Source organism: Cucurbita pepo, chromosome LG13 (genome assembly GCF_002806865.2).
Source record: "Cucurbita pepo subsp. pepo cultivar mu-cu-16 chromosome LG13, ASM280686v2, whole genome shotgun sequence".
Lineage (NCBI taxonomy): Eukaryota > Viridiplantae > Streptophyta > Magnoliopsida > Cucurbitales > Cucurbitaceae > Cucurbita > Cucurbita pepo.
The window spans coordinates 3,886,086-3,950,641 of NC_036650.1; the positions used below are offsets into that span (position 1 = coordinate 3,886,086).

At 35.2% G+C, this 64,556-nt stretch overlaps 3 protein-coding genes across 7 annotated transcripts; all 3 read right to left on the reverse strand.

Moving 5' to 3' along the window:
- Positions 1–7,996: 7,996 nt before the first annotated feature.
- LOC111809430 (myosin-binding protein 2-like) lies at positions 7,997–11,821 on the reverse strand. 4 transcript variants are annotated; one of them, XM_023695891.1, is made up of 4 exons: positions 10,525–11,821; positions 10,246–10,425; positions 8,749–10,159; positions 7,997–8,656 (listed from the first exon to the last, which is right to left on the reverse strand). In XM_023695891.1, exons 1-3 carry the CDS (start codon positions 11,666–11,668, stop codon positions 8,772–8,774), a joined length of 2,712 nt encoding a protein of 903 aa, XP_023551659.1. In that variant the 5' UTR covers positions 11,669–11,821; the 3' UTR covers positions 7,997–8,656; positions 8,749–8,771. The 4 variants fall into 4 exon arrangements, with proteins under 4 accessions (XP_023551659.1, XP_023551662.1, XP_023551660.1 ...); XM_023695894.1 differs by having other exon boundaries at positions 7,997–10,159; positions 10,246–10,389; XM_023695892.1 differs by having other exon boundaries at positions 7,997–10,159; positions 10,246–10,422.
- Positions 11,822–40,992: 29,171 nt separating this feature from the next.
- LOC111809431 lies at positions 40,993–47,358 on the reverse strand. The gene is made up of 9 exons (XM_023695895.1): positions 47,020–47,358; positions 45,949–46,299; positions 45,658–45,873; positions 44,914–45,560; positions 44,703–44,799; positions 44,568–44,621; positions 44,416–44,486; positions 44,144–44,334; positions 40,993–41,805 (listed from the first exon to the last, which is right to left on the reverse strand). The coding sequence occupies exons 1-9, from the start codon at positions 47,269–47,271 to the stop codon at positions 41,174–41,176; spliced, it is 2,511 nt and encodes an 836-aa protein (XP_023551663.1). The 5' UTR covers positions 47,272–47,358; the 3' UTR covers positions 40,993–41,173.
- Positions 47,359–48,002: 644 nt separating this feature from the next.
- Positions 48,003–51,262, reverse strand: LOC111808173 (protein BCCIP homolog). 2 transcript variants are annotated; one of them, XM_023694003.1, is made up of 9 exons: positions 51,094–51,262; positions 50,087–50,243; positions 49,888–49,964; positions 49,570–49,791; positions 49,018–49,227; positions 48,867–48,932; positions 48,690–48,779; positions 48,539–48,595; positions 48,003–48,331 (listed from the first exon to the last, which is right to left on the reverse strand). In XM_023694003.1, the coding sequence occupies exons 2-9, from the start codon at positions 50,223–50,225 to the stop codon at positions 48,233–48,235; spliced, it is 960 nt and encodes a 319-aa protein (XP_023549771.1). In that variant the 5' UTR covers positions 50,226–50,243; positions 51,094–51,262; the 3' UTR covers positions 48,003–48,232. The 2 variants fall into 2 exon arrangements, with proteins under 2 accessions (XP_023549771.1, XP_023549770.1); XM_023694002.1 differs by having other exon boundaries at positions 50,087–50,225; positions 51,094–51,261.
- Positions 51,263–64,556: the final 13,294 nt, after the last annotated feature.

The following is a 64,556-nucleotide window of genomic DNA, read 5'->3' on the forward strand; positions in this document are numbered from 1 at the left end:
AATGATGAAACTTTTTACAAATAAGTAGAAGATGATAATTACTATAACAAAGTAATTCAAGTCAAAACAATAATCAAGTAGAACATGCAATAAATCACAATAATAATTTTGAAATTAAATAGGAAAGAGTTAGAGAAAATGACACCGTAGTTTTATAGTGGTTCGGTCAAACTCGACCTACTCCACTCCCCAAGCGCCTCTTGGGAATTTGAATAAAGAACTTTCTCGACTCTTTCCACGGATCTGAGCCAAACCGCTACACCGCTCTTTTTACGAGTTCAAGAGCAAACTCAATCCTTTCCACGGCGCAGGATCAAACCGATACAAGTATTTGAGTTTGATAATAACACACCACAACTCTCTCAAAGAGTAGATTTACAATTTGGGATACTCACAACTATTTCCTCACAATACAAAAATAATCCCTCTCAAGAATAAGATGAAAAGAAATAAACTTGTAAGCTTGGAGAGAGCAACAAACAATGGAGACTTTGAACAAATGAGGATTGGAGAATGTATGTAAGTTGTGTATTTTAAAATGTGGGGAAGATGAGTTTATATAGAGGAGAAAAGTGGCAAAATGTAGGATTGAATATTGACCATTGGATTGTGTTAGGAATAATGGAAGGTGGAGATTAAAAGTAAATAAATAAGAAAATTTTCTAAATTCATTTATTTCAAAATTTTAATATAATAGTAATATAATATAATAATAATAAAAAGTTATGTGAGTAACGGTCAAATGAAATTCAAAATTTATTATAAATATAATAATATAATAATAATAAAAACTATGTGAGTAACTACCAAAATTTTAAAATATAATAATATAATAATATAATATAGTAATAATAAAAATCGATGTGAGTAACGGTTAGATTCAAATTTATATTTTGTAAAAATAACTTTATTTAAAAATATAATAATAAGAAAAACTCCACCATTTGTTACTCTCCCAAAATCATAAATGTCATACTTTGATATATTTTGATTTGTCCATCATTTTGATTTTGCTGCCACATCATCACGTCGGGTATGTTGTCTCGACTGTAATTTCTTCGTTTTAGCTCTGATTTGAGTAATTGAAAAGTCGTTGAAATTGTTATTCCCGACCTTATACTGTGGACAGTTCAAAATACTGAAAATAGTTAATAATTAAAAAGTAGGTTTGTTATCATCAAAACATCAATTAATTGATTGAAATTAATTAAAGTGAGATGAAGGGCCAAAAAGTTAACAATGTCAAGACTGCCTTTCTAAACGACAATCTTGAGGAGAGTATCTATATGGCTCAACCAGAGGGGTTCATTGAACAGGATCACGGGTAAAAGGTTTGTAAGTTTAAAAGATCCATTTATGGGTTGAAACAAGCATCTCGATCTTGGAATATAAGGTTTGATACTGCGATCAAATCTTATGGCTTTAAAAAGAATGTTGACGAACCTTGTGTTTATCAGAAGATAGTCAACTCTGTTAGTTTATTTAATCTTGTATTAACCGTAATTCATTTTATTTACTGTTTGTNGAAGATAGTCAATTCTACAGTAGTTTTCCTAGTGTTGTACGTTGACGATATCCTACTAATTTGGAATGATGTGGGATTTCTGACTGACATTAAGCATTGGCTAGCGACACAATTCCAAATGAAAGATTTGGCAGAGGCTCAATTTTTTCTTGGAATCCAAATTGTTCGAAATCGTAAGAACAAAACACTAGCATTGTCTCAGGTATCGTGCATCGACAAAATGTTGGTTCGATATAAGATGCAGGACTCCAAGAAATGATTATTACCTTTCAGGTATGGAGTTCATGTGTCGAAGGAACAAAGTCCTAAGACACCTCAAGAAGTTGAGGATATGAGACATATTCCCTATGTATCAGCAGTCGGTAGTCTGATGTATGCCTTGTTGTGTACCCGACTCGACATATGCTATGCTGTGGGAATTGTTAGCAGATATCAGTCCAATCTGGGACATGCTCATTGGACTGCCGTTAAAAATATCCTCAAGTATCTTAAGAGAACGAGGGACTATATGCTAATGTACGGCGCTAAGGATCTGATCCTTACAGGGTACACTGTCAGATTTTCAGACCGATATCGATTCGAGGAAATCGATATCAGAATTTGTTTACACTCTGAACGGAGGAGTAATAATATGGAGAAGCATAAAGCAAGGTTGCATTGTTGATTCCACCATGGAGGCTGAGTATGTTGCTGCTTGTGAAGCAGCGAAAGAATCAGTATGGCTTAGGAAGTTCTTAGCTGATTTGGAAATCGTTCCAAATATGCATCTACTTATCACTCTTTATTGTGATAATAGTAAAGCAATTGCAAATTCTAAGAACTAAGAAGCCATAAGCGAGGAAAACATATTGAGCGCAAATATCATCTCATAAGGGAGATTGTGCAACTAGAAGATGTGATCGTCACACAGATAGCTTCAGAGCACAACATTGTTGATCCATTTACAAAGCCCCTCACAGCTAAAGTGTTTGAAGGGCACCTAGTGAGTCTAGGACTACAAGTTATGTAATCCAGGGCAAGTGGGAGAAAATGCATGGGTATGTGATGCCGTAGTTCATTGTATTTATGTCTTTCTCTCTACTCAACATTATAAAACCTCACTAGAGTTTTAGTCCAAGTGGGAGTTTGTTGGGTTTTATGTCCTAAAACTCATAGTTTGTAAACAAAGATATATTTTGTTTTCAATAAATTTATTATTGATGTTTATTTAGTAAAGATTGTTATTAAATAAAGTGAATTTTACGATCATTAATCTAAATCTAATAAACTAAGAACACTCTAGCTATAGTATGATTACTTGAACTATATGTAGAGACATAAGAGTGGATCAAGTTCAAGTATATAGTCAAAATGATCTATAATACTGGGATAAGATTGAGTACATTATTTTGGGGACATTATGGATGCGACCCACTTTTGTATATGATATAAACAATGCGATCACTAAATTGTGCATGTGGAGACATGTGAGTGGGGGCGTCCTATGCAATGAGTATTGCATAAGATCGGACCATGAAGAAAACCACTCTCACTTTATAAANGATCTTAATCCTGAGCTATTCATGAACTTCTGTTTATTCAGAATTATCCTTAGATTTGCATGGGTGAGAGTGGCCTGAGTTCGCCGACTCAATAAGCCTCCCATTTTAGGGGTAAGACTGGGTGAATAGCTGGGGATATAGGGTGTAAGATGGAATTCACTCCTACCCGCTTTTAGGGATATTAGAAAGGTTGTTCCCTGAAGTACTGACTCCAGGTCTTGAACAAGGGGCCTCACCCTCTCATTGGCCAGAGAGAGATTCGGTTTGATGGTTGGACAACAAACAAATTGTTCATTAGAGGATCAACGGGACTTAAGAAACAAGAAGTAACTTTAGGGTAAAAGACTCAGCTCTAGTTACGAACAACCTGTGAATGATCGACTTACGAATCATGGTTATATCAGATGGACAGAAATATATCTATAGTGAGGGGAGTGCAACTACTAGGCTATAGTGGAGTGTCCTAGTAGTTAACGAANGATCGTTGGAGCCCATGATCTGTAGGTCCATTAGGTCCCCTGCTAGCTCATATCGGACTAAACCATAGAACAGTGTGACGNTAAACCTTAGAATAGTGTGACGAGTGAGTTCGAAGTGTTTGAATTCAAATTAAGGAATATACGCTACATATATACGATATATTTAACCGTATTTTGTTTTAATTATGAATTAAACAAAAAAAAAAAAAATTGGAGATATTTAAATAAGATTTAAATATTTTAATTATGAATAGGAATTCACAATAAATGTGTGCCGAAATTGATTAAATTGTTTAATTAATCATTTAATATTCTTTTGATTTGAAATTAATTATTTAAATTAATGGTTGAATTAAAATAGAGAAAGTCAAAATGTTTGACTTCACTCGATGGAGAAATGCATGTTTGAGTTAGTGGAATATTGAGTGTCAATACATGGTTTAACCAAATTTGCATGTTTGCCAAGTAATCTCACAAATTTGAGTGAAATTTTGAGGGTACAAATTTAGTAATCTCAAATATGTAAATATAAATAGAGTGATCGAGTTATATGAAAAAGAGTGAACGATCTGATATATTGAGTGTTAAGTATATTAAAAAACATAGTGATTGCATTAACATTCTCCCTTGGGTTCACTCAAGTTGTGATGGATAATATGGTTTTTCATCTCAACTCTTGTTTCATTTTAAAATTTAATAGCCATAAGCTAGATTTAAAATGGAAAAAAGAAAGCAATTAACTCTCTTAGCCACGAGTGGATGGGTGTGTTCCATTGGATGGTTAGAAACTTCCCCTGAAAAACATTTAAAATGGAAAAAAGAGAGAAATTTTCATTATTAAACAAAATTCTGTTGGGAGAAGTATAACATGAACTCTTGTTGGAAAATTTGTTACTTCTTTTTCTGTAATTTTGCTTACTTAACAATGACATGTACACTTTTTATATGTTTTTGTCTTGTTTCATTACATAATAACGTTGAAAAAACTCTATTTTTCAACACTTTTTACTTGGGTAAACACAAGTCTGCTATTTTGTATCAGTCGAGAGAAAGAACAACAGAACAACAAACCGTTCATCTAGAACATAGAAGATATTGATACCTTATTATTTTAATATGTTTAGTATTAGTAGACTTGATTTTGTAGAAATCAAAAGGCGTAGATTATGAAATTTATTTTGTTTTTGGTGGAAATGATATTGATTTAAAATTTTTGGAAGGGTAACGAATTTGATGTTCTTCCATAGACCTAGTTGAATACTTTATTTTGTAACGTGTAAGTAAATTCTGAAATTTCAATCTTGATATGTGAAATGAATATTATTTCATGTGTGAATTTATCGCCGAGCAAATTATATTAAAAAACATTGTGGAAAAAAAAGTTTAGACAATAAAAAATAAATGCTATCAAACGTGCATTACGATAATTACAGTAAAGAAAATCGTTTTGGTCGAGCATCCTTCATTGAAATTGCTTAGAATGATGTTCTCCCTTGATCTGGATTTTTAAAAGATCAAAACTAATAAAAAATCGAAGAAGAACCAAAGGTATGATTTATGAATTCTAGAATACCATTTTCTCATATATTTGAGCGTTTAGGTATTTGAATACTTATGAAAGGTTCCTATGGCTTAGGAGATTATTTTGAACGAATCATTTAAGGAAGTCGAGAGACAAAATGCTTGGAAGATATGTTTACAATGAAGGTCCAATAATGGTAAGAATTAAGAAATATCTCTTTTTTCACCGCTGACAAAATTGAATGAAATTAATTTTTTTGGATTACTTGATTGAACTTCCTCAAGTAATACTTATAGGAATCGGCATGAAATGCTAGCATGTGAACATACTTCTACTTAGGGGGTTAGAATATGCATGATTAAGAATATATAAGAACAATTTTGGATAAGAATGCATCGTATGTTTAGGAAAATTATGAGAATGTCACTTTGATGAGATTGTAGGGTGCATGTTATTTTAATGTCTTCACTATGCTAGAAAAGATTATGAGATGTTGTTATTTGTACTCCAAGTGATTGATGGATGTAATCTCCATGTTGAGCTTGGCTAAATGTTTAGATAATGTATATCGTGTTTTGGGTGATTGATAGAATTATATCCCTGACCAAGCATACATGAAAATATAGGATAGGTTCAGGTGATTTATTGTGGCATAGTTACCTACATTGAGTTAAGATTAGAGGGTTAGAGTTTGACTTGTTAAATGATGACCTAGGTTAGAATGCCTCCAGTAGATCGAATACTTTAGAATTGTGAGTGACGATCAGGAGTCTAGACCATGGTTCTCCTAGACCCAGATAAATCAAGGAGTTAGTGTAAAGAGTCAATATTTTAAGTCACTTACACGTCCTAAGAACCTAGTAGACCTCCACAACACCTAGAAATGACTAAGGTAGCTATCTAGAGTACTAGAGTGTGAATGGTATCACTAAAGTCTTTGTCACCCTTTCCATTCCGATACCCCAATAATGTTATCAACGACCTGATCACCCCCTCTCCAATCAAGCGATATGCCAACAGGAAGGGTCTCTAGTTAACCTTACCCAACAATGTTTAGAGAGAGAAACTATACTGTCTTACGATATATGATGAGGTTGCGCCTCAACCAAGGACGTCCGTCATTCACTACCTAGATGAAATAAGTTATCTAAGTCTAAGTATAGAAAAATTGAGCAATCTACATAGACCCCACGGAGTAAGAGTCAAATGAAAGAACCACTTAAAACTCCAAGACCTTCCTAGAAATTCAGATACCTATAGAGATTAGGCATGAACTTCTTAGAGCCGAGAAGAAAGCTAGTCTTATCTATCGCGATAAGGATGTAATGAAAGTCTACAAGTAGGATGCTTACAGACTATTTTTTATCTTTGCCCCATTTTTCATCCTTTTTTTTCCAAGTGACTCATGACCACTAGTTGACGTAAAAGAGTGTTTGAGAGCTGTACAATTACACAGTGGGATCGTCTCAGGATGTCAGTCTTATATGTATATTTTGCATCCTTAATATTTTATTTAAAATTGTACCCCAAATCTATTCTTAGTTTGTAATAAACTTATAAAAACATCTATTTATAATTAGATTTCAGTTTTTTTTAATTTCAAATTGTGCAAAACTTTACTTTTATTTTATTTACTTTTGCAGTCACCGTCCAAGATTCAAAGTCTCGAAAACTCGGTTGTGACATTTTATTTGTTAAATTAAGTACCTTTTGTGAATTTATGCTACTATATACTCAACTCTCTTATAATAGTTCATGCATATATCTTTTTTTTAATGAATTGAAATCGGTAAATAAAATATCAATTATAATAGTCAAATTTTCTAGTTACTGATTATTGAACTAAAAACAAATTTCTTATTTTGTAATTGGTATATAAGATTTAAGTAACATTAGATTGAGTGTGTGAATTGTGCGACTCTAACGGTTCATATATGATGATGTCATACTATCCAATCATATAATAAGATGAGGTAGTGCCTCTAAGGATATCAATCATTCATTGTCATGGTAATGTAGAATGACTAAGTCTAAGAATACCCAGAGTTGACATACGTCGTCTAGTAGATCCACAATGCAAAATCCAAGTGAACAACTTTCATACCTCGATTGAGTTTTGATAAGCAAAAGAACTACTCGAAACTTCAAGTTGTCCCCAAAAGCTCAAATAGCCGTAGAATTAGGCCCAAATTTCATAGAGTCAAGAGAATGGTTTAAAATGGTATCCCGATCCCTAGACTTTGCTTACAAAAGAAAATACAAAAATTACGAAAGCGTCTAGTAGTTGGATGTTAATTGATAAAATATGAGAGTTCCTCAACTGTAAATATCAAAAAGATTTAATGCATCAAACAGCAATAATTGAAAATGTTTAAAACTGCTTAAAACTTACAATTCATTACTTCAACTTCCAATTTTCAACCAATTCATTTATATACAATTCAAGCTTGCTTTCACAATGATATTTGGCCACTTTTTGTCCCCACCCAACCACTTTCTTTTATTTCCTTTCTTTTATTTCACTATGGTTGGGACTTGTTTTGTTCTTGAAGCAAAATACATTGCTAGTTTATATTATTTAACTTCAAAAAGTTTCTACAATAACATCAACATCTACGACTTGGATCAATTTTCCTCAACATAACAGCCCAAGCCTATCATGAACAGATATTGTCCTTGTTGGGCTTTTGCTTCAAAGTTTTTAAAATGTGTCTACTAAGATTTTTCACACCCTCATAAACAATGTTCCATTCTATTGTCCTATTTGGGTTTTTGCTTTCGGACTTTCTGTCAAGGTTTTTAAAACACATCTCTTAGGGAAGGTTTGCACACTCTTATAAAGAATGTTTCGTTCTCCACCCGAACCGATGCGAGATCTCACACAGTACCGAGTCAATATAGAATAAGAAGAAAGTAAAGTTGAAAAGAGTTGTAGACAAAGCACTCAACTTTTATATAGTTTACAAATGGAAAGATGTAGTAGTGTACAAAGAACTCAATTTTTTTGGCGTTCAAAATAGTAAGAAGAAGAAGAAGAAGAGGATGAAGAAAAACAAACCCCATTTGATGAAATGATGCAAATGATGGAGAAGGGAAACAACAAGGGTTCTTTACCCAAATCCTTTCACCTTCCCAGAAAAAATAAAAGAAAAAGATTTGTCCTTAAAATCTAAAAACTTGCCTAAATAATAAAACTAAAGCTATAATTACGTACCTGGCACTGGAATCTTTGCCTATGATCTTTCCAGCTTTGCAAGCCAGCCTCTCTTCCCTCACAAAAAAAGAAACATAAGACAAATGACAGACTGGCTACACCTCACTGTCCTACACACAAATTCACCTTCCCTTAGTAGGTGATCACTATGAACACAACCCACAAAAACTTTGGGCCAACTTTGACTCATTAACACAGCTACGAGGGTGGACTTCAGTTTGTTTAGTCCAACATTTTTTGAATCAGGAGGCTCCACCATATGGACCCTTTCTGATTTTGTCGATGACGACGATGACGATGTGGGGGCTTCGGGTTTTGGTTATGGTCTCGTTGCTTGTTGCACTCCAAAGGACCACATTATGTATTTACCAAGGACTAGAAACAAGTTAACCGAGTTCGTTCAGTTTACGATGCATCTTCGGAGTTTAAAACGAAATAATGCGAAGGATTCGTAAGGCTTTTTTTACCTGTTGTGTTGTATGAATCGTGATCATGCTAGGACAGTGTCTCCCATGTTCTTCAAATGGAGATCGACGCTCCTTAGATCGCGGAGATGCTGTAAGATCTCTTGGAGAAGCTCTATGCCTTTGTCTCCTTTTTTTAGGGAGCCAATGCAATGCTTTAGAAACTCCCTATCTGCTTCGAGTGCTTGTAATCTCTCGTACACGTGATCGACCTCTTCCTCAACAGCAACCCTCCTGAATTCTGTATCGAATTTGTTGACAGAAATGGAGTCGAAAACTTGTTCTTCTCTGTTTGTTACGTCTTCAATATCGGCATCGACTGCATCGTTGAAAAGGGGAAGAAGTCGTTTGGCTTTCGTGCTCATCGCTCTTCTCTCGGGATAATGTTTTCCGTTCAAATGGTGACCGTTTTCGAATCCGTTTGTTTCAGTGGTATAATCCGAGTTCTTGTGGTAGCCATTACCATTCTGTTCACAATAATGTACAACGTCTTCTAATTGTTGTTCTTCATCACTTAAAGTGAAGAGCTTCTCTTCCAACATCTTCAGCTCCTCAAGAATGGACAGCCTTTCTTCCTCGAAGTTCGCCATGGTTTCGTCCAAATAAAGGACTGCCTCAGCCGGGGTGTTTTGATTCTCCGTTTCTTGGTTAGAACATAAATCTTCGTCTTTCTTTGCTTCGGTGTTCAAATCGATCGATAGCCCATCGCTATCATCGGCATTGCTACAAGAAACCGAAGAATGTCTACTTTGGAAGCTACCTTCTTTTCTGTTCCTTAACAATGCTATTTTCTCTTTAGCTTCATAATCTTGAAGCTTTTTTCGGTAAACTTCGAGTTCTTTCTCGAGTTCTTGCTTTTCCTTTTCCCTCTTTACGACGAGCTCGTTCAAAAGCTGTAAAGCTTCCTGGTCATACTCGGATTGCTCCTCCATCATTCTTTGGTACTGCAAAGCTTCCATTTGCATGCTTGCTTTCTCCTCTTGAAGCCTATTGATCATTGCCATTGTCTGGTTGGCTGCTATGGCTGAAGCACTTCTCTCTTCTTCTAGCTCTGCATATAACGCATTCAATGCCTTTCTTTCCGTTCTCAACGCCGACTTCAACTTCTCGATCGTCAATACTCCATCCCCGCTTTCGGTCTCGCTTATGATGCTTCCATCCAACGACTCTTCCGTTCCAGATTCCTTTCTGTCGAGTAATAGCAGCTTCTTGTGTAGCTGATGGAAACTATCCATTGAAGTGGGTGTATCAGGAACTTTATCTTCTTCTTCATTCTCATTGAGCTCAGAACTCGACGGTTTGTGATCGTCCAACGGTTGAGAACTCGTTTCCACGGACAAGATCTTGAACTCTACCTCTTCGTTAGCTTCCTCGACTTCCTCGTCGAGCTCAGATTTACGAGCTTTGTTAGAATCTAAATGTGGAATGCAGCAAAATACTAATGATCAGATTTAGCTAAACTCTTGATATGATATGGGAAAAGAAAGCAAAGTATGCTACCTTGCATAGTGTCAAATTCCAATGATGAACTTGGGGAAGGATCTTCTTGTGCATCAGAATGTGGAGGAAGGTCGGTTTGAGTTTGAATGTCGCCGATGGGATCGTGATCGGGACGATCAGGAATATTCGTCCCCATCAAAATCTCTACATCAAGTTCATCATTCCACATGTGTAAATCTACTTATTTATTGAAACAAGAACAAAAACAAGCATAGAAAGTACTCAGCAAACATTTGATCTTCAAAGAAAACATTATCATAATCCATCGAAGAATAGTACCTTGATGAAGATCTGAGTCTGGCTCTCTTGTTGCCACTACCAATTCTTCAAGGCCTTCTTTATGAGCATCAATGGAAGCCTCAGCTTGTTCTTCTTTTTCTCCTCTCATTGACGGATCTTCATAGCCAGAGGGGCTTCTGCTACTCTCCTCCACATCCATGGCTTCCACCTCTGCAACATCCCAATCTTGATTCACAAAGTGGGAGCCAAAATCCAAAACGACATCTTCATTCCCACAATCCTCTTGTCCTTGTTCCTCATCTTTCACTTGGCTAAGGATGTTGTCGTTGTCGTTGTCGTTGTTGTGGTCGTCCTCAGAGGCCGAAAAGTTGATCAAATCGACTGGAATAAGCCGCCGATCGTCGCCCCGGTCAATGTAGAACTCAAGATGATTTGGAGAAATCTCAGCCAATTCATCCTCTTTCTCAGAACCAACTTGAACTGATTTCTGATTACAAGAGCTCAGATCTTCAACTCTATCGTCATCCTCATGAACCGCTGAATCTTTACAGCCACAGCCACAAACAGAGCAAGTGGAGTTCTTCTCAGCCTCTTCCTCGCCGGAAACGTTGGAGATTTCCCTGTCTCCGACGACATCTTCCGAGTGAACATCAATTTCCGCCTCAGAAATAAAATCCCCCTTCTGGGCATAATCCAAATCCCCCCAATTGGGCTTAATCAAAATACAAGGAGAAAACAAACGATTCTTCAAGCTCTCCCCACAGCAAGAACAGCTCTTCAAACCCTCCTTCTCATCACCAAAAAAGGGAAAGCTCTTAGGAATCTGATAGAACTCGTCGGACTTAGAAGAAGACGAGCAATCCTCGCACAAATCTCGAAACTCAGTGAGTTTCCGATGATTCGAACAGTAACCCAGATTAGAAATCTCCATGGAATGAGCTTCACAAAGAAGATCTCTGTAAGAACGCTTTCTCCCAGGCTCGAACACATGGTCCACTCTGGAACACCACAAACAGGGGCGCTTCAGCCCAAACCACTCTGCAAATTTAACGATCAGGTAAGAGAAAAGGGCTTGAAGAAGAAGAAGAAAGATGAGAACCCATTCGAGAAGAGCGTAGACTAAAATAAGGGTGAACTTGTTGGAGTTTCGGTGCAAGATGGTGGCAAATTTGTTGGCGGCCATGGATGGTGGAGTTTTGTGTTTGTTGTAAGGTGGGTATGTACAGAGGAGGCAAAAAGGAGGGATTTTTGCAGAATGGGAGATTAAAAATTTGATCTTTTTTGCAGAAAAATGGTGCAAAACTGAGAGGAAGGAGAGAGAGAGAGACAAGCAGAAGAAGAAGAAAAGAGAGGGAAGGAAGGTAATGGGGAAATTGTTTTATTTAGAATAAACAAAAAAGTTGAATCACACTCAATATCATAGTTACTATAAAAAAACACAGAAAAACAAAAAAAAATTACATTTGAGAAAAAATGAAAATGGCACATGACAATGATAGCCAATTATACGTTAGATCTTCCCTANATTTATTTATAAATATTATTTACTAAGCTATACATGAGTTTAGAAATGTATTTAATAGTTTATTCACGGTGCATATTAATTATAATTAATTAATAAAAATTACTATAAATTTTTTTTTTGGAAAGTATTGATTTATTTATAAAAATAAATGAGGAGCCAAATATTTTCATTAAAAAATTTAGAAAAACAATTCTTCAAAGATGCGTTTGTGTTAAAAATATTATTCTAAAATTAATTTTCACATTATTATTATTATTATTATTATTATTATTATTATTANTAATTACATGATTTCTTAGTATGTATTTGTCACAATATCATTGAAGGTAACTAACTTTCGAGGATCTTGGTGAATAATTGCATCGTGTAATTACTATAATGTCATTTATAATCATTTACATCTTATGATCTTATAACTTTAATGGCTATTTATAGGATCATTTAAGATATAATTACTACCATTTCGAGAGCTCACTACATAATATACTTTATTTAAATAAACGAAAGTATTTTAGATGCCATAAATCATTAACACGTTTTATCAACCCAAATTCAACAAATCATCATATTTCAGCNGTTGTAGAAAAGTAAATGTGTATGAGGTTAATGATAACGGCTCCACAGCTTTTTATTTTTCTTAAAAATATTTAATATTAACAACAAAAAAAAAAAAAAAAAAAAAAAAAAAAAANTTTACTAAGCCAAACTCAAACCATTGCTCCACATTTTAAGCATGCATTCAAGGATACATCATATTTATGTAAGCTTAGCAGCATCATATATTTTAAATAACTANAAATGGGTGGCCCACCAACCATACCCATGAGTTGGTGGGCCATTGTCAAAGTAATGTGTGGGCCCTCTTCAAGGATGCCGGACGCTCACTTCATCATGCCGATTAAGATCTCTTTTAATAAAATTAATTTTTTTTTATTTTTTATTTTTCTATGGTACGAAAATATTCCTTTTTGTAGGATTTTTGTTTTCTTTTTTTTTTTTTTTTNAAAGTATGATAAACCACATTTATAGATTTAGGTTTTAAGAAAATTGACTAGAGAATCGAATTTCGATTGTCTCATCTAAAGGGTTTAATATATGTGCTTAAAACGGGATAATACTTTTCTTATATATAAAAAACATTATTAGGATCGAATAAAAATTGAAATGATAGGAACACAACAAAATGTCTTAATGGCTAATTACATGATTTCTTAGTATGTATTTGTCACAATATCATTGAAGGTAACTAACTTTCGAGGATCTTGGTGAATAATTGCATCGTGTAATTACTATAATGTCATTTATAATCATTTACATCTTATGATCTTATAACTTTAATGGCTATTTATAGGATCATTTAAGATATAATTACTACCATTTCGAGAGCTCACTACATAATATACTTTATTTAAATAAACGAAAGTATTTTAGATGCCATAAATCATTAACACGTTTTATCAACCCAAATTCAACAAATCATCATATTTCAGCCATGGTTTCAATAATACATGCCATTTAAAATTTAGCATGCTTTACTAAGCCAAACTCAAACCATTGCTCCACATTTTAAGCATGCATTCAAGGATACATCATATTTATGTAAGCTTAGCAGCATCATATATTTTAAATAACTACTTACCTCACAAATATCCTAATGAGATCATACCATTAAATATTAAATCTGAAGCTGACTAAAAAAAATATAGAAAATGGGTCGAAAACCAAATTAGATAGAATAGGTTTAAATGAACTAGCTTGGACTAGTTGGATTGACCAATTACTAGGTTATCTGAGTGATTCTTTGCTCGCTCTCTAGACGAGTTTATAGCGCAAAGGTCTTGTTAAAGAAACTCCTTGCAATTTCCACACACAATAGTGGCACATGGATTACTTCAACAAGCTACACTATTCGACCTAGGCTTGACCTGGTAGTACTTATACTTCTAATACTAGGTAGGGCTCGCACTAAAGGTGTACTTTAGAGGAGATAGGAAGTGAAGTTTCTGATAATACTGTCATACTACTGCTAGGACAGTTAAGCTTTCTTCTATCTTTGCTATGGACGTGATATGAACCAAGAAACATCAATCATACAATATACTTCAATGAAGATGTGAAGAAAAGGTTGTCAAAATTATCAAAAGATGTTTCAATTCATGCTACATTGAAGAAGAATGAAGTTTGATTGTTGTAAATTTTGGGTGGGTTACAATTTAGAGTAATTTAGAGTTATTGTATTTTAAGACTTTTTATTTAATTTCGGTTACATTTACATAATGGCTAATTATGGCCATAAAGTATGAATGTTACAACTCTTGGAATGCCTTTAATAGTTTCATTTTGAGGCTATATAAAGCCATGTATGTTGTATTTGTAAGGTAGACTTGGAAAATATAGAAAGAAGCATTTGTGCTTTTCTTTAGCCAATGGCTAAGTTTCTTTGCAATTCTATGTAGTTTAGATTGCATGTAGAATCATTCAAGCTCGACATGATCAATCTTGCTTGTGGAGTGATTCGAATCTCAAACAAGTGTTTGGGATATTTGATCAACAAGAATCATTGAAGCTAGACATGATCGATCTTACTTCTGGAGTGATTCGAATCTCAAACAATGTTCTTGCCTTGAGATATTCGATCAACAAGGTAATCCGAATCTTATTCCCCTTGTATTGATTCCTTATCTTATCAGGACGTCTACTTGGTTTTTATGGCATTTAGGTAGTTTAAATCACATCTCGTGTTACCAAGACAATCAGAGTTAGCTCTTTGGCACTAATCCTATCTCTGGATGCACTTAGGTATAGACCTTTGATCGTAGGTCACGATCTTGGGGTGCACCGTCTACTGGAAACGTATTGACCTATGTCAACATGTAAATTGCTCTAGCTCTAGTACCCTAATCTTAACTTTGTTAATTCATGCCTGCTTTGTTAGGTAGATATTCCTATGGATCAAATAAAGCACAAAAAATAATAATAATAATAATAATTTGAACATTACCTTGGTCATAATCAGGTGCCGAGGAGATCTACTGGGTTCCTAGAATAACTAAGTGACTTGACGTGTACTTTTGATTCTAGGGTACTCTGTTCTAACTCCTTGAATCTTTCTTAGTTTGAGAGCAATAGGGTCTACACCCTCTAATTGCCACTCACAACTTTCATGACATCCCAACCCGTGTGTGGGAGGTTGGTATTTGCCTCGCTATCAAATATGGAGTCCGAAAACGATATGGCATGGATATGGGAGGGTTCATGTCCCAATAAAATCTAGATAGATGGATGTTCGAAATTTTCTGTTGATATGATCAACACATGGATTGATTCTCGATAGACATGTCTAAGTAGGCCACCTTATCATCTTGAAGGCTTGTCTAGTGAACCTAGACTAAAGGAATCACTTTATTATGCAACTGTTTCATGTTGCGAGCCAATATCCTGATGTGCTTCTCTTTATGAGATAAGTCTTCTCTAAGTGGTAGTGCCTTATATTCTACAACGTGTGTGGAACAAGCGTGTACATTTGTAGCATAAAGACATGGAACACGTTATGCTCAACGCTAAGGGTGGGTGGCAATGCTAGTTTGTATGTCACATGCCTTATCCTCACTAGGATCTCAAAAGGGCCTATGAATCTCAACTCAACTTACCCTTCTTCTCAAACCTTAACACCCCTCTCATAGTTGCAACCTTAAAAAAGACATGATCACCCATACAAACTCGAGGTATTTCCTACCAGAGTCTACATAACTCTTTTGTTGACTCTATAGAGTCACTACCCAGGGTCAAATCTTATGCACGGCTACATTTGTAGCCTAGACTAACTCTAGTCTCAAAGTTGTTGCTTGTCTACCTCTTCACAGAATATCGAAGTTCAACACCTATGCGCCATATAGAGGCTCAAACGATGTCATCTAAATAATCGTTTGATAACTGTTATTGTAGATAAATTCTATAAGGGACAAGTGCTCGTCTCAACAACCTATGAAATCTATAATGCCAACCCTCATCATGTCTTTTAGGGTTTTATTTAACCTCTCAACCTATTCATCGAGGATGAAAAACTCTACTAGTTTTGAGTTGTGTTTCCTATGCCTTTTGTAGGCCCTTACAGAACTGTGAGGGGAATCTAGCATCCTAGCCTGATACTCAAACAATAGGCACCATGCTTAGGGGCTATCTCTAGCGTATAGTTGAGCCCACCGGTTTTTTATTTATGTGGTCTTACCTAGAATGAGGTGAAGTGTCTTGATCAATCTCTCCATGAAAACTCAAATGTCATTAAAGCTTTGTTTTGTTTTTGATAGACCCGAGATAGAAATCCATGGTAACATCTCATTTCCATTAAGGTATGTTTACTGGATATAACAACCTTGCAAATTATTGTCTTAGGGCCTTCATTTGTTGACAAATCAAGCAATGCTCACAACTCGCCACGTTCTTCTTCATTCTTGGTCACGAATAACTCAAGTCCTAATATACGTTCATACCTCTACAATTGAAGGCATAAGATGTATCGTGGGCTATAGTCAAGATCTCTTTCAAGATCTCCAAGTCCATATGAAGTGTTCACCCTTATTAGTCAACTAGGTCAATGTCGTTAGGATCTTAGTGAAATTCTGAACAACCTCCTATAATAGCTAGTTAGCCTTAGAAACTTTTCACTTCATTGACTAAGGTAGGCCTGACCATCTCATATTTTTCTCAATCTCAAATGAATCTACTATGATCCCCTTACTCGATACCATGTGACCCAAGACGACCACTTCCTACATCCAGAACTCGTACCTTGAGATCTTGGCGTACAACTAGTGCGCTCTTAACACAGTAAGGACTCCTTTTAGGTACTACTCATGAACTACCTCCATCTTGGAGTACGTTAGTATACCATCAAAGACGACAATGATGATCATATTAAGAAAGTCTTATGAACACCCAGTTCATCTACTCCTTGAACTCTACATGGTATTGGTCAAGCCAAAAGACATAAAGAAAATCTCTTAGTGCCCATAACGGATCCTTAAAGTTGTGTTCTAAATGTTATTTCTCTAATCGTCATCTAAATGTCATTTCTCTAATCGTCATCTGAAGGTAACCTGACCTTGCAATGATCCTTATAGTCCTTACTGTCTCACCAACGATAGCTTTATAGTTTCTTCTCATGTGGCCAACTCTTGCCCTCATCATAGCCTGACACCTTAGCTAGCTTGAGCACTATTGCTTCTCCAAGTTATTTCCATGTTATTTGAGAGCATGTAATCCTTTCATGAGTCTCCTGATGTTCACTTAAACTAGTTCTAGTAACGAGTTTTCTCTGGTAGTGTATCTCACCACTAACTCATCCAAGCACGTCAACCTCTCAAGTTTCCTATACAAGATCCTATGAAACTCACATTAAGCTTTTGTATCATAACTAGTCCTTTTAAGGTCTAAAATGCTTTTTTTTGGGAAAATTGTAGAAGAAATTGTTGGGAGAAGAAAAAACATAAGGGCCTAAGAAAATAAGAGAGAGAGAAAGAATAGGAAGATTTGAGATTTGACTTTCACCAAATATGGTGCTTGTATTTCTCATTTCATTGACCTATTTAAAACAATTTAGGTTTTAATAATGGGCAAAGTGGTAGAGTATGCCCAGCTAAAAATATGGTCTACCATTATAAGTGTATGCGGTAAATTTGACCTAAAAACGAGATTCAAATTACTGATTTTAAGGAAAAACGTACTAAATAAGGAGAAAAAACCAGTCTTTTATTTAACAGCTTCCTGTATAGGTAGGTGTAACATCCCATGTCTAGGTTTTGGTAAGAATTCAAATTTTGGATTTGACACCTAGCATCTTCGGTAATCCCCTGCACGATTAACATTACCACCACTGAGGTTGTTCTTGAATATGATATCTAGAGGCTTTGCCTCTTTCTAAGCATGCTTCACAAGTTTCTCAAACACAATCATGTGTATAGAACTAAAATTCTAACTCTTTGTAATTAAAATGATCTATTTTAGAGTAGGGTCCTTTATCTAGAAAGTGGTAGAATGGGTCATAGTTTGATCGTTTAACTATTACTCTCGTCTCCAAGGTTCGTTGGTCTACCATAATGGTTTCACATCCTTAACTTTGTGAGTGTGCATGTCCTGTCCCAAGGACGACTTAGAATGCGGTCACATAATCTTAATAACTACATGCAGCTACGAAGCTTGGATCTCTCCTCTATAGTACATAGTAAATTATCTCTTGGGCGATCCTTCATCAAAAATGTCCATCACCCCATAACTGATAAATGGCATAATGCGCCCATCCCACTCTTGGAAGTCCATAATTTAAACTTAATCTCTAAAGACTCTAACCAAAGTCTTGCATTCATGAGATCCATAGCTCCTCTCTCAAGATTGGTGAATCTTCTCGAAATGCCAACTTATTCTAAACATTCTAGGGGTAATGATTTGCTCGTGATGTGCTTAATTCCTCTGGTAGTCCCCATTGCTTGAGTGAATTGTTATGTTTGGTCCTACTAAGTGATCTACAAGGAGGTATACACTATTATATCTGAACCTACTACGTTGTCTGAATCGATAGTACCTATATTTCTACTGCATGGTTCTTCGCCCCCTCTCATGTCTTGTTTACAGCACAAAGGTCCTGTTAAAGAGACTCTTGGCCATTTCCATGCAAGACAGTCGCACCTGGATTTCCTTGACACGCTACACTATTCAAATTAATTAGGCCAAGATCAAAGATACCTATATTTCTACTACATGGTTCTTCGCCCTCTCTTAGGTCCTGCTTACTGTTCAAGAGACTCCTAGCCATTTCCATGCAAGATAGTCGCACCTGGACTACCTCGACGCACTGCACTGTTCAACCTAGGCCTAGATCGGCGATACCTATATTTCTGTTGCTAGGTAGGGGTTGCATTAAGGGTGTATCAAAAGGGATTGGAGGCGAAGACTCTGATGATACGGTCATACGACTATTGGGACGGTTAAACTTTCTTAATCATGTTTTTCATAGAAGTCTACTAGGTTCTTTAGAGCATTTAGGCGGTTTAAATCTCCTCAGAGCTAATCTTATCTTTGGGTACACTCTTGTTTAGAACTTGATCGCCGCTCATGATCCTGAGGTGCATGGTCTACTAGAAATGTACTGACCTAGGTCAATATGAAAATTGCTCTAGCTCTAGCGTGCTAATCTTAACTTGGTTCACTCATGCATTTTATGTTAGGTAGATATTCTATCAATCACCTAAAGCATGAAAAAAAACACTCTAAACATTACCTTAGTCATCCTTAGGTGCCAAGGAGATGTATTGGGTTCCTAGATGATGGTGTTAATATAACACATGCGGAAGAAATTTGGATCTTAGGCACTTTTAGAACATCAATTATAGTAAATAACTAGCATGTTCATAAGTATTAAAACTTAATGAGTTTGAATACTAACCTTTTGTAGTTCAAACTCCTTTTCCTCACAAACCGGTTTCGAACCACCACTAGTGTCTTCTCCACTATCCTTTGGCCTTAGAACGAGATTGTGGAATCCGGTGAGTGACTAAACTTGGGAGGGATTTTATATATATGAAGAGAGTGTTTGTGAGAAGTTTTTCTCAAGGTTTTTTCACCAAGAAGAAGAAGACCTTCCATGTACCATGATCACTCTATTTAAAGAGTCATGTTTGCATGTTCATGCAAATTTGAGATCACCAAATTTTGACACTCAAAATTTCACTCAAATGTTTGGGATTATGTGGCAAACATGCATGTTTGAGTTAACCAAATTTTGACACTCAAAATTCCACTCAAACTTGTGGGGTTTATTTGGCAAGCATGCAAGTTTGGTTAAACCAAATTTTGACACCTCAAAATTCCACTAACATGGATTTTTCCATTAAATGAAGTCAACATTTTGACTTTCTTCATTTTAATTCAACAATTAATTTGAATAATGAATTTCAAATTAAAGTAACATTAAATGATTAATTAAACTATTTAATTAATATTTAATATTAATTCAAATGCCAATCCCAATCAATTCCGACACATAATTGATTAAGATATTTAAATCTTATTTAAATATCTCAGATTCTCTCTTTTTGTTTAATTCGTAAATAAAACAAAAATGCGGTTAAATATATCGTATATATGTAGCGCATATTCCCTAATTTGAATTCGAACACTTCGAACTCACTCGTCACACTGTTCTATGGTTTAGTCCGATATGAGCTAGCAGAGGGACCTAATGGACCTATAGATCATGGGCTCCAACGATTCAAGATTAACCGATTAAACTCATTAACCTGGTTAACCAACATTCGTTAACTACTAGGACACTCCACTATAGCCTAGTAGTTGCACTCCCCTCACTATAGATATATTTCTGTCCATTTGATATAACCATGATTAGTAAGTCGATCATTCACAGGTTGTTCATAACTAAAGCTGGATCAATTTACCGTTTTACCCCTGAAGTTACTTATTGTTCCTTATGTCTCACTGATCCTCTAATGAACAATTGGTTTGTGGTCCAACCAGTAAACCGAATCCCTCTCAGGTCAATGAGAGGGTGGGGCCCCTTGTTCAAGACCTGGAGTCAGTGCTTAAGGGAACTACCTCTCTTCTATCCCTACAAGTGGGTAGGAGCGAATTCCATCTTGCACCCCACGTCCCCAGCCATTCACCCAGTCTTACCCCTGAAATGGGAGGCCTATTGAGTCGGCGAACTAGAGCCACTCTCACCCATGCAAATCTAAGGATAATTCCGAATAAACAGAAGTTCATGGTTAGCTCAGGATTAAAACCGAGTTACCTAGGTTATCGAATGTAAAAGAAAATCAGTCTAACAGTAAACGACATTATAAAGTGAGAGTGGTTTTCTTCATGGTTCGATCTTATGCAATACTCACTGCATAGGACGCCCCCACTCACATGTCTCCACATGTACAATTTAGTGATCACATTGTTTATATCATATACAAAAATGGGCCGCATCCATAGTGTCCCTAAAATAAGGTACTCAGCCTTATCCTTATACTATAGATCATTTTGACTATATACTTGAACTTGATCCACTCTTATGTCTCTACATATAGTTCAAGTAATCATACTATAGCCAGAGTGTTCTTAGTTTATTTGATTTAAATTAATGATCGTAAATTCACTTTATTCAATAACAATTTTTACTGAATAAACAACAATAATAACTTTATTGAAAATAGAATATATTTTTATTTACAAACTATGAGTTTTAGGACATAAAACCCAACACTAGAGTGGCTAGTTGCTTTGATGCAGACTGCTGACTCTAGGATACTTTGCTCGGACTCTTTGAGTTTTTCTTAGCTTGGGAGTATTAGGGTCTAGACCATTTGATCACTACTCACAATTAAAGTGCTCAGACTACTAGAGGCATCCTAACCTACGTCATTATCTAGCCATCTTGACTCTAGCATCCTAGTTATACCTCTAGGGAGATAAACACGCTCTATAAGGAAAACACACAATCAATCACCTAAAGTTAAGCATACTATATCTTGCATTTATACAAGCTCAAAAACATTTATCAATCTCTTAGGGTACACATCACAATATCTCATACTCCATTATAGCACAACATAAAGTATTAAAATCAACATGTATCATAAATTCTCATCCTACGGGCAGGTAATTTTCTATTACATTGCACTCTCATCCAAAAATATTCTTATGAGGTCCTAAACAGGCATATTCTAACCACCTAAAATAAGTGTATGTTCACATGTTAGCATGTCCTAGCTTTTCCTATAAATATTATTTGAAAAGTCTGAATGGCTACTTAGGCGTTGTGTGGCTTCTTGAGATTGCCTTTTTGCTTGCTCAGAGCTCCAAGTTTTTTGAGTTAGACAACGTGAGTTCGATCTCTTATGAACGAGTCTACGTATACATTTCAAACAAATGTTTTTTAGAATCTTTCCTAATTTTTTTTTGTTAGTAAATTTTTCTAGAGAACTTGATTCAATTTGGTTTCTTCAACTGGTTGAAGAGTTTCAATCCCAAAATTCAAAAAAATTAATTTCATTCAATTTTGTCAATTAGGGAGGAAGATAAAAGCATTCAACTTTGGTTTCTATACATGGGAGTATTTAGAGCCATTTGTTTATAGGTAAGTTTTGATTAAATTGGGGAAAATTCAAAATTGAGCCTCTACACTTAATGTCTTACTTAAATCCTTTTTTTTTTTTTTAGCTTCGTAACAAATCTTTTTCATGAAGGAGTCGAGAGTTAATGAGGGCTAGATCGTTGTAAGTCAAAGAGAGTGTTTCAATGTGATTGTTGGCCACGAATTCATCATTTAGGGTCTATCTCGTGAGCTTAAGGACAAGATTAGAAAGAATTTTGCTAAAGGAATCGATGACTAATAAGCTATAAAAATACCTCAAAGGATAGGAAGAAGAAGTGGGTAAGATCTTGCGAGAAATTTGACTTCCGGGTCTTCTCTGCGGTATAACTTTGTCTATAGTTGACGAGAGACTCAAAATAAGTCTTTAGCCCTTCCTTGCAAGGGCTATAAGTCCACTATTTTTCATCGTCTCCCTTGAGTTGGAGATTGAAGATGATGATGTGGTCGGTTCAATCCAAAGCAATCTATCTTGATTCTTTTAGTTTTTTTAACCTCTTTCAAATCAGTTCTCACCTAATTTTTTTTATCCTTAATATAGAATCCCTACTGAACCCATTCAAGAAAATTGAGAGGATTATGGACATCCAAGGTGCAAGAAATTATATCATATGACTCATACGCTTGGATTAGAGCTCATGAATCTCATATGACTTGTATCTTGGTTGTGTCCTAACATTTAAGAACAACCCTTAAAGAAAGAATCCAAAAACTTATGAACCTAAGATGACACTTAGAAGGATAAAAACTAAGCCAAGAAGATTAATCTCCGGTGAAAATGTATGCTGAAACCACCGCATCTAAATGGTGGTGAAAGTTCTCTATTTATAATCATTTACCGTATAGATAATTATGGTAAATTACAAATAATATGGAAAGAACAATAAAAGAAAATAATAATAAATGAATACAATATATTTGCCTTTAATAAAAGAACAAATATGGTAAGCCGTAATGTAAGGCAAATATCTAGATTATAATAAACGGTCAACTATCCTTAACACCCTCCGCAAGCTGAGCGTCGGATTTGAACGAACGTGAAGCTTGGATCTGAAAATTCAAAGAAAGGTCGAGAAATACTTTTTGTGAAGATGTCAGCAACTTGGAGATGGGAAGGTACATATTGTGTGCGAAGTTTGCGAGCAATAACAAGTTCTCGAAGGAAATCATAATCTAGTTCAACATGTTTAGCCCGCTTGTGAGAAACGGGATTAGAGCTAAAAAAAATAGAACTTTTGTTGTCACATGAGAGTAAGGGCTGCTGTAAAATAGGGATCTTGAGATCATGCAAAAGATGCATAACCCAAAGAAGTTCAACAGCAGTCGTGGCAAGAGCACGATACTCAGATTCACAGCTGGTGAGACAGTAGGCTGCTTTTTGGCACTCCAAGAAACGAGATTTTACCAAGATAAATAGCCTAGCCGGATGTAGAACAACGAGTATCGGGACAACCAACCTAGTCAGCATCTGAATAAGCGACTAGCGTACTAGGAACAGTGGATGGACAAAAGGTAAGACCAAAGTGGAGTGTTCCTTTAACATAGCGAAGAATACGTTTGACAGCAAGAAAGTGATCTGCAGTAGGGGCATGCAAGAATTGACTGACAGAATTGACAGCATAGGCAATATTTGGACGCGTAATAGTCAAGTACTGAAGGGCGCCAATAAGAGATCTATAGAGAGTAGGATCAGAGAAAGGAGAACCATAAGCAGTCAGGTGTTGAGAAACAACCATGGGAGTGTGGACTGGTTTGCTATCGAGCAACTGAGCACGAGTAAGAATATCTCGAGCATATTTTACTGACTAATAATGAGACCATTAGAAGTGGGTGAAGCTTCAAGACCAAGAAAGTAACTGAGAGAACCCAAATTTTTGGTAGCAAACTCAGAATGAAGCTTGTGAGTAAAGCTGTCAATAAGAGATGAGTTGTTGCCGGTAACAATAATGTCATCAACATAAAGAAGCAAATAGATAAGGTTAGATTGCTGATGAAAGACAAAAAGGGACGTGTCAGTGCGACTGCAAGAAAAACCAAGTGTGAGAAGAAATGAGCTAAAACACTGAAACCAGGCGCGAGGAGCTTGCTTTAAGCCATAGAGGGCTTTCTTTAATAGAGAAACATGAGTGGAAAATTGAGGATCAATATACCCAGGAGGTTGTTCCATATGAACACGTTTAATGAGAGTTCCATTGAGAAAAGCATTATTGACATCAAGTTGTCGAAGAGGCCATTTATTTGTGACTGCAATAGAAAGCATGGACAATGGTAGCTTTGACAACCGGACTGAAAGTGTCAGTGTAGTCAAGACCAAGAACCTAAGTATAACCTTTGGCAACAAGACGAGCCTTGAAATGCTCGATGAATCCACCAGGCAAATATTTAATACGAAACACTCATTTAGAGCCCACGATGTTGGTGTTGGCAGGGCGAGGAACCAAAGTCCAGGTATCATTTTGTTGTAAAGCTCGAATTTCTTCACCCATGGCAGCAACCTAAGCAGGATTCTTAGCTGCAGATTTGAATTCTTTTGGCTCAGTGGATGCAAGAAGAGCATAAAGAAGTCCAGATGAGCCTAAAATACCAATATTTGCTGGATGACGAGTCTTGAATATACCAGCTTTGGCTCGTGTGATCATAGGATGAGAGCCCAAAGAAGAGGAATCAATAGTAGATTCAATAGAGGTCGGATCAGAAGTCGACGGTGGCAAAGTAGAACCTGCACGAGAAGTATCAACTGGCACAAACTCATCCACAAGGATAGAACAAATATCACACGGGGATGAACTAGATCGAGGAATGTGCGATGATGAAGTGGTAGGGGGGGATGAATCAATATGATAAAGATGTGGTTCCAAGAAATTTGAAATGTGAGGAGAGGAAAGAGGTTGGACCTAGGAGCTAGGGATAGCAGGAAAGTGAGTTTTATCAAATTGAGCATGGCGGGTGATATATAGTTTAGTGGTGGCGGGATCAAGACAGCGGAACCCTATATGAGTAGGACTATAACAAAAAAAAAATACAAGGAATGTTGCGAGGAGAAAGCTTGTTAGGCATATAATCACGCAAGTAAGGATAAAGACGACAACCAAAGGGATGAAAATTGTCATAATGCGGAGAGTAGCCATAGAGGAGTCCAAAGGGTGACTTACCTCCAAGAAGTGAAGTAGGCAACCGGTTGATAATATAAGTTGCAGTGCTGAAGGCATCAACCCAAAAACGAGGAGAAAGATGGGAGTGAAAGAGAAGGGCCAAGCCAGTCTCAGTCACATGACAGTGTTTTCTCTCAGCACGACCATTTTGAGTAGGTGTATATGGACAAGAGAGTTGATGGTGGATGTCAGAAGTACGTAAATGAGTTTTGAAACAAGTGCTAGTAAATTCGGTACCTCCATCACTTTGAAATACCTTGATACGAGAAGAATATTGATTTTCCACAAATTTTTTAAATTGAAGAAAAATATCACAAAAATCATATTTAAATTTTAAAAGGTAAAACCAAGTGAATCGAGAATAATCATCAATAAAAATAACATAGTAAAGAAAACCAGAATTTGATTTGACAGGGGAAGAACCTCAAAGATCACAATGAATAAGATCTAACACATGAGACGACCTACGTTCATTGCGGGAATAAGGCAATCGATGACTTTTCGGTGACTGACAAGTACTACATAGTGATGGAGAAGGCAATAAAGATGTAAGAGAAAGATGACACTTTCTATTTAAAAAAGAAATAACATAATGATTTACATGACCAAGGCGAGCATGCCATAAATTATATGAAGCACGTAAAGATTTGTTTCTAAGTACTGAAATAAAAGCAGGGTTGCCGCTCTCCAACACATATAGCCCTCCATCTCTTTTACCGGTTGCCACCACCCTTCCTGTTTGACAATTCTGAATAGTAAGAAGATTATTAGTAAATGTAACGGAGAGAGGAAAATCAGACGTTAATTTACTAATTGAAAGAAAAAATTTAGTGAGATGAAAGACAACCAAGACATCTAATAAGTGAATATTTGGAACAGGAGGAAGAGTACCGATGTGGGTAATGGGTAGGGATGCACCGTTTCCTACGATCACAGAGTCCTTACCCGTGTAATTTTTAGACTGATCCAAAATAGATGGGTCGTCGGTCATATGGGCCGAAGCCCCAGTATCCAGAAACCAATCAGTAGCATCGGGTCCAGCAATAGAACAAGACGTGTTGAAGGCTTCAGCAAGGTGAGCATGAGTAGAATCAAGTTGAACATACCGTTGGTTGCAGCGGTCAGCATAATGGCCCTCTTTGCGACATATTTGGCAGTGAGGTGGTCAACGACCCTAACCTGAGTGGGTTCGTCCTCAATTGGAAGAGTTATTTTTGTGAAAATAAGAACGACCTCGCTGGTTGTTAGATGAAGGAGGGTGGCTTCCATGGGTGCGACCACGATTAGTGGCTGTGAATGTTGTAGGAGTGAAGTCAGAGGACTCAAGGGAGCGCTGAAACAACTCAAAACTTTCAGCTTTAGAGACTAAATCTGCAAAACAGGGGATAGGAGTGAGAGCCATCTGAGTAGTAGAAAAAACTGGAAGTTTTGAGTTGTTTCAGCGCTCCCTTGAGTCCTATGACTTCACTCCTACAGCATTCACAGCCACTAATCGTGGTCGCATCCATAGGAGCCACCCTCCTTCATCTAGCAACTAGTGAGGTCGTTCTTATTTTCACAAAAACAACTCTTCCAATCGAGAACGAACCCATGATACCATGAAAATGTTTGCTGAAACCACCACACCTAAATGGTGGTGAAAGTTCTCTATTTATAATCATTTACAGTATAGAGAATTATGGTAAATTACATATAATATGGAAAGAACAATAAAAGAAAAGAATAATAAATGAATACAATATATTTGCCTTTAATGAAAGGGCAAATATGGTAAGCCGTAATGTAAGGCAAATATCTAGATATTTGCCTTATAATAAACGGTCAACTATCCTTAACATCCAGAAAAGCATAACTCATGCCCTAAGTCTACCATGACACTCAAACTACTAGGTACCACTCTATTCAAACCCGCCTCATGCCCTAAAGTTGCCCCAGACCTCCCGATAAAATGCAACATAATCAAATGTTTTCTCCGCCAAGGTTGCATGCTTTACTTTGCATGATATTAGGACTTAGGCTATGTTGCAGGGGACACATGAAACCCTAGGTATTAGAACCTAGACTATGTCACATGGGACCTAAGAAACTTTAGACATAGGTATTAGAAGTTAGATTACGCTACAGGGGTGCATGAAACCCTAAAAATTGTCTATGTCGCGGGAGACACATGAAACTTCAAACATAGGCATTAGGATTAGGATCATATTGTTTACTAACCATAGGACTGAGTAGGCCTCCCGGGGACTATTTTAAGGCTATGTCTAGTGTAACGTATTGTGTATGGAGTAGAAGTGGATAACTCGATGGGAACCACTCTCCTTAAATCCACCCAAGAGTTAGGGATCATACAAGTGCATGAGTTAGGACTAGGACCTATTCATTATGTATGGAGTGATAGTAAACAACCTGATGCGATCCATTCTTCTTAAATCTGTCCAAAGGCAAGGAATTATATATAGTTAGTGACTAGACAACTAGATAAAGAACTCAAGGGTCCTCTTAATAGAACTATGCTTATGAACTCATGAACTCAAAAGCCTCAAGAAGAACAAGGTCCTTAGAATAGCCCTCTTACTCTAGGACCAAGATCTACATAATAGAGCTGTCAAGAACCCAAAACACATGACCAAAGCCTTAGGACCAAGGTTCTTAGACATAAAAACTATGTCATGTCTTATGACTAAGTAAGAGTGTCAAGAACCCAAAACACATGACCAAAGCCTTAGGACCAAGGTTCTTAGACATAAAAACTATGTCATGTCTTATGACTAAGTAAGAGTGTGGTACTCTATTATCCACTATGGACACGATTAAAAACCTACGAGTAGGTTGGTTATTGAGTTTTATACTCATACTAGTTTTTTTTACATGTTTTTCAGATAATGACTAGAAATTAGTCAAGAATGAACGTGAATCTAAAGTACATGCCATAAAGATCCGAACCTAAGGTTAAGAACTTCCACTATTTTGTATCAGCTTTTGTTAACCCTTTGTATCCCATTCTATTTTGTATCTAAACTTAAAAGTTTGTTTTAAATATTGTAAATATATGCCTGTGTTTAATACTCAAGTCTCTTGTCTTTAAAATAAGAATTTTTTTTATAGTATTTTTACCTCTGTCCTCGTCCTCGTCACCATTCATGATCCTTTTGATTTTCTTCTTTCTAAAGTTAAGTATTGATTAATAGAAATAGTCTTCACTCTTAAAAACGAATAGTAAATAATATGACCATATATTAAAAGATATAAAAAAATATCATCTGAATCTCGGAGACAGAAATCATTACAATAAATTCATTTCTAGTGATAACAATTCCACGTACGAAAATAAATATGCAGAGGTTCTTGAGGTACAAGAATCTAGATTCTTCCCTTAAAGATTAAAAAATAGGACATGCTCGGCACAAAAAATAAAAAATATAAAAAATATTTAAATAGAAAAAAACTAATTGGCCCACTTTTTTTCTTTTTTTTTAATTTGCTTTTCTAATTTTATTTTGAATGGTCCAACATTATGTGCTCACAACAAACCTTTTTTGGATGATAATATTCAAAGTTGGTGACTTAGAAAATGGGATATTTAAAAAAAGGAGACAAATTAATTTAATAAGTGGCAACGGCAATTAATTGGATTGATTTTTGGGACCCCATTTTAATATATTTTTATTTGGGTTTGCTTGGTTCCAAAGATATGCCAATAATTAATAACATAAATATAATTATTTTCCAAACTATATTGCTTATTTTTTGTACAATAATCATAGCTATCAAATAAATAAAAAATCAAAACTAAATATTCGGAATAATTAAAAATAAAAAAATAAAAAATAAAAACTCAATTACTTAAAAATAGAAAAATAAAATCGTTGAACCATCTCAATCATATTTCTTTATTTATTTATTTTTTCTCAACATAAATAAATAATTAATATTAAATCAGCGATCCAGAAAAAAAAATATAGGAATTAACAATATTTTCCCATGAATAAACATTTTCCCTTAAATAAAAATGATTGAGATAAATAACCATCAAACCCATTAGCTCCTCACCAACGGATAGTACCAATCTTGGTTTTATTATTATTATTTTTATTTTCTCTTTTTCCCTAACATTCATTAAAGAATTTGAAATAAAAACAAAATTAAAAAAGGGTGGATTATGTGATGATGATGCACACGCCATTGGAATATGGGCCACATGAGTTGCATATAATTCAACATTATTGCCGTGTTTGATTCATGCATTTTCAAATCTCTTCTTGATTTTGGTTCAAGGCCGGTAATTCTCATCCTACACATTTATATATACACATTTATATATACATAAAGTCGTGAGCTATATAGGTCACAGCGTTATTCAATCTAATAGACTCAATATAATACCATCAAAATAATACCATCAAAATTTGTAGGATTCCATAAGAAAACTACTCAATTTTTAAGTCATTAAATTTTGGACGATTACCTTTCTTCTTCATATACATTTAAGTCACCTTCCAGTTTAAAGTAGGGTGTGGTCGAATACAATTAAAAAATGTAGTCTCCAAGAAGAAAAACCATGTGAAGGTGTGCAAGAGGTTGAACATGACCGGTTTGGTTGGACCAGTCTGGTCCATTTCAACCGGTTTGGTCCATTTTTCTCCATTTTCATTTAGATTTCAACGGGATATTTTTTTTATTATTTTTTTTAAAAAAAATATGATTGTAGGGTCATATTAGGAAATTTGAAGAATTCTATTGGAAGGAAGTGTATTATATTCATTTTAAGGATACTTTAGGGTAAGTAGTTATTTGGATTATCTTCTTAAGTTTTGACTTGTAGGATTTGGATATCTCCTCTTAAGTTTTGATGAGTAGATTGGTTTTATTAATGATCTATTAATGATTGCTTTGGGAGAAATATAATTGACCTGAGTGGTTTGACTTTGCCAAGGGATTGAAACCACGTTGAATTGTTTGAATTTGATTAATTAAAAATGGCATAAGAAAAAAATGTAATTGGATGCATAATGGTTGTTTTGTTACGTAATTTACTATACCCGAGCCTTTATTATTAGGTTACTATGTGGAGGGTGGCACCAACTAGTCTCTAATAGTGAACTTATCTAGATTGACAAGATATTACATGGTATCATAGTAGCTGATTGAGGCATGGGTCACTCCACTTATGATTATACAATGAGGAGACTATTAAAGGATTATCAATTAATCTTTATTAGTGATCTTGAATGACTGGATTCACATTTGTTTTAGAGTAGATCGTAGATATAGGTTGTGACTTTGATGCATATGATATATAGTGTCATTTTATCAAGCTATCGGTGTGGAGACTGTCAGAATACCTCCAACTATTTTTCTATGTCGAGATTGACAAGAGTTTAGATAGGTATCTTAGTAGTGCGTAGGCATGAGGGTAGCTTCCTCACAATTATGATTATTGTTATTGAGTTGATTGAGTCTTTGTCACCACCCAATTTTCGAGGCTTGAAAAAATGAGGTCGTGAATAAAAAGACAAAGATCAAAAGCAAATAAAACAAAAGTAAACTAAAATGAAAGATAAAAGTACTATAAAATTTAAATCAAATTCAAATCAAATAATACTACGATTAAATACAAAACGAAATCTAGTTATAAGATGGTGTTGTACAAATTATTATGAATATGGGATCAGGATAAAATTACATAATGAAACACAAAAGACTCAATATACGTAGAGGGACTGACACTTCGAAATGATCTCCTTTGTAACCAAACAACTCTTGAATGTTCCCCCACCTCGACCAACAGCCTATGAAACATTTGAAAAAAGAAAGGAAAAATATTTGAGTATAAAAACACTCGGTAAACAACTTACTTGTAGGTTCTCATCACGTCCTTAATCTAGAAGGCATTCACAGACTTTAATCTAGGCTCTTGGAAGTTCGAGACTAATCTCTACTACTATTTGAGCATCTAGGGTTCCTCAAAGATTCAAGAGATTCTCTAGTTGCTCATGAACCTACTCCTGGTATCGAGGTGGTGGTTCACTCTCTTTTGGCGTCGCAGATCTGCCAAGCGACAAATTCCATATCTGGGGTGAAATACTATTTTGTTCTTTGACTTAGGGTGCCTATTGAGTAAGAAACTATGTCCTAAGTTGAGACACTTCCTCATGAAACGATTGGGGATAGTTTGGTGTGAACATTATCCATTGAGGTGCTACTACATAGGACCATAAAGTCACCTAAGATTGGGGGAAGCGACCCCCATGTGTCGGCCATCTACTAAGTCAACTTATGTGGTTCCACGCCCCTCTCAAGAACGGGTTTACAACTTAGTGGTCCTATTTAAGGGACCCTTGATCACATGGTTGGGACATGCATTACCCTAACATGCTTACCTTGACGGTACTAGTATCGAAGTGGAAAAAGGTAATGGAAAGACTAATGATATCATTCATACTGCTTATAGCCTGGTGAGCTACCTTGGTCATCTTTAAATATTGTGGAGGTCTACTAAGTTCTTAAGGTCATCTAGGCAGATTGTTTCTCAACTATCATTCCTAGAATGTTTAGGACTAGCCCTAGATTAATCTATAGTCTAGGTACATACAGGTCTAACCTTTGATCGCCACTCACGATCCTAGGTGCTCCATCTATTGGAAATGTGCTAACCTGAGTTAACTCGCAACCGCTCTAGCTCTAGCACCCTAGTCTTACCTTGGTTCTCTTGTACATGGTTTGTTAGAGAGATTATTTTATCGATAACCTAGAGCATCGTATACATAATGTAAACATTCGTGCAAAGTTATTAGAGAAATATCTTATCAATCACAAGTATTNCGTATCGAAGTGGAAAAAGGTAATGGAAAGACTAATGATATCATTCATACTGTTTATAGCCTGGTGAGCTACCTTGGTCATCTTTAAATATTGTGGAGGTCTACTAAGTTCTTAAGGTCATCTAGGCAGTTTGTTTCTCAACTATCATTCCTAGAATGTTTAGGACTAGCCCTAGGTTAATCTATAGTCTAGGTACATACAGGTCTAACCTTTGATCGCCACTCACGATCCTAGGTGCTCCATCTATTGGAAATGTGCTAACCTGAGTTAACTCGCAACCGCTCTAGCTCTAGCACCCTAGTCTTACCTTGGTTCTCTTGTACATGGTTTGTTAGAGAGATTATTTTATCGATAACCTAGAGCATCGTATACATAATGTAAACATTCGTGCAAAGTTATTAGAGAAATATCTTATCAATCACAAGTATTGAAAACATTAATGCAAACAAACAAGCTCAATGAGAGATAACATTCATCAATCACTCGGAGCACAAATCACAATACAACATCCTCCTTTCTAACACATTGGAAATTTCACATACATTTTCTAACCATCTAAGATAAGGAATGCTTGCATGGCAATACGTCCTAGCGATCCCTACAAGTATTACTTGCCTAACCTCCGTGTAATTACTTACTTGGATAATATGTACCTTTTTGAGCTAACTTTTCCATGCGTTAGGAACTCCAAAATTTCTAAAATTTCTCTACATAAAAATAAGGTTGTATTGAAATTGAGATGAAAAACTAACACAAGTCGAGCTGGTCAAAAAGTGGCACTCACGTGGCCATACACGCACCTAGCTTTTTCAATGTGACATGTGGCACACGTTGAATGCCATTACATGTCGAGTCACTTGATAGGACATAGATACTGAATCGGGCCATGCGTAGGTCGATAGGTCACAGTTTCAAGTCAGATCGGTTTGAGTTGCCACTAGCAGCGTGATGTGTTGCACACTTCTCTGTGCGACACGTGTTCTCTTTGATGAATGACACACGTTTCTATCCCCAACTGGCACATTTTCTCGATTGATTGCATCATCTTCTTACGTACGCAGACGCGATTCTAGAACTCAATCAATTTACNTGTGCAAAGTTATTAGAGAAATATCCTATCAATCACAAGTATTGAAAACATTAATGCAAACAAACAAGCTCAATGAGAGGTAACATTCATCAATCACTCGGAGAACAAATCACAATACAACATCCTCCTTTCTAACACATTGGAAATTTCACATATATTTTCTAACCATCTAAGATAAGGAATGCTTGCATGGCAATACGTCCTAGCGATCCCTACAAGTATTACTTGCCTAAAGTCCTTGTAAATACTTACTTGGATAATATGTACCATCTTGAGCTAACTTTTCCATGTGTTAGTAACTCCAAAATTTCTAAAATTTCTCTACATAAAAATAAGGTTGTATTGAAATTGAGATGAAAAACTAACACAAGTCGAGCTGGTCAAAAAGTGGCACTCACGTGGCCATACACGCACCTAGCTTTTTCAATGTGACATGTGGCACACGTTGAATGCCATTACATGTCGAGTCACTTGATAGGACATAGATACTGAATCAGGCCATGCGTAGGTCGATAGGTCACAGTTTCAAGTCAGATCGGTTTGAGTTGCCACTAGCGGCGTGATGTGTTGCACACTTCTCTGTGCGACACGTGTTCTCTTTGATGAATGACACATGTTTCTATTCCCAACTGGCACATTTTCTAGATTGATTGCATCATCTTCTTACGTACGCAGACGCGATTCTAGAACTCAATCAATTTACATTTCTTTTATTTTCTTTTTTTTATAGCTAAAACTACGTAACTAGAATAACTTAGTTCCTTGAGTTGTAGAGCTACAATCCATCTTTATAAATTTATATTTCTTGTAATTTATAATCAAACACATGAAGAAATAACAAAGTCCAAAGTCATCCCAAAACTAAAAACTCATTATTCTTGACACATGTTGGAACGACAACTTCTTATCCAATTCAACTTTAGGCTTCTTTAAAACTTGTGTAAACAGCGTATAAAAATTAAGAAGGTAACTCCAATAGATGTTCTTGGATTTGAAAGAAAATCGAAATTAAGAACCCGAGTTCATACTTTTTGTTCTTACTCAATTCTCTATAGATTCGAGTGATTCAAAAGTCAATAATGGTTCTCCAAGGCTACTGAGCATCTTCTCGAAAAAGATCTCTATCGAAATTTCAACTCCAAACTACCATTTGGAACGACGATCTCTCTTTCTCTCCTCTCTTTTTCTCACTTTTCTTCTTCCTTTCTTTTCCTTCTTCATTGACCATATAATTATAATTAGGGTTGAACCAAGCCCCTAATTAGGCAAGTGAAAAATGATCCTTTTGGCCCACATGTTGGTTTTGACCCATTTTTCTAATTTTTCACTATTTTTACTTTTTCTGAGTTACTAATACTTTTCTAAGCTTTTTTTTTTCTTTTACCTCACTTTAAAATTAGAAATCTAAAGCTCCTAAGTTTAGTCCAATTGAATATTTGATTTTTCGTTGAGGCTCGAATTTTACCGTCTTAACCACAATGGTATGCGAGTTTATACAATTTTTAATGAGTACGTGTGTAAATAGAAGGTCTATGTATCTAAAATGAATTAGATTCTTGTCTAGGCTCTATAACGCAAATTGTGAAAACTATTTAAAGTTTCTTTTAACTTGCCTACCTCAGTTTTAAATCTAATACATTTATAAGTTTCGATTTCATTATTCTAGGTTATAGGTTATATAGACTTATTATAGCGGATAATAGGAGCAACGGGTGATGGTGCATAAATAAATTAGAATATTGTGTAGCCTCGAAAGCTCTTATGAAACTTGTTTTACGAGCTTTCTTTAAAGTTTCTATTTAATGGTTTCATGAGCTTCTTAGCGCTATTTAATCATGGCATTCTTGAAATTTTATTAAAATGTAAGTAGCGGTCTATCGACTAAGTATAAAGAAGATAGGTCATTACATCGAAACTCCAACCTACATATTGATAGTTTAAATCTCAGGTCGGTTGAGCTATGTGCAACTGCATTCACTACATTATTGTCATATTAATAAATAATATCGATATCAGGTAGTCTACTTTAGTTTCTCTCTCATACCAATTTCTATTATATTTAATACCGAGATGCAACTACTTTTCTAACGAAAATTTAGTTTTATATATCGTTACACGGTGGAAATGGTACATGTGACATGTTGTTTCATGTGCCATAATTTTAATTAATGTAGCAATAAAGCCACACCTACAATAATTTTATGATGTTCATGATGATTACTCCCTCACACAAATCAATCCATAAGAGCATACCAAATTTTATACCTTCATTGGACGTTTATTTAATAAATAAGATATTATATATATTACTATTTTTAAAATAGATTATTTCATCTTTGGCCTAAAATTATTGAGCTTAAAATAAACAAACATAAACAAACATGTGTACATTTCTCGTATTTTGATTTTAAAATTTGGAAACAAACTTCTCCTTTTTCAAAATTTTAAACTTTTAAGGAAAACATCAATTTATAGTTTAAACTTTTGAGGGCGTAAAAGAATATTAATATCAATTCATTAAATTGGTAAAATTTTATTAGTGTTTATATATAACTTTTAGAAGTGTATAAGATTTTATTTGAATATGAGGTTTAACATAAAATTGAAGAGAAATGGTTGAATGAAATAAATTGGGAGGAAGTTGTTAAGGTCTCAATTTCTATAATTTGAGAGGACTTAATTTCAAAATCTACTTTTTAAGTTTGGTGGAAATGGATGAACTAAGAGAATGATATTTGACAAAATGACAAATGTTAATAGCTTGTTTGGAAGTTGCTCTCATAGTTTGTGTAGTTCTTATTTTCAAACCTAATTTTAGCATATCTCTACTCTCATCCTACAATTTTAGGAGGAAAATAATTTTAAAGATGATAGAACTGTGGTATAGGAATGAAAGCTTACGTTAATTAAATTAGGGAGTACTTCAACTAAGGTCAACTAAGTAAGTGACCTTATTGTAAGATAGGCTAGAAATTGTATGAGTTACAATTTATGATGTATGAGTTATGATAATGTATGAACTATATCGTATGATGTCGTATACTAGTATATGATGATGTATGAGTTGTATCATACGATGTCGTATAATAGTATATGATGATGTACGAATTATGATGTTTGAGTTATGATGTGTGTAATACTATATTTCGATGTATGACGTACTTGATATATTTGATATACTTTTCGACAATATGATGAGTATGATTATTGCATGACGTTTGTCTTAATATATTTATGTTTTCCATATTAAGCATGCTATGATGATGAGTGTTATATTGCATCAAGTCAATAGACCAACATTAGAACAGAACCTTAAGAGCATGAAAATGATATTAATATAAATATCTAACGAGCATGTGTAACTTAATGTAACAAAGAGATGAGACTAGAGGGTTATGTCGGTAGAGATTATAAGATGGAAATTAGAGGGACCTCATGCATGTTGTATGTTTATAAGCATAAAGATACTTCCTCTACCGATGATGAGTGCGGGTGCGCACAGTATGATGATGAGCAGGGTGATCATGGGGAGCATGACACTAGGGGTTTCACTGACCTTCGAACATGCAAGCCCCCTAGGGATTCACACTCACACGTGTGGGTCGTGTGTAGGGAAGTACTACACATCCATAGTAGTCCGAGACTGGAAACCACCCCTAGAAGAGATAGAGATAGGTCCCAAGAGTATTATTGCATGTGTTTGCATTTGCATGCCCCCTATAGTGGGCTCACTTACTGAGTATTCTAAATACTCAGGTCGTGTAATACATCATTTTTCAGGTAAAAGCAAGACACACATGTACTGAGGACGGCGGCATCACGAGTAGAGACTGTGGCACGTGCATAGGGTAGACTCATATTTAAATTCCTAGTCTTAGGTTAGAATAGGTTTCTNGTACTCTATGGTTTTAAATTATTTACTATTTATTTTTATTTTCTCTAAATTTCAGTACTTCGTATTTAAATACGTAAGACCATAACTGTGTTTTGCAGAGAATATGATATTTTAAATGTTTTCGACGTTTATACTATAGATGAAGTTTTATTTTAATAGTTATATTTTCGCATAAGAGATGAGCATGAGACGTTAGTAGCAACTCTAGATATGTAGAAATTTAAAGTCGTTACATATTAACATGTAATTTCTTCTCTCGAGATCAAGACCTCAAATGCCCATATACACAACAAGGAGTAGATAAAATGTTATTATGAAAACAATCCATCAATCAAAATGTAGTACTAATCATATTCAAGTTGAATATGTCGAACGTAGGGAATATGTTAATTGCTAGCTTCTTGAATAAAGTCATAGATGAACTTTCGTATACGTATATGATGACCAGCTGTTAGTCTATCACCACTTTAAATTTTAGGTAATGACTAAAAGACAAAAGCAAATGTAAAATGAAATAAAATAAAATAAAATAAAATATATAATGCGGTAAATTTTAGATCAAATTAAAGCAAACATGTAAGACCCCTGCTCTCTCATGAAGGTTAAATTTTTTGCTTTTTTTCTTCAAAGTTTAAACTTTCACAATTTTATTGACACCTTAGAGGCTGGATTTTAAGTGGAAGTAGAAAATAAAAATGCACATAAAAATCCTATAAACTTAGAAAAATATAAAAGAAAATAGAGAAAAATTAGAAAATCGATCCAAATCAACCATGAGGGGTAATAAGGTCATTTTGGCCCCGTTTTCTATTGAGGAGTCTATAAGGACCCTAATCAGATTTTAAAGAGAGAAAAAAGAAAAGAAACGAGCGGAGTTAGGGTTTGGAGAGAGGTAGAGAGAGTATTCGAAATCCACTCCCCAAGAAATACTCATTGACATGAGAGAACCAATTAGGGCATTTGAATCATCCAAATCGGTCGAGAAACAAGAAAAGATTGTTGGTAAGGATTTTGAGTATTTGGTTTCGATTTTCTTCCAAATCTGAGAGATTTATTAGGAATTAAGGTCTAATATTTTGATATGTTATTCTTGAGCAGGTTGTGCACATGTTTTGTAAATGATGCTTGAACATGACCTGAAGTCGGAGTTCCAACGAACCTTAAGAAACGATAATAACATACTTTCCTATCAATTTTGAGCGTGTTTATTATTTTTTTTTTTTTATTAATTAAAAATTATAAGAAATTTTATTTGAATAGACCCATTAAAATTCTACAACTTTGGTAAAGGAAGCAAATTGATTTGAGTTACACCAAAATTAAAAAAAAAAATGAAAATAATAAAAAAAATGATCAGAATTTTGAAATATTCATGCACAAGCGACGAAAGGAGGGCATGTGTAGGGCAGGGAGAGGAGACGCCCATCAGCGCATGGCAGGGATACGCGTTGCAGCTCCTGAAGAGGGTGGCTTGACTTGCAACCCAAATTGTAATCCATGTCTCGTGCCTCCTCCAAACCATAACCCGCTCTAGACGACTCGACTTGGTTCATGTTGCGCTAATGAAAACGCGTCATGTGTCAAATAGAGAACTCGAATACTCTTTCCCTTAGGCGAGTTTGTACTCATATGTGGTTGCGCATGGAAGTCCCTATACACACATAGGAGGCACGTGAGTCTTTCTTTTCTTACATGTTCGACCTTCCTTTGTTAGCTTTTCATCTCAATTTCTGACTATTACGTCTTGAATTAGGACCTATTAGATAAATTTCAGAATTTTTGGAGTTCCTAACGCGCAAAAATGCTATCTCGAGAAGGCATGCGTTATCGATGTAAGTAACCATTCAAATTTTTATCAAATAATATTTGTAAGAATCACTGGATGTGCTAGCATCCAAGAATTTCTTGTCTTAGATGGTTAGAATATGCAAGTTTAGAATTTTAGAAGAGTTATTTCGAATGAGAATGTGTTTTTAAGTTGGTTATGAAAAATTACTGATAGCCCCTACGATGAAATTTTGAGATGCTGGCAAGTTTTTATGCTTTACACAGAGTTAGAAAGGGAATATGCATGATTAGATCTTGAGTTGGACTAGTCTGACGAGTAAACTATGTATGATGTAAGAATTTACCAAAATACCCCTAGGACAAGATATTGAGTTGAATGTTGTTTTAAATGCTTTCTTTTGTGGAAGATATCTCTCTAATAAGCTTGCATGAATGTATGCATTATGAATACCATGTTTTAGGTGATAGATAAGATAATTTCTATAACAAGCAAGCGCAAGAGAACCAAGTTAAGACTAGGGTGCTAGAGATAGATCAATTTCGAGTTGGTTCAAGTCAATACATTTTCAGTAGACCAAGCACCCAAGGATCGTGAGTATTGAGTAGAGGTATAGATCAATGTGCATACAAATAATAGATTAGCTCGAGGAGTTAGTTTTAAACGTCCTTGAAACGAGAATTGAGATTTAAACCACCTAGATGCACCTAGTAACCTCCACGAAATCCAAGGACGACTAAGGTAGCTCTCCAAGCTATAAGACAACATACTGTCTCTTTAAAACTTTATGAGGTAGCGCCTCAACCAAGATCGTTGATCATTCACTACATTAGGAAAGCAAGCTACCTAATTCTAAGAACAAAAAAGTTATTCATTCTAGAGATAAAAATTGTTGCCCAATAGACCCGTGACACCAGAAATGGGTGGACCACCTCCTCAAACTCAAAGTAGGTCTGTGAGCGAATAGAAAACCGCTCATCACATCCTTAGCGTGGTTAATTACCATAGAATTTTTTTGGGCTCTAAAAAGTTCTGGCATAGTTCATATCGTAACCATGAAATCATGTATGTTTTAGACTAATTTCTTTCATGGTATATAAATTATAGTCGTTTCTATAAGTTATTTATAGATCTTCGCTTCCTTCTTTAATCATAAGTTATTGTCACATCGTGGTACAAGTAAATATGTTCATTTAAGCTTATCTTAAATATAAGGGTCTTACCTTTTTAATCTTATAATAGGAGTTAGGTCAATCTCGGTCGTCAGATTGTCGGGTTGAATTTACACCTTTACAACTTGGGTTGGTTGGTGGAGTGGAATTGGAGGGCATTTGAAAGGGAGAGAGAGGGGACAGTGTCCTTTCTTTGGTCCTCTCTTTCGTCCCCTTTTACCTTTATTTCTTTCTACTTTTCCACTCTCTTCGCTTTCACTTTTGCTTTTCCACACACCTCTTTTTTAATTTTAGATTTTTTTTTCAGCCAATAAAAATCATTTTTGTTTGAAAAGACCATTGAGCTTTGCGCAAATAGGCATCCTTCAAATCAATTCCTCATTTTTCAAATCAATTCCCTCCACATAATTATTGAAGAATATGGTTGAATTTCCATATGAGGTTGCAAAGAGCTGAGAGAAAAAAAAAAAAGGTGGTTTTGTTAATGTTGCCAATAATAAACAAACCCTTTTTTACATGAAACACTCAATTGAATACATGGAAGGTTTAAAGTTAAAGATCTGCTTTCTACTATGAACATGATATTCTCAAACCCTTCACCAACGCCTCAAGATAGTAAAAGTTTATGGTAACGTTAAAGCATAGAGAACTGATAAGATTCATATTAAGAGTATCTCTTCTCTTTTTTATGATTCAAATTGTATGGAGTATAAGTTGCAAAACAATAAAAAATTACTCTAAAAGAACGTAAAATTTAGATTATCTTTTTAATCAAATATCTCAAAACAATAACACTTGTTTGAGATTTAAATTACTTTCACCGACAAAATTAATTAAAAAATAATTGACCGTCTATAAAACATTTCAAGAGCTATAACCTTCCTAATTTATTAGGACAAAGAAGTTTAAAACTTAAAATCCACTAATGTAACCTTATAAATCTAGATTTCAATCATTCTGTCTTAAATTTATAACCATCACAGAATAGATTCCCAAATCTAGATTGTTTAATTAAACTTGATTTCACTTATCTTGCGGTAATTTTGATATCATAAAGCATTTGCAGCATAATTTTATAGTCCTTTTCGCATACCTTTTGTCATGTAGGCAATGTCCTCAACAAATAAAGAGCTTGTTGCCACTGTACTCGTTGCGACAGAACAATTCTCCTCAACGCTGGCACAGCTCCAGCAGCTAAAATTGCTGGATGATTTTCAGTATCCATACTCAGATTATACAATATGGCTAAGGCTGCTTCCCTTGCCCTCTCACTTCCTTCATCGATCAGCTTCACCAATGGAAAGATGCCGCCTTTAGAAGCAACAGCTCGGGTCGCATCAACCATTCCCTCCGAGACTATTCTGTTCAGCTCCACAACAGCGGATTCCTGAACTTCCATGGACAACGAGCTTTTCATCTGCTGAACAAGTCTCGGTATAGTTTCGTACAGAGCGACCTCCATGTCGATGGGATCTCCAGAATCTATGCTCGGAGCTGCAACGGAGCTGACTTTGATTAGGCAAGCAGCAATCCAATCTTTGTGCTGAACGGGAATGTCCAACTTCAGGATTCGACGAAGCGACTCGGTGAAACGGGCGGCGTTTATTTTGTTGCAGAACTTTTCAGAATCCATAAGCTTTGTTAGTAGTCGGGAGGCAGCTGATATTGCAAGACCAGCTTCTTCAACTTCAAGGGCATGTCTTTCAGGCGGCCAATCTTCAGCATCAGCATCTGTGAAACCAAAATTCACATAGAGAAGCAGCCTTCAATGTCTAATGCTCAGGAACTATCAAGTTAATCATTTCAAATCAGTATTGAAGTTTCAGAAGCTATACGGAAACGATACACATCAGGTTCCACACTAAGAGTGCAAAAAGCTATAACTTCTGAAGCAGCTGTTCCTCAATCTGGCGTACAAATTCCAAAAGAATGAGATGGCTACAGTTTCTATCTCATCTGCTTTAACAAGGCAGATGTTATAGACAAATGCAAATGAAGATATCATGGAAATATTTGATCTTTTTGAGACATTTTTACCATTATCTCTCACTTGTAAGGTCCCAAACTAGCAAAAGACCAAATATATAGGTACCGATGTTGATTGGAAAGAAAATAATAGACTTCTGAACTTAGGACATCTACTCCACTCAACTAAAAAATTTAAATGGACAGATTATGGTATATTTAATCTTGTCATATTTTCTTATCAGTGTTTGGTACTAAGTGCTAATTTGTCACAGTAGTTTGGAACGAGGAGTTGGCCAAGCTAGAATATCGAGACTAGAAGAAACCTCAATCATTTGATTGAATGAAAGGATCGATTTAATGCAAAAACTTGAGAGGTGACTTTATCTGAGGTTAAGAAAAATAGCAAGTCCAACGACTACTTGAGCATATGTAACAGCCCATCTCTTTCAATATTCCTTTCCCAATACCCATAAATTTTGCAACTCTATGGGTTGAGTGAGAAAACAATAATAAAGCATTTGAGCTTTGATCTTTTTTTTTTTTTTTTTTTAACNTTCCCAATGCTTTATAGCTTTGATCTATTTTATCTTTTGCTATCTCCTTCAATATTCCTTTCCCAATACCCAAGCCATGAGCCGCGGGCAAATATTGTCTTATTTGGGCTTTCCCTTCTAAGCTTCCACTCAAGATTTTAAAACGCGTCTACTAGGGAGAGATTTCCACACTTTTATAAGAAATGTTTTGTTCCCCTCTCCAACCAATATGAGATCTCACAATCCACCCCCTTGAGGCCCAACATCCTCGCTAGCACATGGCCCGGTGTTTTGACACTGATACCATTTGCAGCAGCTCAAGCTCACCACTAGCAGACATTGTCTTCTTTGAGCTTTCTCTTTCAGGCTTTCCCTCAAGGTTTTTAAAATGCGTCTACTAGGGAGAGGGTCTAGTCCTACTCCGATCAGTTTCTCGCACCTTCTGGTAACTTGCCTCTGATACCATTTGTAACAGCTCAAGCCTACCGCTATTAAATATTGTCCTCTTCAGGCTTTCCCTTATGGGTTTTCCCCTTAAGGTTTTAAAACGCTCTACTAGGGAGTGGTTGCGACACCCTTATAAGAAATGTTTCATTCCCCTCTCCTTGTAACAGCCCAAACCCAATCGCTAGCAGATATTGTCCTCTTCGGGCTTTCCCTTTTGTGCTTCCTCTCAAGGTTTTTAAACGCGTCTACTAGAGAGTGGTTTCCACTCCTTTATAAGGAATATTTCGTTCCCCTCTCCAAACGATGTGGGATCTGATAGTATATGTCTTTCATAATTACTTAGTGCAAGAACATATGGAAGTACAAACACGAAAGGACAAAACTCATCCTCTAGGACATTACTTATGGAAGGCATAACACACAAGAAAAAGTACAGAAAAATGGCAAGAAGCACTATTTCAACCACCAGTTTCAATAAATGACGGGTTTGCAGCTTGATCTATGAGTAACTATAGGCAAGGGTAGGCGTCAAAGCACCGCATCAATAACCTCCAAAGACAATGGCATAAGGATTTTCCACTTGCGTTTTAACCACAATGTTAAGCATGGTTATTTCCAACTTTTATTGCAAAAATAAATCTATGGATAAAAGAATGATGCCACTACATTACTAATGTTTTCATTCAAATATTCTTCGCTTTTAAGCTATAAGAGACATTATTTGACTAACGATGGGTTTGATGTTTAATAATGGTACAAATAATTAAATAAACAGACAGAACAGATGTTAATCTGATGGAGCCCATGTAGAACTAGAACAGTATTGAAATATAAAGAGATACAAGAACTTCAATATAACCCCAATATTGTAGGTACTTAAAACCTCCCTTCTTGAGTAATCTCACTCAAACCTAACCTCTGAACAATTGTCTATCCCCATCCTTTCCCACTCACTCTATTTATAACAAATCTCCAATAACTTCTCTGACTAATTACTAATATAAACTTAATGCCCAAATAATATTCCTAGAACTATGCTAATATCACAACCGCATTATGCACGCACTCGTACAATTTTCAAAGACGGTGTCAATTGATGTTTAGTAAAATGGTGTGCGTACCTATTGAAACTTCAAGCTGGAAAACAGCGGACAATCCAGATTCTATCTCCATGGGATCGATTATATCCATGCTTGGGTCCATAATAGAAATAAATTCTAGGATAGAAGCAGCTTTGCGTTTCAAGTTTGGGGATGAGGTCTTCAAAATCTCAACTAGGCTAGAAACAACAACAGCATCCAACACATCTTTCCTAAAAAGTTATTAAAAGAAGATTCATATTAGTATCTAACTGATAAAAAATAATGATTGACCAGCAAGATTCACACTCAACCTGGTAGAAGCTTCAGAATTCCTTTCTGAATGTTGTGCCCCTCGAGAACCGTTCACCGGTCCATTGTAAAACTGGAATGTATGAACACTCTTAGTAAGTCAATTCCAAGATTCAAGGTCTTACAACTTGATACATGAAACACAAAACAAAACCTTTGATTTCATTTCTTTACTAGGGTCCAAGATCCGAGAAAGTATATCGAGGGTCTACAAGACAGGGATGACGACTTGAGTCAGTACTAAACCAAACTACTTCATTCTTCACAAATCTAAAGTAGCCAAAATTACCTTCTCCATCACATTTTCAGGAATACTTGAGAGCTTTAAAATACTGAGCAAAGGACTAAGTGCACCTGCATTTTCAATTGTCTGGCAAACAACATTGCTATGCCAACACCAGCAAAATGATACCATAGAAAACAAACAATCACTTAATGATAAACAATCTATATACCATTGAAAGTGGTGAGAACTTGGAATGATATAACTCAAGTTTTACCTGATTGACAGTCTCTCCAGTGCTTGAATTGAAGCCCATTTGACTGAATTATTCATATTATCCAAAAGCTTCACTAAATGTTTGATTGCTCCAGCTTCCTTGAATGAAACACGCATGTGTTCATTGATAGATGCATCAGCAATTAACTCTGCAGTTCTCACTTTGGCATTATCATCCTCTAGTTCGAGGACCAAGACTAGTCGAGCCACACCGTCTCTCCAAGGTAAGAGTGTAAGATGATTACTGGTAGATGATTCAGATTGAGTGTCCTTTAAATCTTCAAGTTCTATGGCACCTATTCTAGCCAGAAATTGTTGCTGTGACCGTCCAACAATTGCATTAATCTTGCCTTCATCTATGTTTGTATTATTATCAACATTCAACCCGAGGAGTAATTCAGAGGCACCAAATCTTGAAGGTTTTTTGGAAGATCGTTCAATTTCTGTGCCATCAGGCAAACTTGGCCATGAATGCAGGCCTGGTTTGAAGGATTTATAGGCAGCAGCACCAAGTACTGGTACTGGAACCAGTCCTTCCTCTATCACAAGAATTCTATAATATTCATCTTTACAAAGTTCTAGCAACGCATTTCTTGCTTCCTTTCTCATAGTTTTTGAGCTGTCTGCCTCAGCTTTTAACTGATACGCCTGAGGCCACAGAGCAAAAGTCAATACTATGTTTACTTCCAAACAGCCATTTTATATAAGCTGAAGAATGCACAGAGAAAAAGAAAAAAAGTTCTACCAGTTTAGGAATTAAGCCTGATTCAACAATAACCCCATGGTTACATGGGCTCAAAGTAAGATTTGCTATAACCCCTCCAGCTGCTTCCTTCACCTTCATGTCCTCATCATCAAGATTCTTAATAAGTAATGGCAGAATATCAGTATTTGCAATTTTTTTTCTGAGTTTTTCGTCTACCGACAAATTCCACAGAACACATATGCTTTGCTCCTTCACCTGCACAGCTACAGCTGCATTCAGATATGGCTCAATTACAGGCAGCCAAAAGACAAACGTAAAAGAAAAACACACCTCAGGAGTCAAGGACGGTCGACTAAGCAAGGCAGTTATCTCTTCAATTGCTCCACTTTCGGCAACTGAATCTCGGAATAAGTTCACCATAGAAATTGACCGTAGAAGGCCAGCAGCTGCTTCACACGTAGAGGCCGACTCTGACCTAAGAAGATTTACTGTTAGATTTATGCATCCAGGAAACTGCATGATGGAATCTATGTGCTTCTTCCCTCCAAGGGAATATTTCCATAAAGCTACGACTGCTTGTTCTCTATCTAGAGAATCATGATCTAAGCCGAGCATCCGGACAAACAATGCCACATAACTGTGTCCAACACTAGAAGAATCATTTGGTACGTCTCTGATGTCCTGAGAGTACAATTACAGCATATCTCCATTAACATAAATTAGCAAACACTAAGAACCTTTCATGCTGATAATAAACATTCTACCTAAATTCCATACGGCACCTTGCATACAATCACAACTAATTCAGACAGTACAATGACCATTTCAAAGAAAAAGAAAGTTAAGCCATAAATAAACAGAATTGCAAGCACTTTTTAGAGTGGATTACAAATCCAAAATACAAACAAAGAAACTAAACATAAAACGATGCCCTGGTAAAAATAATAAACATGAGGTTTAGTTACAAAATGCTCACTGATTGCAGCTATTTAATTCCTGAATTTTAGAGAGTTCCAATGATGTTCTTGAACTTTCAATTTTGGTTTATGAACTTTCTGCTATTAACATTGTTACTTATAAGTGATGATTTACTATAACATGTCAATGGTAGCATCAAAAAAGTAGGTCTAATAGATAATAGACAAAATGAATATTGTACCTTAACAGAGTAATCAAACACTACGTGAAAATCAAAGTATAATTAGAACCAAAGTTCATAGTGACACTTAATTTTTGGGATTAAATATGCATAATCAAGTTGAGTACTAAACTTGTTATTTAACTCGAAATGAATCAATCCAGTTCAAACTGAAAAAGAAGGAAAACTCAAATTCTAAAACAAACAGACGACAATCGCAGATGAGCAAAACGCAGATAGGATATGAAGTAGCAGAAACCTACAGAAGGTGCAGACTGCTGCTGTGTAGAATCAAGAGCACCACCACCATCGCTGCTAACCCTCCTGTGTACAACGCGTTTACAGGAAAATTCTGTTCTGAAACGAAGACGAAAGAGAAGGAGCGATGGGTCTCTGGGTTTAGGAGTTCCCATAGCTCCAACTGCAAAAATCTTCATGCGAGTACTCGAAAGTGCGTGTTGTCGGAAGGAAACGGGGAAGTGGAAATTGGAGGGTATTGAAATTGCGGCCAACATTTTGGGAAAAAATCATGAGAAGAAGAAGCAGAAGAAGAAGGAGATAAAAACCAATGGAATTTACTAGAAATGAAATGCAGCGAGGAGTACGAGTGTTGTCTTGTTTTGGAGATGATATTTAATATATTTATCGCCTTTTTTTAACTCAAAAATAATAATAAATAAATAAATAAACGTATTTGCCCATTTAATAATTTTACAAAAAAAAATAAAAACAATTTCGTTCTTTGTGGTCAATCGTTCAAATTAGGTTGGGCGTAAATGTATGGATAGGGAACTCGAGGGAATGTTTTGGTGGTATTGGTACTGCTCTAGTTATCGTCAGTAGATATGCTTTTTTTTCTATTAACGTGGGTCTTTCTCTATTGTTATTGGTATCGACTTCACTATATGCTTATGCTTTTTCTAATGCTTATGCATCAAATTCACTTTAAATCATCGTTGTAGAGATTGGTTCCGAGATCTACAATGAACCACTTCATGCAAAGAGATTTAGTGTAAGAGATTTAGTCCAAACTAACCTTGAACACCACAACATTATATTATTATCACACATCATTTATAAGTCATCGTACACTTTATATACTATTTAGTATGTCAATAAATAGATACGTTATTTATATGATATGCTACTGGGATTGTTTGAATGAGTGCTAATATATTATTGATATAATACTAAAAATAGACTACTAAAATATTACTCATACACTTCAAAAGCATTTACACAGGGATTTTTTTTTTTTTTTTTTTCACATTTACAGAAGTCCCTTGGCCAAGAAATTTTAATTCAGAAACATCTTTCATTTTTGATGCGATACATAAAAGTCCTCGAAGAAACAGCTCAACTAATTAGCATCCCGCTGGCATTCACAACAAAATTGGAGACTTCACTTCCTCAAGCTAAGAATTACAAACATTTTAAACGTCTTTCTTTTCAGCACTCTTGCAACTAAGATTGCAGCTAGGATTCACTAATTAAAGATTTTAACTCATCTCGAAATGTGGGAACTTTGCTTGCTTCAACAGCCATTACTATTCCCATTAACTGGTAACCTTTTAGCTGCAAGAAAAAACAACACGTGAAAAACTAATTATAAATACATTTTACAGTGCCTTCAATACCATATTTTAGTAACAGGGAAACGCTAAAAACGAATCCGAAAACACATGAACTGGACATCTTTGTAATTGGGCACAATGCAAGCATGCAACAACGTCTTACAACTATGAAAACTATTCGGATTAGTCGTGTAAGTTTAATACTTGCCTCGTTAGTTGTTTGTGGCTGGACGTGCAAGGGAAAGCAGAAGGACCATAAACACAACTGAAATAAGTTTTTGGATAAGAAAAACATTGTTAAGACGGTTTGAAGAGAATCTAAGAAGCAACAATGGTACAGGGAAGCTGTATCAAAATACCTTGTGAAATATTTCATCTTCTGCCTTTACATATATAATTGACTCTTCTGTTTCAGGAGTCGCCTTTTTCTTATGATTTGTATTCTTGAGCTGTAGTTTGTACAACACACAACGGTCATATGAAAGAAATAATTGTTGAAAAGTAGAAAAGGTACCAAACGTACTACACAGGCATACCTTGTAAATTTTACTGACTAAAATATGCAATTTGAAGCGGAAGGAATCCTGGAGCTCTTTGGTTGGCTTAAGAAAAACAGACGATAAATATTTTCAATATATTCTCATGGATACTTGAGAAGAAGAATGTACAAATGTTATTATATCTAACCTCGTCCTCAATAGCCCATGATATTTCATCAAAAAGGGCATCATAAAGTGGTGGCAGAAGTTGAGGAGGAAGATTCACAATTCTCTGAGAGACTATGAGACCAACACTAGATGCTTGCTCCTCCAGAAGTTGTTTCAAGTCATTCTTTATATCCTTGTCCGGGCAAACTTTGAGGAGATACTCCTTCAGCTCCATTATAGATCTACTGTCCTAGTGAGACAAAATTTCCACAGCAGTTTACCGATAAAGACGTTAAAAGGTTACAAAACTGGCAGAGTCATAAGCTTTGACACTGCAACTGAATAGGTTGTCCGTGTTGAATAACTTTCTATGTATTCACGTTAAAATAGACATGAGAATTATAAGATGGCAGCTCTGTCATGAAGCTGCAAATTGCTCAAGTTTCCTATCTCAAACCTAATTACACTACGGCTAAGCACATAATTACTTTGACAGTGGTTCAGATTGCCATGCTGCACGAACCAACTACTAGAAGACTACAGGCAGTTAGAGAGAGAATTCAGTATTGGATCGAACTTCTATAGTGCTTACCTTATATCTTGCCAAGTTAAGTGCTGTGATAAAAGAGAATACTCCATTATCTTCATCTCCCTCAACTTTGACAACAGAACCTACTGTGGTTTGTCCTAATATTAAATCAGAAAATCCACTTATATCCCATTGTGTGTCATCTAGGTAGTTTTGCAGCAATGTCTTCACCCCATGAAAATCATCGGGTTTCGGATCAAAAAAGGCAAAGTCTGCTTGAACTTCCTACAAGAAACGATCAACAAAGTTCATATATGATAATACATATGGATGAATAAGAAAATATTAACCATATAAGGTAAGAAAAAGTTCAAGTCTTACTTCAAACTCTTCATCGCTGGAAGAAGAGTCAGATGAATCACTCTGGGGCTCAGGACTATTCCTAATAAAATCATTACCTACAATTAGAACAAAACGCAATAATGATATTCACTAAAAACTCAGCAGTATCAATACCAGCGCACAAAGAAATGAACTCACTAGTTCAAGGAAAGAAAATCTACCCAAAGTAGATTAATACCTTCATGTTTAGGGTGAGATTTCATTAATTTTGACTTCGAAATTTGATTCCTCACCATACAAGAAGCGCGAGCAAATGAGGAAAAAGTTAAAGGACGAGTTCCCAGCAGCTGGCGCCGCTTTGTTGGCTTTCGAGGCATCTATAAAAATTGAACAAGCTGATCATCATATAGTTTATGTCATGTCAAATATATATTGTAATACACGCCAGGGTTCTGGGAAATACTATGTAAGACTCCCAGTTTAGAAACAGAAAGTTATCAACATAAGATGACAGTAACCAAATTAAACTAATTCGTTGGTTGATAACCCAAATAGAAATTGCCTAAACTGACATAGATTTCTAATTCAGAATCGTCCAATATAAGCAATTTGGAGAGAGGATAAAATGATTGTTAGAGAGGTGAGAAAATATCATTAGGAATGAAAAACAGAATAAGGGAGCTGGAGCAGAAGTATGTTCTCTTTTTACTTCTTAAAATAAGAAACCTTCGGATGACCTTGGTCGAAGTTCTATCTAATACTCGAATACCCCTGATTATGTCCCTCGAGATCTCCAAGTATCGCCATGGTGTTCGCCCTATTAGATCATTCACCTAATTTCCTTAGCAATTCTAGTTTCCAGTTAACTTGAATTGAGATTAGTCAGAGCTAGGCAGATGAAACTTATAGGGGGCGGAATGCTGGGGTGAAATTATTGGGGAGGCCACCTTAATGTGGCTCAACCCCCAGAAATATTTCATCATTCTATCTTTCTTATTTTAACTCCATTTTAGATGGTTCAAAGTTTGTTGTTCTTATGGTGCTGCGCTCTGCCATGAAATTGTAGAATATTAAATTCAAGACTCTAAAACCCATTACACAATAGATACTACAAGAGTCCCTCTCAATGGTAAAACATCCCTACCTCTTTAACAGATTGTAGGTCCAGAACTACACCCCACATATGTGATAGAGTACTCTAATCTAAACGATACATAAAGTTATAGATGAGGATTTGTAGAATACCAGTAGAAAATCAGTTCAAACTGGTAAGAGCGAGGGAGGCGGCGACGGCACAATACGGGCGGCAGAGAGGCGGCGGCACTGAGCTGCTGAACGGAAGGGAGGAGAAGCCGGCGTGAAGAAGAATGGAACACGTGAGAGCGGGAGGAAGAAGACAGAGAGGGTACTAGGGCTTCCTTATTTTCCTATTTCTGTTTTTTTTTTTTTTTTTTTTTTTTTTTTTTTTTTTTTTTTTTTTTTTTTTTTTTTTTTTTTTTTTTTTTNTTTTTTTTTTTTTTTTTTTTTTTTTTTTTTTTTTTTTTTTAATAAAATGGGCTGAACTGATTTGATGGACTATTTCGAATATATTGGGCTCACTTTTTTTTTTTTTTTCAGACTTTTCTATTTAATGATATATTTAAATGTAATTATCTTTCGGAAAAATAATAGATTTTTATCCCTAAATTGGCATCAATGTTCACCAGTAAAATTCTTTTAGATAAATGTTATCATTTTTACATACTAACCATTTACCGTATTCTTGGAGGATTTTTACTGTAGATAAACCATTAGAATGTCATCGTGAAACATTGGCTAGAGAGGAGAAAATTTATTGGAGAGGAAGGGGTGATATCTAAAAAAGCTGGTAAAAAAGGAGACGAATTGATTCAAGTTGGGTTCGGATTGGACCAAACCCCACATCCAGATTCCAATAGTTTAGCACAAATAAGTCATGCCTGAAGCCACTTTATACGTGCAAAATCCCAATAGACAAGGACTACAACCTAAGATCGACTCGCATCCGCGACTCTTCTTGTCACATACTTGACTTGATCTAAGTTGACGCCTCAAATGACTTGTACACAACCTCTACGCAGCTTGCGCGGCGTTCAACCAACTTCGTTCCATTCAACACTCTAGCTTTAGTTGGCTGGCTCATTTTTACAGCTTTGGACTATTTCAAAAACGTTTTTTATTAAATTAAAGCAAGTGAATGCCAATATAGCTACTTTTATTATTAATAATTAGAATTATTTAAGGTTGTTTAGGGTTTGTTTTAGATAATTAAGTTAGGTTAGCTACACAAATAAGCTTTAAACTCAAACATGTTTAATGGAGGCTTAGCGTTTAGACAAGAAATGAAAAAGAAACCTCTTTGGTCAGGTTGCCTTTTCATTATGGTTATAGGAAAATTGTTGAAATGAGAGTGAGAATATACCGGCAAAAGAGGTGAATTATTGGACATTTATAGCACGGCTTACAAAATTGACCAAGAGGACTTAATACAAGAAATTAATTAAACTATTGAGGATGGAAGTAAGCAAATCATCTCAAAAAATAAAAATAAAAAAAAAATGAAATTGAGATTGAGTTAAGTATTTAAAGTATCCACATAAATATTGATTTCAATTAAATGTCTGAGCCACGAACCTACTAAATGGATTGTGTTGCTTATAAAAATTTAGGAGAAGGCTTAATATGACATGATAAGATTATGTATGAAATTGGGTGATCATTAGATTATGATAATGGGCTAAACCAAGTATAGGTGTAAAATGACTAAAATGCCCCTATAATTATGTATCATTGACCTATAAATGGCATTGAATTTGATGACGAGCCTTGTGTCATGATTTGAAGGGATTATATAAAGTTACAAAGCCAATGGAATATGTTATGAATTTACACCAAGATTTGGGGTGATAAATAACCACGTTTATCATCATGATAGGTGTCAAGTGGAAGTGCAGTGATGCATGCAGCTGAGGCATCCTAAAAGACTGGTAGACTTGAACCTTGTTCCTACATGACCCGATCAATTCGATTAGGCACTTGCCACCTATTTTCATTGTTCAGCTCTTTGACAACACGAACAAACAAAAAAAAAAAACTCTGCCCTCCCTCTCTATCTATCCAAGAGATGGAAGGGCAGAGGCCTTTGGTGTCCCCTCCGGTCAAGAATTGGGGCCTCACAGTCACTAGCCAATATGCTTTTCTCTCATGTCTTTATGATTCTAAGATGTTTTCAAGACCTTAAAATACTCAAAATACTACGAAAATTTGTATGAGACTCGTTTATGATATTAAGGGTAAGTATGCAAGATCTTAAGGGTATTAGGATAACTTTGGGATATGAACCGGGAGGAAAAGTACGTAACTACCCCTCAAGATACTTTATAAAAAATCAAGGTTTTTATCAATACCAAGTGACAAGATGCTTGTGAAAGATTTATGAATGCGAAGAAATGTTTATGACTCATATGGATTAGGACGTACTTGCTAAGAATTTTTCTTTAGTTGTGCTTCAAGACTTAACAAAAAAAAATTCTTAGAACTAAAACTTGAGATATCCTAGAGACCTCTCAATGTGCAGTGCAACATGATCCTATGACACAGACTAAGAAAGATCATTTGTATCAAAGATTTTTTTTAACTCACTAATGCCCACAACTTGTATAATTTTAACAAACTAGATCTTCGAGAATGTTCTTAAACTAGTTTGTAATAGTCCAAACAAATTCTAAAGGGAGTAACAAGATAAACCCTTAAGCAAACTTAATATTCTATATAGTGAGCGTTACACAAAGTTCTCAGAGTATGAGTCTTGGATGAACAAAAATGTTTTCTTGGGCACGGAATGTTATAAAAAGTAGTCTAGTGAACCATTTTTAAACGAGAAACATTTTGTAGTTGTCCAAGCCACTAATGATGTCATGCAAAAGATTAGAATGAGAATGCGTATAGCTTGTAGTAGCAAAAAAAAAAAAAAAGATTACATTGATGTAATATGTAGAGCTCTAGAGTTTGAAGTAGACAACAAGTTATGCTTGAAGGTCGTTCGATGAACGACATATCTCGGATGAAACTGCAAGCTAAGTACATATTTCATCGAACCTTTTAACAGTCTAGATTAGATCAGACAGTGACATACATATTAACTTTACCACATTCCCTCTTTGCAATATATAACATATGCCACATATCCATGCTTCACAAATACTTGACTAACTTGACACACGTTTTTTACCACGAACCTCCCATATAAACAATGACCCAAATTATTTTGAGACTAATATAGTTTTGGGGATGAAAGTTTTTTTTAAAGGTATATGATGTAACCACGTACAAATACTCACATACTATAGATGTAGACGAGAATTGTAGGACTACCGTGAACCAACAAAATGATAGTTATCATGAGGTAAGTTAAAAAAATATATATAGTTTATCTTTTAGGACATTATAAAAAACATAAATTTTTATTTACGTAAATAATTTTGAAATATATTATGAAATCATAGTATATAATAAATGGTATCAGAGTTAGATACCAATTGGTATGTCAGTAAGACGTTGGGCCCACAAGAAGATGAATTATGAGATCTCACATTAATTAGAGAGGTGAGTGAAACATTCGTTACCCGTGTGGAAACTTCTTCACAGTAAATAAGTATTCATTTTCTTGAAACAAGTTATAATATAAAATTACATAAAATAAAGTTTTGGACGTGAAGGAACGATAATATAATAAGGGTTGAGATGGGCCGATGATTGAAGCCCATTAATGATGGGGGAGGGCGTGTTCTTGTGGGCCGGGCCTTTGCTTCCTAGTTGTACATCTTCCATTTTCATTTTAAATCTTTATTTTGTACCCACACCATTATTACAATCACATTTATTAAATTATATGCTCCAAACTTACTTCCATATAATATTTATTACATTTATCCAATAAATATTATTTCTTGATTTATTTTTTAACCATTTATTATTTTATATAATTTTTTTTAGTAAATTTTGAACATCCAAGATAAAGAGAGAAGACGTATATGTCTTAGCGATCGAGCTAAAATTGATAAGTCAAGCATTTTTCGATCCACCCATTCATTATTTATTGTATTCATCGGTAAATTCTTTGGTAAGCTTACTTTTAATAATTGGTAAAATATGATATAATTTAATAAATTAATATGAAGTATAAAATAAAATAAAAAATAATAGAGGGGATGTTTATCTGATAAAATAAAATAATTTAATTGATGAATTTAAAAAAAAAAAAAAAAAAAAAAAAAAAANAAATTGATACGAAATGTGAAAGATGCAATTGAGCGACAAGGTGTGCGCCACTTGGACAACAATCCACTTCCTATCTCTATCAAACTTACTCTTTATTTACATTTAATCCATCTGTTTCATATCCATTCGACTTGGCCGACTACTAAAATGTCACCAACAATATTCTCTACTACCAATGGATATTGTATCTTTCACTTATATGTTCGTGATCTTCCCTGTAAAACTTCAATAATCATCGACAATAAATGCTTACCCTAATTAAACGAGAAGTAGGTCAAATAACAATGTCATGACAGATGTAGGAGAATGTCGAAGTCATCAAGTATTCAATCAAAATTTCATATATAACTTATGAATGGTTAGACATTTGTTTCTCTTTCCCGTTTCTAAATATCTTACATATCATAAATTTTCAACACTTCAAAGTCATGATTTTGATATTTCAACAAACACAAAAATATTAATTATTGTATTTAACCTAATTTCCATTGACCTAATATAATGAAATCCCTCGTAAATATAGAGAAGCTTGGTTGGATATATTAAATTCCTACAATATTGCAAAATATATCAATAATATTCTCCATATTATATAATATATTATATTTTAGTTTTAGTATTGAATTATTGTCTCAAAATCCAAATTTTATATTATTACTTTCACACACAAATTTAGCTTATTACTATCGTTTCAAATATGTCGAATACAAAAGAGAACAAACATGGACCACCTTACATCCTTCGCACACGTTTGTGGTGGAGTTTTTTTTGGTACGACATTAATGGTATATGTTTTTTCTTCGTAATATCTTTATTCATTTTTAGCCATAAGGTTCTTTCGATCCTCCTTTTCTTATATGACATTTGATATGACATCATTTTCATCTTAGTCATCCACCCGATAAGAGAGAATTAATAGAGAGTCGTTTCACTAACCCACCAAAATGACCGACATCCCGCTTTTTCATATAGAATTATTGTAATTCTCTTATTTTTTCTACTGTTATATGCATGTAAAATTATTTTATCTTAAAAATTTGTCATAGGCTTATACATTCATATAAACATTTTATTTTAAAATGCTCACAATCATAGAAAAAAATTGATATCGAGAGTTATGTATGACTAACCCGAGGTCTCTCGTGTGGGAGATTGTGTTGAGAGTCAATCTTAAGCAGCCCATCTTCGTCCTCCCGGTGATGTCCGGATCTAATCACTATTTCTCAACAAGCGCTCGAGAAAATATAAAAATGCAACATTTAAAAATTGGGTTCATTACCTTTAAAAAAAACTAAAATAATATAAATGTGACGTGTCAAATCTTTATTTGAAATAAAAATGTCAAATCATAAAATTTATTGTGGATTCATAAATGATAATGAAAACTAAATTAATTAAAGTCAAAATATAGAAATTATAATTTAGCCGTAACAAAAGAAAATATATTATTAAAAAAAAAAAAAAAAAAAAAAACCATGGTTTGACTTTTTATTTATTCTCCGTGTTCGAGAGAGAAAGTCAAGAAACGGCAATTATAATAAAATGTCAATTATTAAATTGTTATATAGCCGTAGGTTTGGGATAGCCTTGCATTTGTATCTCAATTATTAACATCCACGGCGGCGGGGGCGCCGGATTTTGACTTAAATCCTCACCATCCCATGGTCCTATTAAATTATTTCTTCACTTATTTTTACCTAATTTTCAATTTTTATTTTCTTCTTTTTCCTTTTCCTAAATCAAAATTTATTCAATTTAACTATTATTTTAGTTTCATAAACAATTTTACAATTTTAGAGAGGTCTAAATAGCGGGAGAATCCGTTGACTTTTTTTAAAAAAAGTCAAAATAAGATTACTTAACCAAACTTTTAAAATTATTATGAAAATTAATAATATTTAATATTTATAATTAACCGATTTTAGTATTTAATGTAATATAGATTGGGAATGGGTAAAATATTTTAAATAATAATAAAAAAACAATTCAACCCAACACTGTTTTATTGCTTAATATTAAATTATTTACTTTCGATCAAATTAAAGGATAAAATATTTAATATATGGAAAGAAAAATAAGGAAGATAGAATTCAATGTAATTATTTATTATATAGATAAAATGTGGTTTGAATATGTTGATTGAGACATATCAACTCAATTGAGCTGATTTAAGTATCAATCCATTAGGATCAATATTGACAAGATTAAACGACTTTAGTGACATATAAATATAATCAAACTTTATAAGACATTTAATATATTAAAACGAAAACAATCATAGGTTTATGTTCTGTCACGCAATAAGATTAATTAAAAAAAATGATTATATAAATTAAATGCAATTTAAAAGATAGTAGAGTTAGTTAAGAGAAAATTTCCCCACGAGCAGTAATTGTTATTATTTTAATTCAACTACCATGGATATGAATTATTGATTAGTGGTGTACATGAGTCAGATTGGTTTGAGTTCGGGAAATCTTTTCAACCTGGTTGGGTTAGGGCGATTTCACAGTTCAATCTACCCCAACCCAACTCTCTATTTTTGGGTTAGGTAGTCCAATTATTATTTTTCATTGCAAAAAATTTATTTATCTACACTCCATATTAACATTAATAACTAAAATTTCATAAAATTCAAATATCTAACATTTACAAGTTATTGTGCATTATAAACATCGGTTACAAACGTTAAATATTTTTAATTTTTCAAAAGTAGGGTAGGATTGAATTGGATTGTAACCCTAATTTGGGTTGGTCAGTCTTAACCCAACTGAACCAAATTTCGTTCAGTTTTAAATAAATTCAACCCAACCCAAATCGAAAAGTAATCTAACTCAACCCAATTTTTATGGTTTGAGTTGGGTAGTATGAGTTGACCGAGTTATCGAGTCATCGAGTCATGTGAACACCCCAGCGAGACCTAACCTACCAATATTAAAACAAGTTTTAACTTATTTGATTTATTTTGGTTGTTATTGGTAAATTTAAAAAACCAAGTACACCATGTTGGTTAGCTAAAAATAGGCAATTGGGTAAGGAAGATAAGCGTAATAGTGAGTTGATGTCCAAAAAGAAGTAAGCCAAATCAAGTTGGTACGATAAGGTTGGCCAAATGGTGAACTTTAAACATCAATCAACATTGACCTAACAAATTCATACTCCTTGCCAACCTCCATCTCTTAATTCGTATTGAACACTTAAAATAAAAATCCTAATTTGTAGAAGTTAAGGAAATTGTTGGAAACGTGTGGAACTTGATAACTAGGTTGAGAGGTCTATGATGAGTTCATCTCAATTTGGTAACTTGTTCGACCCGCTATATGTTAATCACTACTTAATTATTGGTAATGATGACCTAACCTATATTTATCATTAATCATGCAATGGGTCAAGTAGAAAATGCATGAGATTCCTCATATAAAAAAGTTCGGTTTTACCATAGAAAATAATTTGTGCATAATAACATTCTCATAATATACATGTCTAGTGTCACAATCGCACTCTTTCGGCAGTGGGACAACGATTGTGCGGTTTGTTCTAATCTAGTGAGCAAGTCAATGGTGAGACATTTGGACTTTGTAGACAACGTCGTGGTATGCTCGAGCTTCGAATCACGTTTGAGAGAAATGTTTTGGAAAACGTGAGCGAGGAAATACATTTGAAAATAATTTGAAAAAAAAAACAATATTATAAGTTATAAGCAATTATGAAACAACGACTATGACAACATATAATATGGGTAAGAAGAAGTGACGACTAGTCATATCCTCTATAGTACATTTTGGGGCATTTTAGCCGTGGCAGGGGTAAACATGATTTTGGTGACTGGTCATGCAACTCTGTATTGACACGCATGAAAGAGTAAAGACCTACCTAAGATGAAATCATGTAAAAAGGGTTGGCAATGAGCATGTAGCCATGGACAACATGTCATGGACAAGCATGACCAAGACATGCGACATGTCTCCAGCAACACGCCCTGGACAAGCATGACCATGACATCCTCTTCCATTCAATTGGTTGACGTCTCTATCAAACGACTCTTCCCGAACTCAGCAATGTAGGTTGAGGTTGACTTCAAATCTCTCGACGCGCTTTTACCTAATCTCAACATTGGGGTGTCTCTTCCAATCTGCAAGAAACTGTTGAAAATCACTTATCAGTTCGTTGACTTTTGCCGTCTTCTCTGTTGGAGTCTCTCATATTTTCTTCGCTTGGAAATTTTTCTTTTCTGCGTGACGTTGTGTCACCTCTTTGTGCTTGACATCTTCTTGGTCGGGATAGTAACGTTTTAAGTTACTAATGTGGACAATAGAGCTAGTCCGTATCCATGGGAGCAATTGGATCCTATATGATCGATCTTGTGGATAACTTCGATTGGTCCATAACATTTTCGTACAAATCTTTGATTCTTGTTGTTTTGATCTCAAAGTTGATCTGACCTTAACTTGATTAAAACTCTCTCTCCGTCTTGAAACTGTAGTGGCCGATGCTTCTGACTAATCCTTCACTTCATTCGTCTGGATGGTACTTCTACTTGAACATGTATTATTTTAGAAGTTTGTCTCTGTGTCCATCCTTCGGTGAAGGTGTTGCCTTAGTGTTTCTCCCCAACCCTTGGGTGGTCATTAAAAGCCGTCTTTGTGGATCCAATGGACTTGACTATTAGCAAGTCATTTAGCTGCTTGTAGAATTCAGCTTGCTCTGACGTAGTCGTATGAAGTTCATCTGTTGCAGGTGATCTCGCCCCTGATATAAAATCTATCCCATGATTTATTTACCCAGGTGGAGATAAATACTTTGTTTGACTTCTTTTTTCACGTCGCAATGTTTCTGCATTGACCGTGAGGCTTGTGTTGGGTTGGCTCACTCGAGCTTTCGTCTTCAAATACGATAATGTCACTGAGTGTAAGATCGTCATGGCTAAGATCCTTTATCAACTGTAATGCCGACCTCATTTTCACCTCTCCTGGCTGACGGTTGTTTGTCTTGATAATCGTTGGGTTGGACCTAGTTACTATTAAGCATTTTGCTAGGGGCATGGGAATGACTTTGTGTTTTAGTAGGAAGTCCATCTCTAACACGATATCGAAGTCATCTATCTTGACTATCGCAAAGTCGATTCGTTTAGTTCAAGTCCTCAACTTGATCAGAGTTCTCTTCGCAACTCCTAAGACAGGTAAAGTTGTCAAATTGACGGCCTTCATATTTCCTGTGTCCTGATGTCAAAGAATATTGAAGCGTTTTACTCTGGTCTCCGTCATAAAGTTGTGGGTGACTCCAGAGTCGACAATAGTGTTTTTGGCCACTCTATGATTAATCTAGACCTCGACATACATAAGACCGCGTTCCACTAGTTCTTCTGTCTCTTCCTCTCTTTTGGAGAGCAGACAACTACTTTAATGCCCCCACGTGAGGGGATTCAATATTCTTAGCTAATAGTATTTCTGTTTCTACCGTCTCATACTCGGCTTTTGAATTCACTCTGAGTTTTCCTCGAAAAGTGTATAATGTCGCTTTCTTTTGGCATTCAAATTCTTGATAGGTCTCTATGCATATGAAGCAAGACAAGAGGCTTCGACTTTGACTATGACTGTTCTGGCTGTGAGGTTTTCGTCATGGAGTCCTACCTCCTTGTTGGGAAGACTCACATTCCCCTTCTTTGTTTTCGAGTTTGTCACTTCTCCACTTTTGGGGGAGTTGGGTCGGTAATTCATATTTCCATCACTTGCGGACGCCTGGTTTCACTCTATCTCTTGGAGTTGATTGATATTGAGATTTAACTGTCATTCAGCGGTAGCATAGACCGTGAAAGGTCTTAAACTCTTTTTTCGTAGAGCTTGATTTTTGCCTACGGCTTTAGCCCCTTAACAAAACTAAAGACCTTGTTTGTCTAAGACATATCACAAATATCTAATATTAGCCTATAAAACTGATTAATGTAGTCTCTGCCAATATGCCTTAACTCTCTTAACTTCCTTTTTGTGATTATCTCGACGTTCTCTGGGAATAACTAAGAGCAGAGTGCTTGTTTCAAACTGTCTACGTACTTGGAACTCTGCCACAACTTTGTATCGTTGACTAGACACATTGTTGCAAACCTGACCTTCACTCTTCCGCCACAGTATTTGTGACTCGAAAGTATTATTTGAGGTCAAAGATAAAGTTCTCTAGTGTCTTGGCATCTTGAAACCCAAAGAAGTGCTTGGGCACCCACCACTTCATCACTGTCCACTCCCAATGCTGCTCTCAAATCCTCAGACATTTCTGAAACCATCTGAACTATCGCTTGTTGAGTCTTGTTTGAGCCCTTGATGCGTTCTTCCATTCCGACAACAAATCTATTATTAATTTGTAGACAAACATTGTCTCAAAGCGGCCTACAATCTCATCGTTCCTGTCGGCTTTAGCGGCAATCTCATTCATGCAAGACTCCAAAAGCCTCATTCCGTCAGAACTTCACTCATGCAGAGTAACTGCTCTTTGATTTGCCCAGTTGTTTTGCAGCAGACATATTTGTATCACAATCGCACTTCTGCTGCAGCGGGACAGCGATTGTGCTACACTTTTTCTAACCTAGTGAATAAGTCAATCGCGAGAAATTTGGACTTCGCGGACAACGGCATATGCTCGATCCTCTAGTCACGTTTCAGAAAATTATTTTAGAAAACGTGAGTGAGGAAATATGTTTGAAAACAATTTGAAAGAAAACAGCACAAAACTTTGATAGCAAACCTTGGTAGGAAGATGTGATGACTAGCCCGAACAGGTGTAGGATGATTTTGGTGAACGGTCATACACCTAGTATTGAGACAACATGAAAGTGTAAAGACTTATCTAAAATGAAAGCTTGTAAAAGGGGTTTAGAACGAGCATGCGGCCATGGACAACACGTCCTGTACAAGCATGACTAAGACATCTGACATGCAGTCATAGGCAACACGCCTTGGACAAGCATGCCCATGAAATCCTCCTCTACTCAATTGGTTGATGTCTCTGTCAATCGACTCTTCGCGAACTCAACGATGTAGGTTGAGACTAATTTTAAGTCACTATCAATTGGTTGACGTCTCTGTCAATTGATCTCAGCATTGTGGAGTCTCTTCCAATCTGCAAGAAACTTTGAAAACTACTTCTCTGCTCTAAAACTTAAATGAAAAATACAGTACAATAGTTTAGAGAAAAATTATAACTTTTTCGTACTTAAAACTCGAGGCGCCACACTTATTTACTTCAAGATTTTTGAAAGTAGGAAAGCAAAAATTTCATCACCCTATTCCAATTATATCAACTATAGAATAATTTAAAGTGACAATAACATCGTTATATATAAAATATAAAAATGACACAAAATTAAATTAGAAAAAGTTATATAATATTAACGGTATAACTTTTCGTTTCATCAGTGTGACAATGACATAAACATATTATAAATCTTAGATTTAGTGGAAAATATGAAATAAAGTAATTGTAAAACATTTGAATATAAAATAAAATAAAAAGGGGAAAAAGGCATTAATTAAAATATATATACACGACATTAATTAATCACTACCACTTCTTTCGTTTCAATTAAGAGATTTCCTTCCATTCAGTTTGAATTTTTTCTTTTTAGATGTGAGAGACATCTTCGACCGAGTGCTGGAAGAAGTCGTCAAAGTAAGTAGGATTTATTGTTTGTTACTATTCAAGGATCTTGTATGTCAGGACGAAGCGCCATCAAAGCTTTAATCATAGAATGGAGTAAAGGGTGTCTTCACTTCTACTTCTAACTAAATGCGAACAGTAGACATTGTAAGTAAATAGGGAGCCCCGCTCGTTTGAGTTGCAAAAAAACCGCTTATTAAATAAAGTTATCGAATTTTAAAACTTAAAATGTAATCTAACCAAAATATTTGGTAGCCTATATTTGGATTTATTTATATTATTTAAAAAATTGAAACATAAATTTAAAAAATAATAAAATGTAACATGTGGATAGCTTTTTGAATGGGGATATAGACCAAGCAGGATTGGTATGAAAAGGAATCTTTTTTGTGGAGATTGGTGCATCCCTATTCCCTTATTATTATTATTATTTATTTATTATTATATATATCACTTATTTTATTCTAAACCTAACCCTAAAGTTGTGATTTTGAGGTATGATTCTATAATATTTTGAATACAACCCTTGCTCTTTCATAAAGCAACTAAATTAAAATGTTATATTTTAAAAAGGTTGTCTCGTATATTCAAGCATCTACCCATTATTTATATATAGGCGTCCGATCAGGTTAAAATCGAACTACTCGAATTTATTGTTAATTTTACGATATACATTTTTTTTTAGATATAAAAAATATTAAAAAATATTTTTTTTAACTGTTTAAAATGTATTTTTTTTTTCATGTTTGGGTTGGGTTGGATTTGTTATTTAATAAAGATTTCGAATGATTGGATCTGAAAGATGTCTCAACTCGACCCAATTTAACCTATAAATACCCTTAAAAAGTATGATTATAGATATATGAGTCGGTTGTTTTTTTTTTCTTTTTTTTTGAAGCTTATAGAAAAAACGAGATAATGACGAACGAAGACGAATATGAATGATGAAAGAAAAAACAAACAAAAGGGTTTTGTCAGAAAAGATATAAATAAAAATTATATTAAAGGAAATAAAAGTTGGGCAATATTATCATTTATAGTAATTGTTATTTGCCAATTAATTACAATACTAAAAGAAAAACTTGAACTCATACTTTCATATTTCATGGACTAAATGGGTTAAGTTTTGAATTTGTAGGGACGTAATAGCAAAACTCAAAAATTACAGGGGAGAAAAATGTAAATAAAAAAGAAGAATTTTGGGGTGGGAAATAAAATCCTAAATAGCAGAGGGGAATCCAGGGTTGTTCGGACAAAGATAGAAGCGGAAAATAAATAATTAGAGAAAAAATAAATTAAAAAAGAAAAGGAATGGCGGTGAAGCAAAAATCAGGAAGAGTGGGGGAGGGGGCCCACAGGAGGGAATAGGAACACGTGTCAGAGCCATATGGAGGGAGACTGGAATCCGGTACAGGTTGTACTAGCGTAACTTTAAAGAAAGGGTTCTCTAAGAGGTATGGTAATGGTGTGGGGGCAACGCCGTAGTGCGCGTTGTCAGTTGAGTTGGGCCTTTTGCGTCAGAAACCCACTGGGCCCTCGGCCCATTCCCGCATTTTAGATTTTTTTTATTTTTTTTATTTTTTTACCCTCCGAAAATAAAAGAAATTAAAAATAATGAGTTGAGGTTGGAGGGTATTAATTCCCCCCCCCCNCATATTAAAAGACAGAGAGAAAAGAGAACTAGTTGGGTAACGGCGTCAGATTGGACGGCTGGATTAGCGAGATTTGACGGACGTTAGAAATGACGTTGACAGGCGGGAGGG

Coding starts and splice junctions, on each gene's coding strand:
- LOC111808173 (XM_023694003.1), bottom strand. CDS start 50,225: ATGCCTCGAAAGCCAACAAAGCGGCGCCAGCTGCTGGGAACTCGTCCT. Junction 49,965..50,086: donor ATCTCACCCTAAACATGAAG/GTATTAATCTAC, acceptor TTCTAATTGTAG/GTAATGATTTTATTAGGAAT. Junction 48,780..48,866: donor TAGTCAGTAAAATTTACAAG/GTATGCCTGTGT, acceptor TACAAACTACAG/CTCAAGAATACAAATCATAA.
- LOC111809430 (XM_023695891.1), bottom strand. CDS start 11,668: ATGGCCGCCAACAAATTTGCCACCATCTTGCACCGAAACTCCAACAAG. Junction 10,426..10,524: donor AGACTCAGATCTTCATCAAG/GTACTATTCTTC, acceptor TCAATAAATAAG/TAGATTTACACATGTGGAAT. Junction 10,160..10,245: donor GGAATTTGACACTATGCAAG/GTAGCATACTTT, acceptor TTCCACATTTAG/ATTCTAACAAAGCTCGTAAA.
- LOC111809431 (XM_023695895.1), bottom strand. CDS start 47,271: ATGTTGGCCGCAATTTCAATACCCTCCAATTTCCACTTCCCCGTTTCC. Junction 46,300..47,019: donor AGCAGCAGTCTGCACCTTCT/GTAGGTTTCTGC, acceptor TTGTACTCTCAG/GACATCAGAGACGTACCAAA. Junction 44,800..44,913: donor CTGGAGAGACTGTCAATCAG/GTAAAACTTGAG, acceptor GTGTTGGCATAG/CAATGTTGTTTGCCAGACAA.